General features: G+C 33.5%; 2 protein-coding genes across 2 annotated transcripts; both read right to left on the reverse strand.

Moving 5' to 3' along the window:
* Positions 1-25815: 25815 nt before the first annotated feature.
* On the reverse strand, positions 25816-26532 carry LOC105787889 (uncharacterized). The gene has a single exon (XM_012614486.2). It carries the CDS (start codon positions 26381-26383, stop codon positions 26018-26020), a length of 366 nt encoding a protein of 121 aa, XP_012469940.1. The 5' UTR covers positions 26384-26532; the 3' UTR covers positions 25816-26017.
* Positions 26533-45752: 19220 nt separating this feature from the next.
* Positions 45753-52404, reverse strand: LOC105787891 (cellulose synthase A catalytic subunit 2 [UDP-forming]). The gene is made up of 14 exons (XM_012614488.2): positions 51916-52404; positions 50818-51013; positions 50507-50733; positions 50292-50394; positions 50022-50208; positions 49648-49914; positions 49191-49536; positions 48879-49016; positions 48425-48550; positions 48119-48331; positions 47758-48034; positions 47454-47647; positions 47005-47355; positions 45753-46793 (listed from the first exon to the last, which is right to left on the reverse strand). Exons 1-14 carry the CDS (start codon positions 51994-51996, stop codon positions 46209-46211), a joined length of 3291 nt encoding a protein of 1096 aa, XP_012469942.1. The 5' UTR covers positions 51997-52404; the 3' UTR covers positions 45753-46208.
* Between the last annotated feature and the right edge of the window lie 18094 nt (positions 52405-70498).

Below are 70498 nucleotides of genomic sequence, written 5' to 3' on the forward strand. Positions count from 1 at the left end.
TTCCTCCTTATCAATTTCAAGGTTTAGATGGATTTTCGCATCAATTAATTCTGCTAAATTTTCATCAATTCTTTCTCTACCCATTAGAATATCCAATTTTGCTGATAATTCCTTCTTACGACCCGCTCTTTTGTGCCTAATCGAGGTTGCCCATCTTACCAAATCCTGTTGTAACTCATTCAAATTTTATAGAATGTCGCCTCTAGTAGACCTCCATAAGCTTCTGACCTCTTCCTCGAAAGAATCCTCTTTAACGCACCATAACTCAAAACGGGCTTTCCTTCTAGGAAAGTTGTTCATTCTTGTGTTTGTTTGAATAAAAAGAGGACAATAATCAGAAAAAGAATACGGTAGATGTCGAATCTCTGTAGAAAAAAACAAATTAGGCCACTCCATATTCGCTACTCTTCTATCCAACCTTTCGCGAATATTAGTCTCTGGCAGGTTTCCTCTTTCCCAAGTGAACCACGATCCTATATACCCTACATCCAATAGCTAACAATCCACTAAAGCATTCCTAAAAGCTGCCATTCTCCTTTCTTCTCTTGGAACCCCTCCCACCTTCTCAAAAAAATATAAAATGTCATTAAAATTGCCACATACCATCCACGGTAAACCCTGTACGTGACTCAAATTCCTTCGTAAATTCCATGAAACCTCTCTATTATGCGCATATAGTGAACCATAAAATCCAGTAAACCTTTAAAATTTTTCATTATCATTCTCTTGAATTTCAACATCAATATGAGAGTCAGAACAGCTTTTAAGACTAACTGCAATATCTTCCTTCTATGCAAGACACAATCCAGCCCTTGAACCTACTAATGCAACATCAATCCCATTAAAAAAATCCACATCTCTTTCTTATACCTTCTATTTGTGTTCCATCAATCTTAGTCTCCATAAAGAAGACCATTTAGGGATTATACAACTTCAACAAATGCCGAAGTCTTCTAACAGCCCGTGGACTCCCCAATCCATGAACATATTCCAACTTATTATTTTTATTGTGACCGGTTGGCTTGCCCCTTGGTAGCCACCCATAACAAAAGATTTTTTCAATCCTCTACTGTTTCTAAGAACAAGAGCGCTTATCTCCTCTCCCACCAAAGATCTATCATCCTCCCTTCTAGGCCTCTTTTTACCATCTCCCCCTTCAATCGCACCATCCTCGCCATCATGCTCCATATCTATTTGTTCGTGTATTTTAGAAGATCCTACCTCTACATCCGAAACCCAATTCAAATTCCCCTCCAAATTAACCCCCAAAATAGGGTTAAAAAATTCTTAGAACATCTTCTATCTTTAACCTCCCAATTGCATCTCCCGAATTCACGTCCTTTGATTGAACTCCTTTGAATTTCATCACCATCATCACGTAGTCACACACTATTCATTGCGAGAGCTTTTTTGGATTGAGCTCGAAGTGACAAATTCCATCCCATCTCAGCAGCTTCAAATCCTAACTCCATATTAGAATGGAAAAAAGAATCACTATGCCCTAGCTGTCCACAAAAGAAACAAAACAGGGTCAATCGTTCATATTTAAAATTGACATAAGAGCAAATTCCTGACGAAAATAGAACCTTCTTCTTTCTCCTCAGAGGTCGTCTCACATCTAACTAAACCCTTATTCTTAGATAATGTCGTACTCCTTTCCCCAGATTAGAACCATCATACTCTAAAATTTTTCCAGTAAAATCCCCAATTTGCCTTGTCAACGCTTCAAAGAAAAACCCCGGGGGGACTTAATGAATTTGTACCCAAAAATTCGCAAAGATTAGTGGCACCTTTAATGGGTCCTCTCCATCCTTCAAATGATGTAATATTAACAGATGATTATTAAAAGTCCATGGGGATACCTTAAGTACCCTCCCCAGATCTATTCTGTGGAAAAATCTAAACAAATTTTTTTCTACCCTAGATCCAAGATCTGAACTCTTTTTACTGGATGCCAAAGATTTGCCATTGTACTCCTCATCGCTGGAAAGTAAATAACGCTTGCTATTAAAAAAATACCCTGCTAAACACAAATATTCTTCCACCATACCCGAATCAGATTCCTTCTGAATATGTAAAATTTCCTCTTCCTCGTCATCCAAAGACAACGCAGCTAAATCTCATTCCATTGAACCAGATCAATCGCTAAGCTGACCAATTGGTGAAGATAGAACAGAACCTCTGATATAAACAACGCCGTCAGAATCCTTCAACAAAACCATAAAAACTAAAAATTAAAGTGAAAGAACAAGAACTTGCCAGCGGCGGCATACATAAACGTGCTAAGAAAGCAGACCAAGTGTAAAAAGAATTAGAGGCTCTTAAATTACTATACAAGTTTAGAGGACCCTTGTTTAATTAAGTGGACGGTCATATCATATTTATATGTATGTAATATATATTATGTTAACTATAATATATATGTTATATTAAAATATTATAAATAAAATAAAATAAAGATGAGAAATAGATAGTGGAGAAGTTAATAAAAGAATGAAGAATAAAACAAAGCAATTTTCATTTTTATGGTCTTGCATGTCGAAATGGTGAGGGAAGAAAAGAGACATTCGGCCATTGTTGTTTAAGTTTTGAAGCTCAATTTGATTGGTATGTTTTGGTCCTTTTTAATTAAATTTTATATTTTTGGAACTTTAAAATCATGTAGTAGCTTACCCATATTGAAAATATGAGAATTAATGATATTTGTGGAAATTGCCATTGTTGAGAAATTCGATTGTTGGTGTTATTTTTGTTGGGTTTTAAATTTGGGAGTTTAATAGACATATTTATTGAATGATTCTTGATTATTTTAAAGTTTAAGGACTTATTTATGAAAATGGTAACTTAAGGAGTATTTTGTGAATTAATGAAAAATATGAATTGTGTTGAACTTTTGGGAAAAATGGTTAGCATGATATTTTGTTGATAGTGGTTGAATTTCATGATTTTTAATTGAGGATGAATTTGTATTAAAAGTTTATGTTGAGAGCAAATAAGGAAAATGTAATTAAAAGTTTAATGGCTTGTGTATTAATATTTTGAATGGTTGAATTAAGTAAATTAATTAAGTTATTGATTTTTGATCGAGAAGCAAGATGATTAGTTGATAACCGTGGAAAGAAAAAGGTAGTCGAGTAACCATCTTCGATCTTAGTAGCTATCATAATCAGGTAAGTTGTTAGTCCTTGACTCGAACTCTTTATTTAATTTAATTAATTTAGTCGTATTTGATATCAAATTATATCCATTAATATAATTGGTTAAATCTTTCGGATGGAATACTATGAATAAGATTCGAATGTATATGAATTAGATCAAAAATATTTTCATTATTATTGTTGTGGTTGATTAAATTATGGAATATGGTTTTGAAAATTTAATTCTTGGTGGGCACAACTATCGTTGATTATCCGACTAGTGCTGGGCAGAATAATTTGTCGATTGTTCGACTAGTACTAGGCACACAAATGATCTTGTCGAGTTAAACGATGAGCGCTGAGTGCAAAACCTTATGTACGGTCTACCGTTAGGCACCAAATGCCATTTAGTGGATTATACATTTCGGTAAGGTATAATGATTCATGAGAGGATATTTGTATATAAATGATGTTATAGATATGTTTCAATGAATTATGGTAACTTAATAGAGATGACTTATATGTTATGAAATGTAAACTTTTGTTTAATAGTTATAAAGGGGATCCTTTGAGAACATAGGTTACTGTTTGAATTTTTACTTGACTGCAGGTTAGGTATTTACCGTTGTTTTACGACTCAGTATCCACGACAAATCCCGCACTCAATGTTGGTGATGTATTTTCTTTTAGAGTTTTGGCATGTACCTAGGATGTCAATTTTGAAATAATGAATTTTGTTTTTAGTGAATTCTAGTGAATGTAGTCCTAAGTTATGAATGATGTGTAACTTAGAACATAGTTGTATATAAATGCTTGAAGTTGTTCATGTAAATGCTTTCACTTGGTGATTGTTCTAGGGAATTGCTCACTTTGGTATTATATTAATGATGTGTTTGAGTTAGTATTAGAAGAAAGTATATATATTTTGTCATTTGGTTGATGTTGAATATGAGTAATTAGTTTGAGTGATGGATCTACGTATCCTACTTATTTGAATGATTGAATTTTGTTTGAGGTACCTGTGAATGACATATTAGTAAGATGATGGATGAATGAATTGTTGGTTTGTGTTGGATGTTTGAAATGTGATGTCAATGAGGGCACATTGGTTAGGCATTTAAGATGGTTGTTTTGGCACGTTTTGAGCATGTTTAAATGTGTTTCGAATAGGTCAAATGGTTGATGAATTGGTTGCTTAGTGCCAAAGAAATCACAAATTGGTAAACTTGAGTTTTAAGGTACATTTAGGTTCACATAGACTGGGACACAGGTTGTCACGCGGTCGTGTGTCTTAAAATAGTTAGTTACACGGACGGATACACGGCTTGGGACATGGCCGTGTGTCTGGACTTTGAATATCCACACGGCCGTGTGTCCCTTGTTTCCAAAATTTAAAATTTTTTCCCAACGTCTTTCATTTTGTTTCGAATTGACCCCGGAGTGTTTCCAATTTATTTTTAGGGCGTTGTAAACTCTTTTTAAGACTTGTTTGAGTATGTTTAGTTACGGTTGGTATGCGGTTTGATTTATTATCATTATGTTTGGATTTTTTTTGTTAAAAAGTAAATATTAAATTTTTGAAATATTATTGTAATACTCTAAGACTCCAATCCCGCGAAGAAAGGGTTTAGGGGTGTTACAGGTTCTCTTAACCATATTTCAAAGTTTTGAATGTCTCAAATTAAAGAGTTCGCGAGCCATCTCTAATGCTTGTGTCTAGCTCCATTCTTTCAAATGGTATCATACCCCACGAAATGATGTAAAAAAAATCTTTTGTATTTGCATAATTAACATCCATCATATAATATTTGGGTTCACAGTGCAAATAGTTTGTAGTTTTAATCATAAAAACTTATATAAACTTAATTTGGATAAAGAATTATGCTAAGTTATAAGCCTATTTATAATATGTAAATTAAGTGAAAAATAATATGAAATTTATAATATATAGCCTTTATAATTTTTTTATAAAGTGTATAATAACTTTCTTTAACACTTCTTATAAATAATATAATTTTAACCATAATTTTAGAAAGTTTTTTTACAAATAAGTTATGATAAAAACTATAATATATATTTTTCTTTACTTAATAAGCATTATTTTATAATATATAGTATGAACACATAAATAAATTATGTCCATACTTCTTGACTATATCTTTTATAAATAAATATTTTATAACACTTTTATGACATGTAAATTATTTTTATAATAAGCTTTTTGACCATAACTTTAAAAATTTAGAATTCAAATAATATGTTTTTTGTTATAAATTTAAAAAGTACGCATATATTATTTTTATAATATAATTTTTAGGATAATATAATAAAGTTTTGGCCATAATCATCCCAGTCATACGAGTTCATGCTTATAATATAGATAATTATAATTTAAAATTGTATAAAAATAAATTTTAAAATTGAATTTCGTGTAATTACTTACGTAATTATTCCAATTCTCATCCTCTCCTAAGAATTGAAAAGTGTAATTAGGGTGCTCCAATTAAACCCAATTTAGTGAGACTCACCAATTACAATGGTTACTCAAACAAGTCATCTTGTATAATTACAAGTAATTAAATCTAAATTCAAAGATAAGTTTAATAGTTGAAAATTTAAGCATTGAAAAATTAAGTAGAGGATTTAAGTTAGAAAATTTATTTGATCTACTTTTTAAAATTAAATACAAAATATAATTAGTCTAAGTTAATATTGAAATAAATAAAATAAAAATATCTACATTAAGTGATAAATAGATTGCTTACTGTTGACACCATTTTTTGAATAAAAACGGGGTCGACTTGGGTTTTTAAAAAAATGAAAATGGGAGTCGCCACCAATCCTTTTTTGATGAGGTGTGATCGGGTCACCTCGCAAAAGTGGTTGTTTTTAATAAACAATTTAATTTTATTAAAACAACGAGTTGGTCTACGAAATTCAAAAAAACGGGTTCGGGAGTCGGTTACGTACGAGGAAGGATTAGCACCCTCGTAACGCCCAAAAATTGGTACCAAGTTGATTAGTTAACGTATTAATGTCGAAAATTGAAAACTTTAAAGAAATTTAAAATTCAAGAGGTTATTTGGCTATTTGGTTAAACGAGAAATCGAAACCCAGCACATTAGGGCATGTTCCTCGAATTTCCAAACGCAAAACATTGCCTTATTTTGAAATTTTTGAAAGGATATTTGGCTCTTTGGTTGAACGAGAAAAATCGAAACCCAGCACATTAGGGCACGTTTTCTCGAATTTCCAAACGCAAACATTGCCTTATTTTGAAATTTTTGAAATGATATTTGGCTATTTGGTTGAACGAAAAAAATCGAAACCCAGCACATTAGGGCACATTTTCTTAAATTTCCAAACGCTAAATATTGCCTCATTTAGAAAAATTTTCCTTTGGAAGTATGGTGTTAATATGCATAATGGAATAATAAATATGATAATGTGAACGAAAATGATATGAGCAAAAACGAATAAATAAATAAAAATTATGTATATACCATAACAAATAAATAAATAAATAAACTAAAACATAAAAAGGACATATAAATAGATACATAAATGAACATAAAAAACAATAAAGGAAAATAGATAAAATTATAAAATATGAACATGGGTATGTACATTTAAGGAAATATATATGTGGATTATATAAAAAAGTAAGATAAAATATAATATATATATAAATATACATATTTTAATATATAAAATATATATATATATATATATATATGAATAAGTATACACATATTCGTGGAAGAAAAGTATATAGACATACATACGTATAGATATGTTTATAAAAAATATATTTATGTATGTATTAAAAAGTTAGAAAAAATGTATATGCATGTATATATATATATAAGCTATTATATAATAATAATATGATAAGTAACAATAATATAAACAATAATAAATAATAGTAATAATAAAAATAATAATAAAATTACTAAAAAAAGGGACTAAATTGAAATAAAAACAAAAAAAACTGGGCGAATTTTAAATAAAAAGTCGAAAAGGACTGAACTGCGACACGCGCAGAAAGAGGGGGGACCAAAATGGTAAATAGACAAAGTCCCAAAACGCAGCGCTTCAGTGGACCAAATTGAAACAAAAATAAAAAATTGTGGCTAAATTAAAATAAAAGAAAATAACGTAAAAGGGCCAAATTGCAACGCGTTACAAAGTCGGAAGGACTGCGCGCACAAATATCCCATTTGTAGAAAACACGCGTATCGAATTTTAAACGGCGTCGTTTTGACACCTGACCCTAATAGCTAAACGGCGCTGTTTTATTCTCTTTATAAAAACCATTTTTTTTTAATTTTCATTTTTCTCTTTTTCTCCAAAAAAACTAGAACTCTCAAGTCTCTCTCGCTCTGTAACACCTCTAACCTGTATACGTCAATAAATTAGGATTACGAGGCGTTACTGGACAAAACACAACCTAACACAGACATTCAGTAGAATTCAAGAATTTTACATCTATGTTAAATTAGTCAAATATTAGGTAAGTATAATTATAAATTCTACTTTAACTTTTTATAACAAAACATAACATTTCAGTTTAGTTAAACCATAAGAAAAATAAGCTAATTTCGTATGGCTATTAATTATATATATACAGTACATTAAAGTACGACTCCCAAAATATTATCTAGCCTATACATGCCATAAGTTAAAATTTAAACATTTCAATACCGAGACAGTAGATAGAGTGATGATCTTCGCTAATGATCCCCGAGTCTGCAGCTTGATTTTTATCTATAAAACAATTGGACAAAAATAATCAAAGTAAGCTTTTATAGCTTAGTAAGTTTATAACATATCTAAAATACATATAAACGAACATATGTATTAACATTATATGCTTATAATCAAGTTACAAACATAATCCTTAATTGTATATACTGATTGCTAGTATACTTATCATTTGCATTTCATCGAATGCATATCTATGATCTCTCAATTACATATGTCAGAAAACATATATTGCAACTACGTGAGCCAAATGCACATCTATACCTATAATCCACATATGCCGAATACATACATATATTCAATAATTTGCATAACAACAATTATATGTGCCTACTAACTAAATACAAAGATCCAAACGTTTATATGCTCATCAAATACATATAAACAAAATCATATATATATATGTATCAAATGCATATAATCACTTAATTTAACAGATTCACCGGCACTTGGCCTGCTAGGCTTATAACTTGATTCAGATCACCGGCACTTAGCCTGCTAGGTTTATAACCTGATTCAGATCACCGGCACTTAGCCTGATAGACGTATAGTCTGAATAATTTCACTGGCAATAAATCCGATTGATACTGAGCTTTAACAAAAGAATCTCAATTCACAGAAGTTGTATCTCATATTTGTATATAAAATCCACATAAAATTCAGCTCAATATTCATAGCTTATATCTTTAAAACACATGGATAGATATAAATCCCAATCATCAAATCTAACTTAAATAATTCAATAATTCAACCAAAACACATTTATATATATATAACCTTATACTTTAGATTCCACTACTAATATCATAAAATTTAACTTATAATATTCTATGTACCTTTAACATTTGAATTCCATATATATACATATATAATTTCATATACCATTTCAATACAAGATCTTATACATGTACATATATACTTATTCGAATCTAACAAACATATATTACTCTATACTTATATTCAAACAAGAACATATACCTATATACTCATACATATTCGAATTTAACATATATATATAAATATAATTTCATACTTATACTCAATATAAATATTTATTCATAAGTACACATACTTATTCGCCCAACTTATACAACTATTTTATACTAAATTCACACCTTATTCACACATACATGCATATGTTCGGATATATCTCATACCTTTGAAATTTCATACCTAAATTCAATACAACAAATTTTACATGTATATACATGTATATTCGAATATAATTTATACATATATGTTCATACCTAAATTTATTACAAGGACATTTATATGCATATTTGCATATTCGTAGTCATTCGAATCTAACATATATATGTATACATAATTTCATACTTTCAAATCAAATTTTATACTTTTAAATTTTACTCAACAAAAATAAAATTGATATACATACTCATATACTGATTTAATAAAATAAAATAGCTAATAGACTTACCTCGGATATCAGCGGACACGATCGACTATTCAACTACTTTCGTTTTCCCCCCGATCCAAATCTGTTTTCTTCGTTTCTTGACGTAAACATATTCAAATTTAATTTTTTTTTATTCATCAAAACATTCAATTAAATCCAAAAATACATAAATGGGCAAATTACCATTTTGCCCCTAACATTTTACACTTTTTGCAATTTAGTCCTTTTGCACAAAACACAAACTACACAAAATTTGCCCACACTAAGCTAGGGCCGAATGTTCCTTATCTTTATACAAGTCCACACATTTCATTTATTTCACATTTTAATCCCTCAAAAATTTATTTTCACAATTTAGCTCTAATTTCTCAAATTCATTAAAAATTCAAAGACAAAACATGTTAATCTATCACATATCTTTCATTTTTCATCATCAACTATCACAAAGTTCAAGCATTCATCAATGGCACATTTCAAAATCATCAACAATTCACAAAATTAAAACATGGGTTTTGAAGAACACAAAGAAACGATCTCAAAAACGTAAAAATTATTAAAAACCGAACAAAGAACTAACCTCAATCAAGCTTTTATATGACCGAATGTAGTTAGGTTTTCTTTCTTTTTCTTTTGTTTAATTTTGGCTAGTGAAGAATATGATAACCCTTGAATTTTTCTTTGTTTTTTAATTAACATATATTATTATTTTTATTTATTTACCTTATTAACCTTTAATAAATAATTTATATTTCATATAACATAAGGATATAATTGTCCATAGCCACCCATTATCATTTCAAATGGTCTAATTGACATTTAAGACCACCATTTTTAAAAGACAACAACAATTAGATATTTTTAGATTTAACCCCTAAATTTTCATTTTACGCAATTAAACCCCTTTTATCGAATTGAACATTCAAACGATTAAATTTCCACACGAATTTTTCACACCTATAACTTAACATATAATAGACACTAAAAATAATATTAAAATATTTTTCTGATTCGAATTTATGGTCCTGAAACTACTATTCTGATTAGGGTCAAAACCGAGTTGTTACACTCTCCTCTCCTCATTTCAAAATCCGCGAGGAGAGCATTGTCGACGCCAAGACTGGCCACCATACACGGTGGCCAAAAAATTCAAAGGTAAATTTTTTTTTTGCTTCTATATGTTATATATATATGAATAAATAATAAAAATAAAAATAAAAAAGGTTAAAACATCTAAGAAAATGAAAATAAAAAAAAAACCAAAAATCACCTTGAAACTTAATTTTTTTTCTTGATATTGATATCTATTTTTTGTTACAAAAAACGGAAGAGAACCCTCAAAATCTCGTAGAGAAAAAAAATAGAGCCCCCCAAATTACATTTTCATTGGTTTTTATAGCCGATTTTGCTTCTGTTTGTTGTTGTTGCTACTTTTTCTTGCTTGTTTCTCTCTTTGCAGGTAACTGGCGGCGCAAGTGGGACAATGGGACAGTGGCGGTGGGCTGTGCGAGGTGATGGCGGCGGTGGCAGAAGGCTAAGAGTCAGCATGTGCGGCGCTAGGGTTTCAGAAAGTCTGAAACCCTAGTTTGGCTGTTAGCTTGCTGGGCTAGCACATTGGGCCTCGGGTTTGGGCCTGTTTTGTTATTAGGTCAGATGGGTAAGGTTTAGTTTGGGTTAGGGGTTAATTGGGTTGTTTGTAGTTGGGCACCGGGTCAAAAATTGGGCCCTACAGCTGCCCCTCTTTGCTCATTGTCGTGTAACAAGAATAGAGCAAAGACATCAAAAGGGACCAATTTTTGCCTGGTCTCATCGTGTCTTGACTTCTCTTGACGCTTCTCTTCAAGTAGCTTTATTTCAATCCACTGTGGCTTGTTGCTTCGATCTACTCTTTTGCAACTTCTGAGAGATCTGACTTGTAGCTTCAATCCACTCTGCTGTAACTTCAGGGGGAACGAGATTCGTGGTTTTAATCCGCTTTGCTGTAACTTCGAGGAGATAGGATTAGATATGATAGATTTAATCCGACCTACTGCAACTTCAGAGGTATAGGCATTGGCGCTTCGGCCCACTCCGCAACGTTGGGGAGATAGAATTACTGGCTTCAATGTACTCCACTGTAACCTTAGGGAGGTAAAATTCGCCATCTTCGATCTACTCCACTACTGCTTAGGGAGATAAGATCTGTAATCTTCAATCTATTCCACTGTTGCCCAGGGAGATAGAATTACTGGCTTCAATGTACTCCACTATAACCACAGGGAGGTAAAATCCCCCATCTTCAATCTGCTCCACTACTGCTTAGGGAGATAAGATCTGTAATCTTCAATCTATTCCACTGCTGCCCAAGGAGATAAAATTTTTGGCTTTAATATACTCCACTGTAACCACAGTGAGGTAAAATCCGCCATCTTCGATCTGCTCCACTACTGCTTAGGGAGATAAGATCTGAAATCTTCAATCTATTCCACTGCCAACCAGGGAGATAGAATTACTGGCTTCAATGTACTCCACTGTAATCACAGGGAGGTAAAATCTGCTATCTTCGATCTACTCCACTTAGGGAGATAAGATCTGAAATCTTCAATCTATTTCACTGCCAACCAGGGAGATAGATTACTGGCTTCAATGTACTCCACTGTAACCACAGGGAGGTAAAATCTGCCATCTTCGATCTGCTCCACTGTCAATGCAGGAGGGCAAGATCTGCTATCTTCAACCTGCTCCACTACAACCGATGGAGGCAAGGCTTGGGTCTTCGATCTGCTTCGTTGTCGATGCAGGAAGGCAATATCTGCTATCTTCAACCTGCTCCACTACTGCTCAGGGAGCTAGGACTTAAAGTATTCCACCTATTCCACTGCTGGTCAGGGAGCTAGGATTTACAATCTTCCCCGGTTTGTTCTCTGGGGAGCATGACCTGTATAATTCATTTTATGAACCTAATTATGCCTAGTGATTAGGATGTCATGATCAGAATGAGTCAAATGCTCCTAACTAGGTATGTATGAATGATGTTTACATGACTGCATCATGTCTTTTTTTTACAACGAAGTTATCATTGTTCGAAGTTTATTAAGGTTTTATCACTGACGTGCTACAACGCCTTCTTGCCCGGCAAGCGTCTCCAAAGAAACACTTAATCATATTGCCCCCACCATGAACTTCAAAGTTCAATCCATTGGGGCGTAAAATTTACACCATCATTCTCTCTCTATAACCGAAGGGTAGAAAGATATGGCTTTTTCTCAATCTTCTCCTAAGGATATAGAATGTGAAGCTCTTTGGTCCTTTACGCCATTCTAATGGTGTCATACCAAATGCTCATGCACAAAATGAAGAATTTCTTCTCCGAGGAAACCTCTTCCTATTGCCTAGTGGTTATTGCTTGATTGTTTATTGAAGCCTTATTACCGATGCGACATCTTATCATTTTGCTCAATCAATGTTTTTGACAACAAAATTCGAAGAGAAAGTCTTAATTTAGACTCTTCCTTCTCAGTTTTCCTTCCTTTAAACTTGGTGCGTTCTAAACAATAGTCCTGTTTCAGGTTCCTGTATTATTTAGAAAATTTTAGAGTAATATGCAAAAATTCCATTGTGAAAGTTTTATTAGTCCATTAATCATTATTCCAATGCAACATGCTTGCAAAAAGGGTCATAACAATGGATAAGAATAAAGTTGGTTTTGAGCATAGCTCGAAAGGAATAAATTATCAAAATAGAAAGATAATAAAGCAATTGATTGGGAATGTGTATCTTGGAAAAGAATGAAGTATTCCGAGAATAAAAAATTTAATATAAATAATATAAAAATTGGGTGCCCCAGATATCGCAGCTCGAACTTCTCTGTACAAACTTTCTGAATACCATTTTGAGTTTGACACGTGTTTAGGAGATCTACAGTGACTTTGTCGATGCCCCAAGATGTCGCCTACCCTTTCCTATTGATTCAAGTATAGCAAGATTACCATATGCCTCGATCTGATCAAAATTTGAGCTGCTCTGATCACCTTATGCCCCAATTTGATCCAAAATTTGAGTCGCCCTTTTCGGGTTTTAACTGAATTCCCCTTTGGTCTCAAGGCGCCCTTTGCGGGTTTTCACCTTGGCCACTCATTCATTTTTTCTTTTCTTTTTTCTTCTTTTTTTATTTTTTGTTTTTTGAATCTGGACTTATAGAATTAGGCATGTCTTTGTTATCCCTTCTAATCAAGATCAAAGCTTTTCCAGATAAGGCCTTCCTAGTTTGACATGAAGTTCTTTTTGTGTGGGAAGGATCTTCTCGATACCAAGTCCCTCTCATGGAATTCTCTAGGGCGAACTTTTTGTGAGCTCGCATCATTTACTTTTGGCGCATTTGACCATGATGGATTACTTTGAACATTCCTCCTCGATCGAGATTGGGTCCAAAAACTCAGAGAAAAAGAATTTCGTCTTCAATAGGCAAAACCGTGGTAGGCCCAAGAGAATGGTAATGCCCCAGCACAGTTTTTTCTTTTTTTTGCCTCTAATATACTATTCACTTTGGGACGACATGATGTTAATCTTAAACAGACTATCAACTTCTGATATCGTGTTCTTATTCAAATTTAGTGCACTGTCAAATATGATCATTTTTGACATTCCATACTGACATATGATTTTCAAGGATTTGCTGACTATCGACTTCGTGACACTGGCATATGAAGCAGCTTCCACCCATTTAGTGAAGTAATCGACGGCTGCAAAGATGAATTGTTGACCGCCATAAATTTTTAGCAAGATCGGCTCAATGACATTCATGCCCCACATAGGGAGAAGTTGTGGATTCCAATGATTATTTATAGGGTAGGATCTGTTTTTCATCTTGTTCTACCATCCTCAATAAGTCCGGAGATAGGCTACAATCTATGTCATCTTCAAAGTCGTGAGATCCCTTTAAACACATGTCTCGCTCAAAAGGAGATTCTGAGTCTGTAGCGGTGTCATTCATGTCGTTGATATTCAGGGACCTATTGTAAGTACAAAAGAATATACAAAGAATATATGAAGTTATGTACAATATGATTATGAATGCCATAATGATTTAGAAGAAAAAATAAAAGAATAAAAATAATCATTCATAAGAAATAAAAGAATATTGGTTCAAAAAAGATCACAAAGATGCATTCCATAATGACGTTCAGACATTAGCCTATTTCACAAAAGAGTTTTTATTGCCTCTAGGCTAAAAGCAACAAGTGTGTGCTGAATATTACTCTAAGTAAGTTCTAAATACTATAGGGGTCTCTTCTGCAGTCTAATTATTCAAAACACTCTCAAGTTTATAAGGGTGAATATCTAATAAGATCTCTTCTTCAGTTGTGTCTTCATACATGTCATTGATGTGAACATTTCCCAACATCTCTTCATACATCGCATTCACCTTATTGTCAATCATGATTGGGTAGTGGATTTTCTGCAGTAGATGAGTCACCCAACTTGACAATACCCATGTTGATGAGTTTTTCAACTAGCTTTTTGAAGGTGATGCAATTCTCTATTGAGTGCCCCGTAATTCCTGCATGGTAGTCACATTTTGTGTTCGCATCATACCACTTTGGATACGAAGGTCGTGGGGTTTTGAGTAGGAAGGGGAAACAACGTGCGCATCGAATAAATTTTGATACAACTCTTTACATGACATCAGAATTGGTGTGAACTCGAGCTTCTCAGTACCTGGTTTCACTCCAGGTTCTTGTCTCAATGAGCCTTGTTGACTAGCAACTCCTTTACCTGGATGATTTACAGTAACTGATCTTGAGTAACCTATGTTATTCACCTCATCTTCTTTTCTTCTTGAGACTGACTTTTTGTTACTCTCTCCACCATTTATTCTCCCACTTCTGATGGCATTTTCAATCATTTCGCCATTCATGATTATGTCCAAAAAACTCTTTGAAGCACTTCCCAACATATGCGTGATGAAAGGGGGTTTCAGTGTGTCGATAAAGAGCATCGTTATTTCTTTCTCCAGAAGTGGTGGTTGAACTTGAACCGCGATTTCTCTTCACCTCTGTGCATACTGTCTGAAGCTTTCATTCGATTTCTTTTCCATGTTTTGCAAGGTGATTCTATCAGGAACCATATCTGTCACATGATTGTATTGCCTCATGAATGCTTGTGCTAGGTCCCTTCATGAACCAATCTTGGTATGGCTCAATTGATTGTACCATTTGGACGCTGCCCCTACCAAATTGTCTTGGAAACAGTGTATTAGCAGCTGATCATTGTTAATGTAGCCAGTAATCCTTCTACAGAATATGGTGATATGGGCTTCGGGACAACTTGTCCCGTTATACTTCTCAAACTCTGACATTTTAAATTTGGGGTGGAGGACCAAATCGGGTACCAAGCTCAAATCTTTAGTGTCCATTCCTTGATGGCAATCAACATTTTCCATAGCTTTAAAGTTCTCCTCTAGCCATTTACACCGGTCTTCTAATTGTTTTGGCAAATCTACTTTTACTTTCTCTATTTCTGCTACGTCATCGAGATCAAGAACTACGGGATTGGTAGGATTCTCTCCGGGGTTAGGACCTTTCCGATTTGAAATTTCATTGGCATCTGAAACTGCTGGGGTCTGATTGTAACGGAAGATTTGTGTGGGTACATTTCAGCTTGAGTATGCACATGCGGATGGGTAAAGCCTGGAGGGTAAAGGTGTTCATCATTATTTCCCTCTTTAGTATTAACTATGGGGTCCTTTCCCTTGTCGTTTCCTCCTCTCAACAGCTGCGTTAACTGTGCTATCATGTCATTCAGGGACTCTCGCATATTTTCTGTCATATCTTGCTGAATTCTTTCCAGCCGCTCTTGTATCTGATCTTGCATATCTTTTTGGAGCTGTTCAAGTTTTTCTAATCTTTGATCCATGTTCTTTGATTTCGCTCGAGTTCCGTAGGGGTGTTGGTTTTCCAGGTTAACTGAAATAATTTTATTCAATTAGAGTCTTTTGATGGTCCTTAATGCATATGATGTTATGTAATGCAAATGCATGAATGCAAAAAGAGACGTTGATTCTTGGTTCAATTCTTATTAGAACAACTTTACTAGAAAACAAATTTCTTTACATAAAGCGGATATATATGGCCTTGCCCTCATAGGCGGAGACATTCGATCCTCTTCATTCGCGTGTTAAGATAAATCTCACGAACTCTTCAAAAGGACGTCTCTTCTATCTCCCTTTTGCTTGATCCGGGCCACGACTCGTTAATCACTCATCCTCGTGACGCTCCTTGGCTTCTCTTTAAAAAATTTCAGCGGCTCTCAAATAATCTTTGTCATCTTGAATTCTCGGGCAACGGAGCAATGGTCGTGTAGTCCTCCATTAAACTATCATCCTTTTCTTATTACGTTTTCTTGGACCATATTCGGACAACCGTATTATTATCCACTTTATCAAGAAACCCATTTCCTTATGACAAGCTCTCTATTTAACAACCGAACGTGAACCAACACCTCTTTTTATAATGCAATGCAATCATAACAAAAAAAAAAAGAAAACAAGTTAGTACAAAGCAAAAGCAAGCAAGAATAAATAGAACACTTATTCGGGTGAATACTAGAGGTTCGAAGTGGTTCTACCTAGGGTGGGCTCTTAAGGTTCACTACATGAGGTTTGGCTCTAAAGTAAGTGTACCCGAACCAGCAGATTCCTCGATCCTCACCCATTATAGGCTCATATAGATCGAGTTCGGTTCAGGGGAATACATTTCCCTATGGCTGCACGGAGATGAAAATCTCACGAAGACATAGGTACGGATGTATCCCGAAAGCGATCCACTATCCTGCACGAAGGTGAAAACCTCACGAATGAGTAGCTTCTCACTCCCACTTAAAAGGGTGTGACCAAAGGTCATGCAATGCAATATGCAGAAAGATACCGAAGTTTAAACCAACACAACAATTACAACGATGAAAAATGTGATAAAAACGAATGAAATGCAACGAAAGGATCGTATATTTAAACCAAGTTTTCAATTTTCAACAAAAAGACAAAAGGTAATCAACTTGTGGCTCGACTCACTTATTTTGGGTCCCCAGCGGAGTCGCCAAGCTGTTGACACCATTTTTTGAATAAAAACGGGTCGACTTGGGTTTTGAAAAAAAATGAAAATAGGAGTCTCCACCAATCCTTTTTTGATGAGGTGTGATCGGGTCACCTCGCAAAAGTGGTTGTTTTTAATAAACAATTTAATTTTATTAAAACAACGAGTTGGTCCACGAAATTTAGAAAAACGGGTTCGGGAGTCGATTACATACGAGGAAGGATTAGCACCCTCGTAACGCCCAAAAATTGGTACCAAGTTGATTAGTTAACGTATTAATGTCGAAAATTGAAAACTTTAAAGAAATTTAAAATACGATCCTTAAAAAACTCGAATGACATGGATTAAAATTCAAGAGGATATTTGGCTATTTGGTTAAACGAGAAAGCAAAACCTAGCACATTAGGGCACGTTCCTCGAATTTCTAAACGCAAAACATTGCCTTATTTTGAAATTTTTGAAAGGATATTTGGCTATTTGGTTTAACGAGAAAAATCGAAACCCAGCACATTAGGGCACGTTTTCTCGAATTTCCAAACGCAAAACATTGCCTTATTTTGAAATTTTTGAAAGGATATTTGGCTATTTAGTTGAACGAAAAAAATCGAAACCCAGCACATTAGGGCACGTTTTCTCGAATTTCCAAATGCTAAATATTGCCTCATTTAGAAAAATTTTCCTTTTGAAGTATGGTGTTAATATGCATAATGGAATAATAAATATGATAATGTGAACGAAAATGATATGAGCAAAAACGAATAAATAAATAAAATTATGTATATACCATAACAAATAAATAAATAAACTAAAACATAAAAAGACATATAAATAGATACATAAATGAACATAAAAAACAATAAAGGAAAATAGATGAAAATTATAAAATATGAACATGGGTATGTACATTTAAGGAAATATATATGTGGATTATATAAAAAAGTAAGATAAAATATAATATATATATAAATATACATATTTTAATATATAAATATATATATATATATATATATATATATATATATATATATATATATGAATAAGTATACACATATTCGTGGAAGAAAAGTATATAGATATACATACGTATAGATATGTTTATAAAAAAATATTTATGTATGTATTAAAAAAGTTAGAAAAAATGTATATACATGTATATATATATATAAGCTATTATATAATAATAATATGATAAGTAACAATAATATAAACAATAATAAATAATAGTAAAAATAAAAATAAAAATAATAAAATTACTAAAACAAGGGACTAAATTGAAATAAAAACAAAAAAACCTGGGCGAATTTCAAATAAAAAGTCAAAAAGGACTGAACTGCGACACGCGCAGAAAGAGGGGGGACCAAAATGGTAAATAGACAAAGTCCTAAAACGCAGCGCTTCGGTGGACCAAATTGAAACAAAAATAAAAAATTGTGGCTAAATTAAAATCAAAGAAAATAACGTAAAAGGGCCAAATTGCAACGCGTTACAAAGTCGGAAGGATCAAGGCAAAATATCGCATTTGTAGAAAACACGCGATCCTCCCCGGGTCGGGTCACCGACGGTCGTACCAAAACGGCGCTGCTTTGGCACCGACCTAATAGCTAAACGGCTGCTTTTATTCTCTTTATAAAAACCAATTTTTTTTTAAAATTTTCATTTTTCTCTTCTTCTCCAAAAAAAACCAGAAAATTTTCCTCTTAAGTCTCTCTCTCTCCCTCTCCCTCAGCCCAGAATCCGGCGAGGAGAGCCGCCGTCGACGCCGTACGGTGGCCAGAAAATTCAAAGGTAATTTTTTTGTTTTTGTTTTTGCTACTATATGTTATATATATATGAATAAATAAAAAATAAAAAATAAAAAAGGTTAAAACATCTAAGAAAACGAAAATAAAAAAACCAAAAATCACCTTGAAACTTAATTTTTTTCTTTATATTGATATCTGTTTTTTGTTACAAAAAACGAAAGAAGAGAGCCCTCAAAATCTCGTAGAGAAAAAAATAGAGCCCCCCCAAATTACATTTTCATTGGCTTTTATAGCCGATTTTGCTTCTGTTTGTTGTTGTTGCTACTTCTTGCTTGTTTCTCTCTTTGCAGGTAACTGGTGGCGCAAGTGGGACGATGGGACAGTGGCGATGGGCTGTGCGAGGTGATGGCGGCGGTGGCAGAAGGCCAAGAGTCAGCATGTGCGGCGTTAGGGTTTCAGAAAGTCTGAAACCCTAGTTTGGCTGTTAGCTTGCTGGGCTAGGACATTGGGCCTCGAGTTTGGGCCTATTTTGTTATTGAGTCAGGTGGGTAAGATTTAGTTTGGGTTAGGGGTTAATTGGGTTGTTTGTAATTAGGCCCCGGGTCAAAAATTGGGCCCTACACTTACCTTTTCTACACTTTTTCATTTAAAATTCTTTCATTTATTTCTATCATAGCCTATCAAATGTGATTAAAGAAAATCATTGAAAACATTAATTTTTAATTAAAAAAATGTTGAATGATTTATTTTTTTAAATGGATTATCAAACAAAGTCTCGGGAATGAATTATGAAATAAGGCCCAATTAAACATATAAGTACACGGTAAATCTTGAGCTTGATACTTAAGATCTAGAGCTTCCATTTTTATCAATTATGTCAAAACCTCATAATTCTATATCAATAAATTAAAATATTTAAATTATTATTATTTTGTACTTGGACTAGCACAATTGTGACGTGGAGAAAAAACAAAGGTTAGGTAGAGAATGTGAACAAAAAGACAAAAACTGAGGTATGATGACGCAAAATTTATATCATTCCTGCAAGTTTTTGGAAATTTAGGGGTAAATTCATACGAGTGGAAGGGGAAAAAATACTGTAGCCCCGTAAATTCTAAGATTATCGCAATTCATATCTAAATAAATTTTTTTTTATGAACGAAGCACTTTTTGGGTTATTTTAAAAAAGTTAACCATTTATTAAAATATGTTTTTATTAAAGATATTTTTTAGAATAATTTTTAGGGTTAATTCAATACTTATGAGTGTCAAATTTAATGAACTCTCAAATCAACACAAAATTTATATACCTTTTCAGAGGAGGAAAGTACGGCAAAATTTAGGTTTCAAGATTTCGACACTCATGGGTCTCAGACTTCATTATATTAAATGAGCTGGTTGGGCCAATAAGGGTCTATTTGATTGCCAGTAAAATGTTTTCCGTAAAATGATTTCTGGAAAATGTTTTACTTTTCTGTAAAATGATTTACTAGAAAATATTTTCTGTTGTTTGGCAGATTTCCTGAAAATATTTTTCGGAAAAGTTGTTTTTACATATATTAATATTTATTAATAAATTTTATATTTTAAATTGTTTTTACATATATTGCAATGATTTATTTATAATAATACTCAATTATTAAGCTACAATATTAATCGTTATAAATTGAAAAAACTAATATCAAATAAATTATTTGTAATTGTGTTAAAAAACAAGTATTGAATAATTAAAAAACAAGTTATTGGAAAATCGATAAATGTAAGTAGTTTTCACCGGAAATGAAGGAAGGAATGAAGGAGGCGATAGAGAGGAGAGCACGGAAAATGTCTTACGGAAATTGAAAGGGTAAGACATTTTCCTAAAATGTAACCCATTTTCCTTGTTTTGGAGTTCATTTTCCAAATGAAAATGTTTTCCGCCAATCAAATGGAAAAGTTGGAAATGATTTTCCAAAAAATCAATTCCGTCAATCAAACAGACCCTAAGAAAGTAAATCCCCTAGCCGAAGTAAAAACCTTACTTGTGTGGGATGAGAAAAATTTTAACGAGTTGATGAAGAGGTATGTTAATAAGTATTAATGTATCTAATGTATATATTTGTAGTTTTTGTGGATACCGTACCTAAACCATACGGTGTTTCCTGTTATGCCCAAGACAATGTATGAGCAATATGTGTTATTTAGGGTGCAAGTACCGATTATTTGTTTCCACATTGTGGAGTGACATCACCTTAATTGAGTGAAACAACAATTTGAGTTTAGGTGGCTAGATAAGTGTTGGATGATAGAGAATGCATTGTGGATTGCGCTTGGGACCAACGAGCTTAGCGAATATATGGGGCAATAGTTTAGGATGGTAATTCCCTACCCTTTGAGGCATAAATGGGTTAAGCGAGTTTCTATGTGGAAGAGGAGTATTCGTTAGTTAAGGAATGATGCATTCCATCCAACTATTAATGAGCACATCGAGGATGTGCTCGAGTAGCCCAACCTGTCGAGCCGGACCTAGAGCCACCTATGTAGTAGTTCAACCCTCTTGCCTTTTCGATGTACTAGCTTAGGTGGGCCTTTATATCATGCTAGTGAGGTATCCGATCATGGCAACACCTCTCTTTCTTCATTTATGACACAGGCGATGTAAATAACAGTCACAAATCTAGAGTTTACGTAGCTCTTTGGTCAAATGAGCCCGATCATATCTTATTTACTTCATCCATCACATCAATTTCTCCGATGGGCCAGTTAAGTTTATAATTTGGTATTTTCAGCTTGAAACCATCAACTTGTGGAACTCATTCACCAGACTTTGTGATGTGTTAATTAGTAAACGCAAACACAAATAAAAAAAAAAACTATCTAGTTACTAATTGAGTTGTAAAATTGTTGAGTTATGATTTTTGTAAATTATTTACAAAGCTTCTGTATATATTCGACATAACAGATTCCACTGTTTCATTTACATATTCCACTTTCATTCACTTTACATTTATATATCTTATTTAAGAAAATTCCAAAGCATAATGCTTCAATGGTCGATTCATCGTCCTTTTCTATCCTATAGACGAAGGTAAACCATATTATTAATGGGAAATCTAACTCGAAATATGAAGGGTCATATTTATAGAATTCTAAAACCAAAATTCGACATCCTTGGGCCAAGGTCACTCTACAATTGTCAGAAATACAAAAGAAAAGTTCTTGAAACCCTAACCTTAGTTTATAACACTAAATATAATACCAGAAAACCACCCACTCCTTTCGACAGGACCAAAGATTGACCAACTCCTTAGTCCTTGTTGCTAATCTCCCTCTCTTTCTTTCTTTTCAATTTCACGTTGTCTTTCAGAATTTTTTTAATATGTAGAAAGCTCTTGAATTGTTTGGTGCTTGCATTCCATAACCTCTATCTCAATGATGATCTCACGCTCACCAATTGTGGTTGGATTTGTGAAAAGTTTACTAAGGGTCTGTTTGATTGACGGAATTGATTTTCCGGAAAATCATTTCTAACTTTTCCAGCGTTTGATTGGCGGAAAACATTTTCCATTTGGAAAATGAACTCCAAAACAAGGGAAAATGGGTTACATTTTAGGGAAAATGTCTTACCCTTTCAATTTCCGTAAGACATTTTCCGTGCTCTCCTCTCTATCGCCTCCTTCATTCCTTCCTTCATTTCCGGTAGAAAACTGCTTTTGTTTATCGATTTTCCAGTAACTTGTTTTTTTAATTATTCAATACTTGTTTTTTAACACAATTACAAATAATTTATTTGATATTAGTTTTTTTCAATTTATAACGATTAATATTGTAGCTTAATAATTGAGTATTATTATAAATAAATCATTGCAATATATGTAAAAATAATTTAAAATATAAAAATTTATTAATATATATTAATATATGTAAAACAACTTTTCCGAAAAATATTTTCAAAAATCGCCAAGCAAGCAGAAAATATTTTACATGATTCAATCAAACACCGTAAAATATTTTCCAAGAAATCATTTTACAGAAAAGTAAAATATTTTCCAGAAATCATTTTATGGAAAATATTTTACTGGCAATCAAACAGACCCTAATAAAACTTTCATCCTGTGGGCATAGCTTTGTGGGTAGGCTTCAAACTCCTGGATGAATTTCTCCAATATTTTGTTTTAGATTACATAAGGCCTTGGCATTGACAAAGTCTTTCTAGTGACTATTGAGAGATCATTTGAAATTTAACCCAAAGTCACTTCCTTAAATTACCCCTAGATCCAATCCTCACCTCATCATAACAGCCTTATGATGTTTCGATATCTATGCCACTAACCTCTCCCTTCATTTTCATTTTTCTTTTTGGCTTGAGCCATAACTCTTTGATAGGGGGTTATACACCCTTTTCATAGCTTTTCAGGCTCATGAGATTGAACCAACAAAACTGCTTATCACTGTCAGTGGCTTTGAAGCCACCAAAATGATTTCAACGAAGGTTTCACCAACACGCAATAGATTCTTTTTGGTTTTTTGATTAATCGGAACGTTGTGAATTTGGAGCCAAAATTTGGTAGTGTTAAAGTCAATATCTTCAATACCTCCTTTTCTCGGTCGTTTTCAACATCAAGTGGCAGTTAAGAACTAACAAAGGAATAGCACTGAGCACTTCAGCTTTATCTCTGTCATTCTTGAAGACAATCCAACACATGTTCCTTCCCAGAACATGAGACTCAAAGTAGAATTCTTTTGGCCAAGCATTCCTACGAATATGAATCATTAAACCAACTTTAATCTCTTTATTAGAGATTACCTTGTCCAATAGAGAGATGGCTCTCATTCATTCTCCCACCTGATGATCCGAGTCTAACTCCATGGTCTAAAGTTCATTATACATGTCATTCATGGCAATAGCTTGACCCTCTTCTTGTTAGAAACTTGCGGTGCAAGAAAGAAAAACTGTGGGAAATAAGATAAACTTGAGACATGATTTACTATCCTTAGGCTTTAATTTTGCCTTTAGAATATAACAAGTCTTGAAACAACAAAAACAAAATAGTAGAAATAACATATTGAGTTTTATACAGGTACATTGTGTTTTTTTCATAAAAGAAAAGTGTTATTTAGTACATAACTTATTGCACAAGTTACATTTTTCTGTAACATATATATCAACTTTTTAAAAAAAAAACAATGTCTTTTCAATATGAGTAATTTTGGAAAGTTGTTTATTTGAGTAAAATTGTTCAGATGCAAATAAAAATAAAAATAAAAATAAAAATAATTATTTCAAAAAAAATTATGTGCCTATTTTTTGACCTTATGTATATACATAAATCCTAATAGGTAAGTCCACTTATCTAGTAGACTAAACACCTAACTCAATTACCCAAGTTCTATAGAATTGTTTATTTATACTATATATTTATTAGCAATGTAGGATTATTAACATCGGGCGAAGCCAAGGGGGCTGGTAATGGCTTTTCCTCCAAAAAAATGAAAAATTTCACTTTGGCCCTTTAAGTTTTACAAGATTTTAATTTAGTAAAATGTAAAATTACACTTTAACTCCTTTCAAAATGATAAAATTTTAATTTAATCTTTTAAAAATTAAAAAGTGAATAGTAAACTACTAAGAACTCTTCATTTTTATAGAAAATTCCATGCAAATCTCATCTCAAAAGGAAACTGAATGATTCTAAAACTGGACAAAACAACAGAATAAATAAACCTCACTCTTCATATGACAGCCCAAGTGGCGGGTCATTAAGAGGGATCATTAAGGACCAAATAAATCGAGCCCATATTCGTCTGCTATGACAATGAAGTTTTTCTTTAAAGCGAAGAGAAGCTTGCTTGCTATCGTCTACATTTTCATGACGGTGCAGTTTAACTAATATATATTTCAATAGCATAGCTTGCGAGTTTTTAAAATTGTAAAGTGCTGATGAACGTTTTGTGTACAAACGCCATACTTTATTCATCATCTTTTTATTACTAAATTACACAGTGCTTATTCTTCTCTACCCCGTAAAGGTTATTAAGGTGAATGATAACCTTTCTGTGGCTAAAATCAAACATTTATATCCTATGTTATCTGAATCAAAAGATATATTTGAAAGTTCATATCCCTCCGCCTATACTTATACTCAAATATGTGTTTAAGAAAAACAAAGTGTCCAAATAACATAGAATGATAGAGAGATAATCATGTCTTTATCTGTTGTTTGCTTATACATTTTATAGCGGACAGACTTTTGTCTACGATGTCTTGTTGGAGCTTGAATTTTAAATTCATATATCAGGGGTGTTTTATTACAATAACTAAGACCAGAGAGAGAAATTAATCAGTGGCAATAAGCTATATAGCTGAACCTGCAAACACATTAAGCAAAAGGCACAAATTTAAGCTTATGATCAAACATATACCAGATCAAGGAAAAACTTGTGTTTCATCACTTATGATCTCAACCTTTACTGGTAATAAGATAATTTAATTTGACGTTGGATTAGAGAAATAAGTTCCACATAAAATGATAATTAAACCAAAGACAAGAATGACAGGCGAACTTGCTTTGAAGATGAAAGGGATGGCAGCAGCCATGGCCAAATTGTGCTCAACTTTCTATCTAAAAGAAACCTTTTTACCCAGAAACAAGTTACAACTATAGAGCTTTTCCCAATCCCAGTCTTAATAATTCTTAACGTCCATCAAATTAAATCTATCCAAAATTTTATTAAAAAGTAAGAAGTCAGTTGATCAAAGCTTCATGATCATGATTAATGACCCAAACCCAGAAGAAAACAATGATCAACAAGCTTAGTTCTATCACCAAACGAGCAACCCAAAATAAACCAAGTCTTCATTAGACAAATAGTAATCCATCTTTACACAAAATTTTCCCATTAGGGTTTATTTCAATAGCACAAACTATTCCCATTCCCTTTCCCATAGCTAACCTTCATAGGTTTTGTCTCCTTGTAAATACTCTCAAGGAACCGATACCTCCGCTTCTTAGTTGGTCTTGAAATCTCTTCTTTCCCAAAAATTTCTTCAATCTTTGCTGAAGTTATCTCATTTTGAATTTGTTCCAAGTATCTCTCGTCTTTCATCATCTTCGCTATGATTTTCTTGTTATTGTTGTTGCCATTGCTGCTGCTGCTGCTGCTGCTGTTATCTTCATCGCTGAGTTGCATCAGTTGTTGCGCGGCTGCTGCCATGTCGGAGTCCGACATCAACAACGTCCATTGCAACTCAGCTGAAGAGTACTCAGATTCCAACATTAGGCCTCAAACGAAATCAATAGTTTAATGATTTCCTCTCTTCCTTGGAGCTTCTTCTTCTTGTTGTGGTTGATCAGTTTGGGTTTGTTAAATGTTGAGAAGGGTAGTTTTGCTTTTATGGGGGATAGCGAAGAGCGCGTTTTAAGGGTATACGTATTGTATAAGATTAAAAGATGTATGAAGATGAAGAAAATGGAAAAGTGCAGTGCTGCTTCTAAGAAGTTGGCTGGAAGTATCATGGCTGGCGCAAATAAAATAATCATTATTTACTTCTTCTAATCCACTGCTTTGAATTCCATTTTAACACACACCACCTAAAAACACTGTTCGTCTGATTCATTTACTTTTTCTTCTAACATTGACTCTCTTTTCAACTCCATTTCTCATTCCATCCATCTTTTTAAGAATAAAACTTTTATATATTCTTACCAATTTAAATAAGGAATATTATTTGTATATTATATTATAAAAATTAAATTTTCCAACCTAAGTTATTTTTAAAAAAAGTGAACTATTAATTGTTTTACAAGTACATTATAAAATTGTTTTAAATGATGCTATTAATTGAAGTTGATCTCGGTCTTTTATTATAAAAAAATTACATATAATATTAATTATTATAAAATATATTTTGATTGTCCAAAGAGAATACTACTATATATTTTGTAACAAATATATTTATGTTGTGTTTGTTTCATTAATAAGAACATTTAAAAATAATTTCAGAAAAAATTATCAAATAACAAAAAAAAAAATTTACACATCCAAACATTAAAATTTAAAAAAAAATAATTTTCGATTTTCAATTTTGAAATTAAGTTAGATTATTGATGTGAGGCATCAAATATTGTTGATTGTTGAAGATTGATCAAAGGTTTTGGATGGGGGGATTTTGAACCATTGATGTTGAACATGTCAAAAGTTATGGTATGGATGATTCAAATGGGTGTAAATTAAGGTGCTGCTTATGTTGCTATTATTGCTTTGGTTTACAGGATGGTAGATGGTGAGTTTGAAAGTGACAAATATGGTTTATAAATGCCCATTCAAGGAAATATTCACTCCCTATTCTTTTTTTCTAAAGGTTGCTTAGGATACCCTCTTCCTTATCAAGTCTTTCCTATTTTCTTCTTCTTTTCCTTTTTTTTTCTTAAAGAAAATATAAAAAATTGCATTTTGCTACAAACAAAGTATTAACTGCAACTTGTTTAACTTCTATAATAATAATAAATTTAGTTTAGTGTTTATTTTCTTAGTTAAATTTAATTTTAATTTTTAAAAAGAGTCGAATTTGTCCATTAATATTTTAAAAATAGTTTAATTGCTATTTTTTAATGAAAATACGGTCTAAAATATTAAATATTTAAATATGACAACCCACATAGAAATCATGATACTTCATGCTATTTTTTAAAAATTTTATCAACTTTTAATAATATTTTTAATTTGGAATATTTTATAAATTTTAAATTATTTGTAAATGTAGTATAAGAGACAAATAATATTATGTTAGTATGAAGTACACAGGATTAGCACGTCAACCCAACATCGTTAAAAATTTAATGTTTTAAGTTAAAATTTTATTAAATTTTTTAAAAGTTAAACAATCAAATTTTAACTAAAAAAAAGAAATAAATGGTAAGACCATCACAATTCACGTGTAAATAATTTTTCTTATCAATCAAGTGATTTTAGATCAAACATCCATTTAAGGGAAATAGAAACCTTGGTAGTTAGAATTAAACTTTTAATATTTTATCAACATTCAATATTCCTTATAAAGGGGATTGCTAAGCCAATTTCGAAATCGGATAATGCCACAATTGTTCCTGTATTTTATTGTTTGGTGAGTAGAGATTTGTAAGAGTTTGTTAAGTTAAAACCTCTAAAATAAAAAACGTTAAGATAGACAACTTTGTTCAACAGCTAATTGGGAATGAGATATGTGAAATGACATATCTGACCATACTAGCTAAAAAATTACTCCCTTTGACACATACTCTCAAACCTACTAGGAGTGCTAAGATATCAATAGCCTCCATTATCACATTTTCACTTTCACCTCCAAAGTCCAAAGTAAATCTAAAAAAAAAACTCCATCATGAATCTACAAAAATCAACATTGTCGTGAGAAATTTTCAATCGAGCCCATTCATCTTTGAATATTTATGTACTCTTAATTTATTTTCAATTTACTTGTGTAAAATGATTTCTTATGCAACTTTATATTAATGGAAATATGCTACTTGACAAATTTATTCAGAGTGTGACATAATTATCACTAATTTACATACTATGAACAAGACATAATTATCACTAAGAATATAATTTACAGTTATATTGATACACAATTAATATTTATCAATTTCCACAAGGTTAATATTTGCAAATAAGGAACTTAAGAAATTTGTTTATTTAAATTTTCAAAAATATTCACTAATTAATTTCTATAATGAATGTTTTAATTCCTCGGTAATAGTGTTTTATTTTAATAATTTCACCCAATAAAGACTACAATATTATAAACAAATAAATACGTAATAGTAAAATGTGTCATGCCCTTATTTGTCATTTTACACTTATAAGTTTTTAGCTATCAGCTAAGTTTTACCAAATACTTTTAAATAAACAGTTAATAGAACCAGTTGCTATAATTAGCAATAAACTATCAGCCAATTGTTAAATAGGGAATAGCTAATCCGCAAGGAAAGGACAGGAAAGATAGATTAGATTACACCCCTATCAGTGCAACGGCCGCTTTCTTGGAACTCATTCATAGGCGCTTTAGTTCTACTTCTAACACTAGATTTTGTATTATTATCTAAATATAACAAGCGTGCGATACAAAGCATCAACCTACGGAAAAACGAATTGATTGACTATTGAGTGCAATCCCGTAACTAGATAGACTATGGGTAGTTCAGGTGCGCTGAAAGTCTTATATAACGCATGCCGATGTTGCCACCGACAAACGTTTGACTTTGACTGTGAAAAGCTCCAAATAGGCACAACGCCATTTACGATCGTTTAAAGGGCCTTATATTATAAAGAAAGTATAAAGAAAGTATCAATGCACAATGGATAAAAAACTAACAAACTCAGACTAATCCAGACAAAAATCAAACAAAACCTATATAAGTCATATGCAAATTGTAGGAGAGAGACTCAAACATTAAAATTATAAAAGGTAAAATTCGAACCCAAACTTTTAAAGCCCGTTACCTTAACTATAGACAACTGTGTCAAAGCCGCATTGATAACTTCAAACTTTTATTAATCATAAAAAAAAAAAGAAATTATGAATATAAATTTGAGCGTATGTACATAATAAAATTGTCGAGATTAATTAATAAAACCAACATATATAAATTATTTAAAAATTAAAATAGCTATTTCATTTAGGGGTGCATGAGAATGTTAAATTTAAAACTTAGGGATTCAACAAATCCATATATTTGAGTATAATGGTCATGGTCTAAATTTTGGCAGCTTCAAAGAAGAAGTCGTTTTCGCAAGTTTAGCTGGGGAATATATATATATATATATATATATATATATATATATTGCTTTCACTATTTAAAAATTTTAACATTCTTTTAATTAACCACCCCTTAAATTTATATAAACAAACCTACAAAAGAAATATTAAATGGAGATGCAGTGAAGATGAGTGAATAGAAAAGCATTAGCAGCCCTTAGGATCAAACTTTTGAATCACATATGAAATTGATTTAATAGATTCTGTATGAATTATGATTTAATTAAAGAAATGGGCTTTTTCAAAGGAAGAATGTAGTTGTAGAAATCAAAACAGGTCTATTTTGTTTTACAATTTTGAATAAATCCAAAACAAATTTATTATTATGCCATTATTTGTATCATTTCCACATTTCAAACAATTAGGTGTAGTGTTGGAACTTGACCGGTCAACAACTATTACCAGACCGCTTCTGTTTTTTTTTCTCTCTTCTTTTTTAATTTATAAACCAATACTCAAAATCGAAGGAATTGACCTAAAAGAAGTCAAGGTAGCTTAGTCAAGTTGTTTGATTGACAAATGATAGTGCTAAGAAATTATCCTCACAATTAGTTCACTGACATGGAAATTTGTTCCAGGATTGAATTATTCCACTTGATAAAAAATATTTTTAAAAGCTTGAGATTAAATTTTTGGATCTTTATCCAAAAGATTGGTCGTAGTGTAACATCAAAAGATGGTTTTTAAAAAGATTGGTGTTTCAGGGAAGATGAGGATCATGTGCAAGTCACATTGGTTTCCTCTTTGTTTTGGATATAGGTAGATGATTTTTCTTCGGGATATTTTTATGAAAATACTGCTAAACAGTTCAACAATTTTATTAGCAAAATTTTAGAGTATGATACAAAATAATTGAATCGGGATCAAGAATTTTCTGTGCATCTGTGTCCAGTTAGATATTCAAAAATCATTAAAGAGAAGGAAAAAGATTATGGTTTCTCGATCGAATTTTGTTTATGCAAACTTTTGATATGAAAGATTAATCTCTTTTGTTTTTTGTGTGGCTGCCTCGGCCATGGGGATAATTTGTGTCCTATCAGATTTAATTATGGCATGAAGGAGATGGAGTTTGGGTGAGATTTGTCATTGAGGGTGCAATTGAGAAGAACCACCACCATGATGATCGTTTGGCTCCGAGATGAGGGCGGTGTAGATTTTTTGGGTGCCAATTCAAGAAAGCAAGACTTGAGGCGAAATTTTAGGGAGGGACAAAGGCAAGAATTGTGGCAGAATGTTAATCCCATTTTGGGGTTTAATTTGGAAGGCTTTTCTAATTAGAATGAGTTAAAAGAGGCTGGATCCTCTAGTGGGACGAGTCGGGTTGATATGGAACATGACTTGGAAGATAATCCGATAGAAAATGTAGATGAAAAAAATAAGCCTCTTTTTGAAAAAATGAACTCTAATGTTTCTATTTCTGTGGATTTTTTGGGGACCACTGATGAAAGTGTACAAGCTTAGGTTCAACAGATATTGGTAGCTGCCAATAGGCAAGCCAACCAATTGCAATGAAACTATTATGTTGGAACGCCCACGGGTGTCCGTGGCTTGGAGAGCCCACGGGCTGTTTGAAGACTTCAGCCTATGCTAAAAATCTATCATCCCCAAATTGTCTTCTTTATGGAGACTAAACTAAATGCAAAGAAAATGACACCAACTCCCTTATTGAACATACTCATTGAAAACAAACTAAATGGAAACAACTATAAGGAAAAGAAAAGGAACCTGATAATTGTTCTGAGTTGTGAGAAACTTAAAATAGTTCTTGATACTAAGTGCCCTTCGACCACTCAAGCTGAGGCTAGAAAATGTTGGGAAGAGTCTAATGAGATAGCTCGTTGCTATATGCTAACAAGCATGACCAGCACTCTATATAAGCAACTGGAGAGCTGTAAGACTGCTAAAGCGATTCTAGATAAGCTAGAATACATGTTTGGAGGCCAAACTGCCTTGGCTCGATAATCTGCTATAACTAGCTTAATAAATCTCCAACAAAAGCTTAACACTCTAGTCAAAGAACATATGATCACTCTTATGGGCTACTTTGCTGGGGCTATGGACAATAAGGCCAAATTAGAGCCGAAAATTGTTTTGTTAGGGGTAAAATCATCATAATTTTACTAGAGGTAAAATAGGGATAAGAAAATTATTTTATATATAAATATTAAAGTTTATTTTGGGAAAATTATAGAGTACTGATTTAAAAACGTCCCAAAAAGTACTCGTAATTGGACCCGATACGAGAGAGGCCCTAAAATTCCTGATGAACATGAAGGGGATGGCAACCCTAGTAGGAATACTAGGGTGTGCTATCCACCTTAGTCCTATTCTAAGTAGGATGTTGTTTTTCTATTTGAAGTAAATCACTAAAACTTAACAAGGGTTCTACATTCTCTCCCTATAAATAAATGACACTGGTAGAGCTATTAACACAACTTTAAGAGATTGTTATTCTGCCAAAAAATAGAGAGAATTTATTCTCAACTATTATATATATTTTCGGAATAACAATTCTACTGGTTTCTATTAAGAAGAGAGAATTTTTGTTTTCACCACAAAATGAGAGAAAACTTTTTTTAGTTCTGTGTTTCAATTCAATTGATTCAAGCCCACACTCGAAAAAGTTTGTGGTACGAGAATAGCGGAGAAGAGCATTTGAATTAAATTTGGGACAACGAACTTCTGCTAAGCCAAAAACACAAGTACGAATTCAGTTAAGGTTTATTGCTATAAATATAAAAAATCGAGTCGATTTTCAAAATTTTAATTTTTCGCTGTGCAAGAAATCCATTTTCAAACCGAATTTTTTCTAGCGCAAAGCTCTTCGGATCCAGAAAATTATCATGGGTTACCTAATATGGTTGGACAAGGTAAGAGATTGGTGTTTCAACTGCTAAAAGATCGAATGAAGAGTAAGATAAACACCTGGTGTATTAAACACCTTTTCACAAGGGGGTAAGGAAGTTTTTATAAAAGTTGTTTTGTAGGTCAAACCAACACACTCAATGTCATGTTTTTTGCTCCCAAATTCGCTTTGTTTGGACAGAGAAAGTATTATTGGGAATTTTTATGGTAAAAGTGTCAAGGGAAAAGTGGGATTCATTGGTGTGAATGGCGTCGATTATGTGAGCTTAAAGAAAATGCTAACATAGGCTTTAGGTGTTTATCCAAGTTCAATTTGGCTTTACTTGCAAAGCAAGGGTGGCATTTAATTTGTTATTCAAATTCTTTGCTATCTCGCACACTAAAAACTAAGTATTTATTGAATTCAGATTTTTTAAATTCAAGTTTAGGAAATCTACCTTCGTATACTTAGAAAAGCATGTGGGCTGCTAAGGGACTTCTTCAAGCTAGGGTGTGTTGGTTTGTTGGTACAGGGACAAAGATTTCGGTTTTAGAGGATGTTTGGGTGCTTGGGATTTTAGATTTCAAAATTCAAAATTATGTTAATAAACTTGACATTAGTATGGTAGCTGATGTAATTGATTCCACTACAAAGCTTCGGAGAGAAGATTTTATTAATAATACCTTTAATGCGACTGATGTAGAAAGAATCCTTTTTATTCCCCTTCCACATATCCCACATGATGAAAACCTTGTATGACGAGGCCAGGCTAGGCTTTTGGTGAATATTCGGTGCGTAGTGGGTGCAAGTTACTTTTACAAGGTATTCATGCTCATATTCCTAACTACATTCAAGATGTTTACATATATTTTTACAAAAAGTTTTAGCTTCTGGATTTACCTCCCAAATTGAAGAATTTCTCAAAACTTTATTCCTACTTTTAATTATCTAAACTATAAAAGAATGATTGGATTCGCAAGATGCCCCAAACGCTCTGGTGAAACAGAAACTATAGGACATGTTTTGGGACTACCCCACTACAAAGGAAACTTGGAAAAAACTAAACTTTGCTTGGCCTCAAACAATATCAAACTCAAGATATAAGGACTGGATGTCATTTATTTTTGAAAATAACTCATTTTATTAGTGAAGAATGGTTGTTTGTGCTATATGGGTGATATGGGCTACTAGAAACAAAAAAAATACATGAAGAAGATCAACCTATAGCTTTAGCTACAACAGGTTTTATTCTAAATTATCTATAGGAGTTGCATCGGTTGAACAAGAAATTACCTGTCTGGAGGGTGAAGTTTGAATGGTAGAGGGCGCCAGAGAATCCGTATGTGAAAATCAATTTTGACGTTGCCTTTCATCTACAAAGGAAAATATCATGTTCGAGGATTGTCATTAGAGACTGAAATGGGATGGTTTTGGGATCCAGAATTATCTTGACTGACCACATACCTACAGCGTTTGTTGCGGAAGCACTTGCATGTTTTCAAGCAATTCAAATGGGTCTAAATACGGGTTTCTAGGAAGTGGAAATAAAGGGAGATGCACTCTTGGTAGTGAAAAAGCTACAAAAAGACAAAGATAGATCTGAAATTAATGCTCACATAAAAAATTCGAAAATACTTTTCATAGGTTATAAATCTTGTTTTCAACTTGGTTGTTAAATGGTTTTTCTCCTTTTGTGGCTGGGGTGGTGGAAAACGATCGACGGAGGGTGGATTTGCTAGATTAAGTTGTGACGCTTGCCAGATTTGGAAGACAGCTTCTGAAATCGTTTCATCTTTAAGAGACAAAGAACATTTTGTTGGAGCTAGCTTTTTGTTTTTTTTAAAGATGCTTTGAGAAAGTTATTTGGCCTGATTTTAGCTAGATTTGTTTTTTTAATTAGTTAATTGTTTATTTTTCCTATTTAATTTACGACCTCCATTTATTGTGTGCTTTGAGAGTTGTTTCACTTAATAAAATCCAGGTTTTTCCACTAAAAAAGAAAAAGAAAATAGTTTTATTTTTATTTTTAAAGTCATTTTTATTTTTCTAAAAATTAGAAAACATGGTAATTATTTTCTTTAGTAGATATATAAGAAATAGAGTTAATTGCAGCAAATATCCTTAAGCTATGATCCTTATTCTAAATTGGTCCCCATACTTCAAAATGTTCTAATTACATCTTAAACCATATATGTTATATAAATTAAGTTGTTTCGTTATTAAAACTGCTAATTTATTCGTTAAATGACACATCATAGCTAAATTTAAATTGAAAAATTTAAAGAAATAGAATGTTGTCGCATAATTTTTAAAATTAAAATTAAAAAAGAGAGTGAACGATAAAGCTTTTGTAAAACCTTCGAAAACCTTAAAACTAAGGCTTTTATAACTTCCATTTTTACAATATCCATATTTTCTTAAAATTTTCATTTTAAATTATGTCGCATTAGATTTGACATGTCATTTTATAGTGAAATTAACAATTTTAGTAACGAAAGAACCTAATTGATATAATCTCAATGGTTTGGGGATGTAATTAAACTGATTTAAAGTTTAGGGACCAATTTAGAATGAGGGTCATAGTTTGCAGGTGTTCAGTGCAATTAACTGTAGAAAAATAATAATTTTTTTTTACATTTTTATGGATTCAAACCAAGATACTAGATTTAATATTTGAAAAAATGTTGACAAAAAGAGAATCTTTTTGTTTATATGGGTTTGAACTAGGGACAGTTCATTTAAAGTTAAAAAACTTTCATTTTCATCATTTTCACTTTTATCGGGCATTTTTACTGAGAACAATGAAAATAGCTTTTTATTGTTTTCTGGTTTTTACATATTTTCATTTTCTACAAATTTTTAAAATTTTTAACCGTAAACATTTTCTTCAATGTTTTCCATTTTCCAAGAAAATGAAAATATTTATTTCCCGAAACCAAATGGAGGCTTAGACTCGCATAACCCCCTCTAAAAAACCAGCTTAAGATTCATTGGTGCCCAAAAAGGTATTGTGGTGGCTAATGGCCCAACAAACATACAAAGGAAAAATAAACAGTGGGTAAAAGAATGGCCTAATCTAAGTTAATGTAGACAACCTGAAGACAATCCTAACCGCCTACCACTACGAAAAGGATGAGGGATGGCCTCGAAACCATCAAGTGGCTAGAGAAACCATAACACCAATAGTTAAAATGTCACAATAGTAAGAGACAAAACCGAGGCAAGATCCAAAGAGAAGCACCAACATCATTATGAGCTCGAATAGAGATCGAAGTTGGGTTAGAGTAGCATTCATCCTTCATCCTGGAGAGCAAGGAGATATACATTGAGGCAAGGAGTGTTTAACGGAGATATAACGATGGAGTCCACCAGAAGACATAAGACGATACAGGATTGTGCCAAAAGAAAACTTAGAATCGAGACTAAAAAAGAGGCGCTCCAAAAACAACTTTGGGAAACCTATAAGATTCATCAACAAAAGGAGCAATGGTCAAACCACCCAAAGGATGCTTGGGAAGACATCCCTAGGAGTATGGGTGAATACAAAGGGGCAAGTAAGGGCTCTAATGGAACAAAATGTCATTTAGTCTTTTCATAAATAATAAATTTATATAATATATGGTAAACTTGCACTTTGTCTTTCAAAAATATAAAAAAAATCTATTCAATCCCTCAAAAATGATAAAATTATAAATTAATATACGATTAAATTATTTGACTTCTCAAAAATTTATATTTGAATTTTGGCCCTTTAAAACAATATTGGATTCGCCCCTACCAAAGAAGAACGACCATTCAGGCCAACAACAACAAACCCTTCCCAAGGTCAAGACAATCTATTAAATAAAAAGAAAAAAAGAAAAATGTGAGGAGGCAAATGAGAAGGCAATGGTTGTCGCTTAGGAAGAACAACTGATAAGAAAGTTTGAGGGCTAGGTTTTAGAGAAAAGAAGTAAGAAAGGGTTGATTTCATTTTTTTTACACCGAAACAAATATTTTTCTTATCAAATGCTTACTAGGTATACACTAATCATGAGCTTTCAAGTCACTTTTGCATACGAGGACGAACATGAAACTAAAGATAATTTATTTTGGAATTATGAGGGCATGTTAATGCAAGATAGATTGTAATGTGCATCAATGATATGTAATTAGGGAGAGCTCAATTACAATACTATAGTGGAATGTCTTCGTGACTAAATGAGTTTATAATAAATAGGCGAAAAGCTAGAACTTAATTATAAATCATTTGAGCCCTAATTATATATGTACAATCGATCCCTCCGCTAGCTCGTCGAAATCAGAAATGAATTGCATGTAGAACTAAATGAATGAAAATGAATGGAAATGATGAAGCTGGAGAAATGAGTCACATTCACAAATAAATGTGTTTTCTCACTAACTATAGAGATGACTTGAGAATTAATTTAACGTTTTTGAATTATTATTTAATTAATTATAATTAAATAATTGAAGTTTGAAAATGAAATCAAATTAATTTGTTATTATGAATTTGTTGAATATGAAAATTAAATATATTTAATCATAGATTTTTTTAAGATAAAATTGTCACGACTTTAACGTAACTAGAATTAGGTTGAGAAAATTTATTTAATTAGAAAATAAGTATTGAATTGGATTAAATTATAAAGTGTTAGGTCAAAAGTCTAGAAAACACATATTATTGGATCCAATATAGGAGAGGCTCGAATCCCTTCAGATTACATGTGAGGGGCAACAATCTTAGTGTTAGTATCTAGGGTGTGTTGCCCCCTCTCTCCTAGTTGGATTAGGAGAATGTTTTATATTAAATAAATATTATTTGTGTTATTATTTTTCAACTAAAATTCTCTTATCTCTCTTTATAAATAGATAGCATTGGTAGAGTTATTTACATAAGTTTTACACATAAGTTTCATATATTGTTATTCTGCCAGAAAGTAGTGTGAATTTATTTTCTTAAATTATATTAAATTTTTTGGGAATAACAATTTCTAACGGTTTCTATTGAGAGAACTACTTTCCCACAAAAAGTAATTAAATCATTTGTTGTTTCGTGTTTGGTTTATGTTGCTCAAGCTCACACTCAACACTATTTGAGGTATAATGATAGTAAAAAGGTTGTTTGGTTGAAAACCATGAATGATACAAATCTGTCTCTCATAAAACATAAGTACTTTTCTGGAACAAGTTTTTTGCTATAAATATCACAAATCAGTTTGATTTTCAACATTTCTAAACTTCCGTTGTAACTGAAAGCCGTTTTATTTTTCCAACACTAGTAAGGAAGTCCCACCAACTCCTTTTGAGTTATGAATCGTAGGAAACCTAGTATGAGACATTGGGGTTGTCTAGTAGAAAAAGCTAGATTCAAGGACAATATCTGAGTTTTCCATTGGTTATCCAGATAATCCGAAAGGGTACAAATTTTATTGTCCTAACCTTAGTATGAGAATAGCAGAAACCGGTAATGCTAGATTCTTAGAAAATTGAGAAGTTAGTAGGAGTAATGTGTTGCAAAATTGGGTTTGAAAAACACAACGAAAACTATGTTTTAGGGAAAACTAGAGTTTTAATTTTTTTTTCCAAAACTAGAACTTGGTTGTGATATCTAAAGTAATAAACATGTAATCAAAATTGTACATTTTCGATTCATCTAGGATGAACGCTTTGACTGAGTAATTTTCTCCACTATCCTCAAGCTCATGCCTGTCAAGTGTGGGTTCGCTTTGAGTCAGAAAATTTTCGACAAAATTATCACTAGAGTAATTTTACAATTTCTCTAAACTTCTAGGCCAAGTTGTAAATAAGAAAAATATCTCTAAAAATTTTCTGAAATAATTTTTTCAGATAATTTTCTCTCTACAACTTTCTCTTAAATCCAAGTGTGTGAAAAATAATGACTCAATGCTCTCTTTATATATGGAGAGTTTAGAGAGTTCAACTATGATTAAACTTAATCACCTTAATATAAAATTAATAAAATACTATTAAAATAAGTATTAAATTAAATTTAATATTAAAACTACTAAAATATTATTATTTTTGGAATAGTTAATTTGAAAACAAATTATCTGGTAAAGTCCCAGTAGGAGTGTGATTCATCCACTACTTAATCGCTGAAGGACCACCCGCCAGCCACCAGAATGTCACCCTCGCCGGCACTGACGTGTTCGGTGGTGCCATTGTAGGTGCAATATCCTCATGGCACCCTAGTCGATTCGGTCTGAGCCAATGAGGACCCAACTGGTCTGGTCTAGCCATCGATTGGACTGTTCACCCGGTTTTACATACCAAGCTCAATTCAACTAGTTTTTGGGTCTCGGTCTTAGTTTTGGATTCTCGGGCCCAATTTTCGATCTCAAGTCCAATTTTCAATTTCAATTGCCTATTGGGCAATTTTCTGACATGAAAAGTAATTTTCAAAAATACCATATTAATTTTAATTAATTTGATTAATTTAATTTTACTTGATCGAAATTAATTTTCCCAAAAATCACTAAGATTTTCCAAAGTAATTTTTCAAGAAAGTTCTTTAATCAAATTTTCTAGTTGAACAATTCTTACGACTGCCTAATTTAATTCCACATCGAATCAATCGACTCAATTAAATTATTTTCGAAGTCATAAAATTTTCTTCTGATTCAAATGCAATCAAATCGAGCTTTTTGTTGAGCTAGCAGAGGGACTAATCAGACACATACATTTAGGCTCTAGTAATTGCAGTTATTTCCAGAAGCATCGTTATGATAATTCGTAATTACTTAACCATAGAGTCAGTCCACAAGAAGTACTGTAACACCCCTAACTCATATCCGTCGCTGGAATAGGGTTACGGAGCATTACAGGAGTTTACTAAACAAATACAATTAATTCATACTATTCACTATTCATATCCAAAACCAATCATATTTAATCATATTGTCCCTTAAATGAACCTTCGAGGTCTAATTTATGCATTTGAAACAAGTCGGGACAAAATCAGGAACTCAGAAAATTTTTTGCAAAATTTCAAAATTGTTCCAAGGTACAGGGGAGACACGCCCGTGTCCCAGGCCGTGTGGGCATTTGATGTGAGGCACACGGTTGTGTCCAAGCCCATGTAACTCTCTAACTTGGGTTACACGGCCAACCACACGTCCATGTGCTAGGCCGTGTGGATAATCTAATTTTTGAAAATTAGCTGCAGGGGTTACACGGCCAAATCACACGCCCATATGCTAGGCCGTGCGACACAAATAATTGGGACACACGCCCGTGTCTCTGCCTATGTGAGCAATTTGAAGCATTCTGTTTATCTAATTTTAATATGCAAAGGACACACGACCAAACCACATGCCTGTGTGCATGGTCGTGTGTCACACACGATTGAGACACACGCCCGTGTCTCAGCCCATGTGGACAAAATAAGGCCATTTACAAACCTTATTTCTCACATAAATTGCTTTCCACCTACAAAAACACTTAAACATGTTCACCAACCAATTCAAACCATTCAAATCAAGTCAAATTCATGTATTAAGTATGACATAATATCACCTATATGCATATTAGACTTAATGCACTAACTCAATTTAACCATCAATATAACGATATGTTTTGCGTCACTTAACCATTTCAAATACATACCAAGCATGATAAAGCTACACACAAATATATATATACTTTTACTTCAAAATATAACTATTACAAGCCATTCCAATGGCTAGTTCCAACCAAAATATTTCTTCTTTATGCTTAACTTAGCTTATACATGCCAATATATTAAAGTTAGTTTGCTTTATATACCGAGAAGTCCAAGGGATAGTGTGATGTGTCTTCGACCAAGTTCTAACCTTCACGAGCTTCCAAGTACTATAAAATCAGAGGAAGTAAAACAGAGTAAGCATATTATGCTTAGTAAGTTCATATAACAGAAAATTAACTTACCACTCATTTACATTTAAGATAAGCTTACAAAATTCATCCAAAGAAATTTGACAATTTTCCTAAACACATATAATCTCAAGAAACTTATTAGTCATGTATTACATGTAAATATCAAGAATCAAGGATGAGCTCATCATGTAATAACTTTCATATACATATACTTTTCATATCATATTTCTATTTAACATGTGCATTTCTATGACAAGTCATCTTAAGCTCAGTTTAACCATAGCAGAACTTTGCCCGTTGAAATTATTTGAAATATCGATGGATACACATGTAGTACACTCGAAGTGTACAAAACTGTAATCCGTCAACTCATATTCAGGGGTACTCATTAGGGCACATAATCAGGAAACACTCTCTCGAGCCATGTAACAGGATGCTCATGTGAGCCATGTAACAAGAAGCTTATCCGGGCTATAACAAGAAACTAATAAGAGTTTAAAATAGGAAGCTCATTGAGCTTAACAGGTAACTTCGAAGAGTTATTATCAGGGAGTTCCGGGTAGCCATATAACAAGAAGTTCAAGCGAGCCATATCAGGAAGCTCATAAAGAGCATATATCGAGACGTTCATAAAGAGCTGCGATATGTCTGCATTATATGCAGGATCCATACAGATCATATAACAGGACGCTCACAAAGAGCTACAGTATGACCGCAACACATGCAAGGTCAATACTGATTGGGATGCTCGCAAGAACCATGTAACGAGAAGCTCGAGAGGGCTTATAACAGGATGCTCTTAAGAACTATGGTGTGTCCGCAGCATATGCAGGACCACAACTAATACAGGAAATCCTGTATCCATCGAATTTCATTTATTCAAACAGGACTTAGCATTTGTCAGACATTATCGGATATGTTATTAATGTTTATACATGACAATCATACATTTCACAATCATAACATTCAATTTAAACATATAAACATACATTTAGTTACACGAACTCACCTCGTCACTTGCTCGTATACGGAGATCTACTAATCTGATACTTTTTCTTATCCTCGATCTAACTCTTTATTTGATCTTTCCGGATCTATATAAATGAATTTAACATCAATTTAACACATTTCATATTCAATTCAATCCAACTTATATCTTAGGCAAAAGTATCATTTTGCCCCTATACTTTTAATTCATTCTGATTTCGTCCCTAGGCTCAGAAAATGAAATTCATGCAATTTAATCCTTATTCCAAGTCTAACTGGATGTTTCATATAACATTTACAGCCCATGTAATTCATAAAGTTCAGAAATTTTCTATGAATTTTACATCTTTACAATTTAGTCCCTAAATCACAATTTCATCAAAATTCATTTTACAAAAGTTGTATATCTATCAACAACCTTTCCTTTTCTACCATAAATTTCAAAATTTCAGCATACTCATCCATGGAAAAAATTTTATACTTTGATAACTTTGCAAATTGATCCCAAAAATAGATAGATTAGGTTATTACGATCTCGGAAATATAAAAATTACTAAAAACGGGACAAGAATTCATACCTATTTGAGCCAAAACAACTTGCTTGAACTCACTTTCTCTTAGCTAGGGTTTACATGTATTTTAATTTGGGGAAGATGATGAAATAAGATGATATTAGCTTATTTTCATATTTAATTAATTCAATTTCCAATTTAGTCCTTTTCTTTTTCTAATTTTCCATGGATGAATCATCATAAATATCTACAAACTTCATTCAATGGTCTAATTGCCATATAAGGACCTCAAATTTTGAATTCTAGTAGCTAGAAGGATCAAATAGCTATAGAATTCAACTTTTGCATTTCATGCAATTTGGTGCTTTCTATAATTAAACATGTAATCGGTAAAATTTTCGCACCAAAATTTTCATACATTATTTCTATCATAATGCAGACCATGTAATAATATTAAAATAATTTTTCTTTCTAACTCAGATTTGTGGTCCCAAAATCACTGTTCCAATTTCACTGAAAACGGGCTGTTACAAGTACCATGATTGAAAACTCCTTCTTGTATACTCTTTACGACAGTAATTCATCCAACTGCTTTTTCCAATGACCTCGTCATGTGTGTGTTACTCTCATATAATATCCTTGATTCCTTTGAGTTAAATCCGTTCACTCAATACAATCCTATTTTATCTCATTATCACCATTGTGTCTTCTTAATGAGAGCATATCGTTAACTCTTTAATCGAGTTATGAATTTCATTGTTGCTAGTAAAGTCATGTATATCGGCTATGGGCTCGATCATCTTTAAAGCATAAGCCTTCACTTATATCAAAGCACATGAATTACATACGTATGGTCAGTGACTAACTCAGGATTTAGGTAAATCACACCATTAACATTACAAGTGAATTAATTCACAAACGGATTCAGAATTAATTCATCTTGGGTCTAATCCAATGTATCATTCTTTCAATGAATACATCTATGTCTCTACCCTTGGAGTCAACTGCTTCAATAGCCAAGACTAGCCATCTCCCCAATTGGAATTGTATATGACATAATAATCCTTCTAAGTATTTGAATCAAATGTTCATTTTTATTCTTTTACGGGATTACAGACTCGTTTAGATTATCTACTGAAGTAAGTTGTCTTTTTCGCAATGTAAGCATTCTAACAGTGCCACTTATCATCAATTTGAACTTAGTCAATCAATGAGCTAATATTTGTTTGTCACAATTTTGCTATGCATACAAAACATGAAAGACAGAAACACAAAAGACATAATAGTGAAATGTGAAATTAACTTTATTTATTTATTCATCACTCAAATACATATAAAACAAAACATATTTACTACAATATAAGTACATTTCCTAACATAATGAACTTCAAAAGGTAGAACTAGAGGAAATAAGAGTGGATTTCACACCACTCTTTTTACCTCAAGATATTGTTGTCCCTCAACCTTCATAGCAAGTTAAGATAAATGATCAACAAAATGAAAATGGTTTACAACTCCAAGAAGACGTTGTCATTGAAAATGTTGCAGAACCATCAAAACCTTAACTTTGAGAAGGTCTTAAAAAGAACAAAGTCTTGCAATTTCTAATGATTGTGTGGTGTATCCACAAGAATCTAATTTTGATATTGGGATGAAGACCGATCCAGATTCATTTTCACATCCATGAAAAGTGATGGTTATGATAAATGGGTTAAGGTTATGAATAAAAAGTCGAAATCAATGGACCATAATGGTGTTTGGGAGCTTGTTGAGTTATCTGCTAATTTTAAAATTATCAGGTGTAAATAAGTCTATAAAATCAAGCTGATGCTAGAGGTAACATTGAACAATTTAAAGCTAGACTAATGGCCAAAGGTTTTACTAAAAAGTAAGGCGTTGATTATAAAGAAACCTTCTCTTCGATTTCAAAGAAGGATTCTCTTATAATATCACGACACTTGTAGCTCATTTTGACTTGGAGTTACATAAAATGAATGTGTAAATTATTTTTCTAAATGAGAATTTGGATGAAGATATCTACGTAGAGCAACCTGGAGTGTTCGTAAGGAAAGGAAAAGAACATTTAACTTGCAAATTCAAAAAATCCATTTATGGTCTTAAACAGGCTTCCAAACAATGATATATAAAATTTAATGACTTTTACATCGTTTGGTTTTAAGGAAAACACTGTTAACTAGTGCATTTATCTAAAAGTCAGTGGGAGCAAGTTTATATTTTCAATATTGCATGTCGATGGCATTTTGCTAGCTAGTAGTGATCTTGGTTTTTAGGGATCGATCTTGAGGATTGTTTTCGTCAAAAAAGGGTATATTAATCGAGTTCTAAGGAGATTTAATATGCAGTTATGTTCAGCTAATGTTGCACCCATTGAAAAAGGTGACAAATTAAGCAATAAATAGTGCCCAAGGAATGAATTAGAAAAGGAACATATGAAGAAAATTCCTCATCCATCATTTGCTGGAAGCTTAATGAATACTCAAACATGCATTAGGTCGAATATAGCTATGTTGTTGGAATGTTGGGAAGGTGTCAAAGTAATCCAGGCTATGAAATTGGAAAGCAACAAAAAAAGTAATGAGAGACCTTCAAGGGACAAAGAATTACATACTCACTTATAGAAGATCAGAACAATTAAAGGTTGTTGGATACTCAGATTCAGGGTTGCCTCGACACCTTAAAGTCAACTTCTAGCTTTGTACTTATGCTAGCAGATGGGGCAATCTCGTGGAGAAGTATAAAGTAATCTTCATCCATAATGGAGGCTAAACGTATAGCTTGTTTTGAAGCCTCAGAGTCTTGCTTTGTGGTTGTGAAATTTTATCTCAGGACTTGGTGTAATTGACTCAATTGCCAAGCCATTGAGAATATACTGTGGTAATACATGAATATAAAATACTTAGTTATTAAAGAAAAAGTCCAAAAACAAAAAGGTGTCCACTAAAAATATTAGTACTAAACTTATGTTTGCTGATACATTAACTAAAGGATTGCCCCCGAAGACATATATAGAACATATTATAAGGATGAGACTTTCAAGTCATCCATAAGATGTACGCTGATAAATGTTTAAAATGTTCACGTATTTGACACTTTTTTGGGATATTGAAAAAATTTAAGTGAATTTACAATTAATAAAACTGCCATTGGGACTGCAAAAAAATTGAAAATTATGCCGACGTTATAATGTCTGAAACGGAGACACCTTTTTATCCCATTTTCTAATTACTCTCTGAAAATAAATAGAATAAAAGTGTCAAGTAATAAAGATTTTGATTGAAGGATTTAAAATTTCAATCAAGGTTGCATCTTGTCCAACAGTTTGTATATAAAAAAAACTTATTTCTTTAAGATATTTTGAGTTTATGATTTACTGTTTTTTCCATTAAATATTTCCTACACAACTACCATCTGAAATGGCTTTTCTCGATTTAATCATCACCACACCTAGCTTAAGTTCTTGCTTTGACTTAAACTCAACCACCAAAAACCTAGGGATCGAAATGGATGAAGAAAACAAATGGTGACCAACAAAAAAAAAAACCTTCCATACAAGTTTACCAAAAGAAAAAATAAATAAATGCAGGGAAATGAGGGAACAAATATAGTTCTATTATTATTCATTACTATCAATTTATAAGAGTACACATTGAGTGAACATACTCCAAAAGTCCAGATTATGCCAATAGAATTGAGGATATTTTAATGGGAGCAAATTCTGAGATACCCTATCCCATGTACACTTTAGGAATACAGACCCTCCAAAAGAATACATTAAAAAAAAAGACCTAAAACCCATGCAAATTTTAATAAAAGAATTAATACTAAATAATAATAAAAAACACTGTAAAACAAAGAACAATGTGTCATCCACCCCTCCCTATATCTACAATCAGCCCAACCTATAATTTGTCTCCCACAAAATTTTTGCTTTGCTCATGTAAACATTACCTCAACCATTCAGCACAAATGAACACAAATAAATGCCTTGTGCAACAAACTTCACAACTCAAGAGCCAAAGCTACTGCTTCATTCAAGTAATGCTCCTAGTCATCACAATTCAGCCCGCAAATTTCTAATACAGGGCCATCTTTCGAGACGAATGGGTTTATTCGGACCCACATAAGTGTCAAGATCGATGCCAGCAGGATTGACCAAACCAAAATAATGGTTGGCATTCGGTCTTGTTTCCCAAGCAGACCCTTGAGGAAGGGGTAGAGGTGGATAATAACCCAAAAGGCGAAAAATAGTCGCCCAAACAATGGGCCCCATGAATCATAACCATTATTAATGGCATCCGAGATTCCAACCACGACGCCGACTATGTTTATGATCAATAAGGTGGTGGGAGGGATGAGTAACGATGTCCACTTGAAGAGGTAAAGCTCAGAAAATTCACCGTCGTCGGCTGCTTTAGAGGTCACGGTGAAGCTTGTGCTGACACCAGCCAGAACCTTCAGTAAACCCTGAAAGAGGGCAAAGAGGTGTGATGATACACCTCCAATCACCCAGAATTGTTCGTTTCTCCACCAGTCATCAATTCCTACACCACCCCACTGCATCTCGAGAATACCTGTTGCAGCAATTGATATGAAGAGACCCATGAATACTAGACTGGCGTAGTTGCTAATCTGCAAAAGAGAGTCAGTATTCCATGTTAGACAAGGCCATATAATAGGTACAAGATAAAAAACCAACAAACTATAACTTAGGGAACAAGGCAATCCAACAAAATAGGTTGGTTGACCAATCAATTACAGATATAAAGCTTCAATTATGATGCCAGCATAGGTAGATGGAACAGTTATCAGTTATCACTGCTTTAATATCAGGATAGCTTACCTCAGGAACAATAAACTTCCCGGTAAGGAGACATATAGCTGGAAGGGTACAGTAAACAAGCAAGGGAATGGAGGTCCATGGATATACGACTGAGTTTATGTAGGAAAATCGTTCCAACCATTTCAATCCGCCCCCGTAACCGTACCAAATGGGACAATGCCTGCTCAAGAAAATTTCAACAGATCCAAGAGCCCAACGTAAAACTTGGTGCAGACGATCTGAGAGGTTAATAGGAGCTGAACCCTTAAAAGCAGGTCGTTTAGGTATGCAGTACACAGATCGCCAGCCATGACAGTGCATCTTGAATCCTGTTAATATATCCTCAGTCACAGAGCCATATATCCAGCCAACCTGGTTCAAAAGTTGAAAGTTTTAATGATTAAGACATACCAATAAGTTACAAGCAGTCTATATGAAGTATTCAGATTCATTTTCCAGTTTATACTTACTTCCTTTCCCCATTCTGTTTTATCTTCGTAACCACAACTTATGACTTGGATTGCTTCTCTCAGTAATGAAGCAGGGCTAGCATTTTGAGGAACTCCTCCATCCTCTGGAAGAGTCGAAGCCACAAAAACAGGAGACTGACCAAATTTCTTCTCCAATTTCATTTGAGATGTCACTGATGACTGAGAGTTTGACTCTGACGGTGCACACAGATTCTAGTTTAGAGTGTTGTAATAAAAATACAACATAGAAAAATAATAAGATTACTTAAATTGTCAGTTTCCGTCCTTGCAAGTGAACCATTACCTGAAATTGCTCCTTCAATGTTTTCAAGAGCATGTATCTGCTTTGAGGCTTCCCTTTGCTTAGACTTCTTTGTCTTCTCCTTCTTTTGCTTCTGTTTCTTGTTCTTTCTAGAACAACAGCATAGAAAGCAACACCATTTTGGCAAACAATTGCAGGTTTTACCAGGAGGCTTCTTTGTAACTGGCGCATCAAAACCATAAAGTGCTTGTCTTCTGAAAACACACCCTGTTCCCACATATATCGGTCCTTGTAAGCCATCTAATCCTTTCATGTTGATCTGGTTTCAATTTACAATATTAGGGATTTGAAAGATAAAAGAAAAAGACAGATAATCAACCAAGAAGAAATGAAATAAACTTACATCGAAGAACACAACATTGCGATTTGAGTATCTATCATGTCTATCAATTCCATCAAATCTTTGAGGAAACTGGACATAACAAACTTTTTTCCCGGACGTTGGGTCCATCATGAAACACATGGCTTCTCTAAGTGCTTTACTATTGTTAATATAGTGATCACAATCAACATTCAGCAGATAAGGAGCATTTGAAAGGACAGCCGAGACTCGTATCTTCATTACACACAAAGAAAATTCATAAGTTTAACATCATGTGCCAAACACCAAAAGGGAACAAAACAGAAAAACATAGAACGTGTGCCTTACCAAAGCATTCATAGCCCCAGCCTTTTTATGATGTTCAAAACCTGGCCTCTTCTCACGAGAAACATAAACTAGGCTAGGTAGTTCATTTCCTTCCACATCTCGAACACCATTATCACCCAGGAAAACCTGTGAGAAAAAAAAAAGTTATGGGGTGTAAATAAGAAATTCAATGAGACGAACAACAGGCCATGCACATAAGAGGAATCAAAGATGAACCAAGTCCTAATTGCAAGCTACTTTCAAAAGTCGCATAAAATAAATAACCTTATTTTCCCAACAACACATAATGCTGCAAGTCTCCAGTGTAACACAGAGTTAAGAGGAGGCAACAAAGAATGAACTACATCAATCCTCCTCAGTAAAAGCTCTCCCTTCATCCATCAATTCTTACGCACTTAAAGTACTTCAAAATATAATGACAAAAACAAAGCAAGGAAATGCAATGCCATCTGACCTGAATCATGCCAGGATGGTCACGAACATTGTTTCCAGGCCATGGAGTTCCATCCTGCATTGTCCAACCATCCTCAGGAACCTTCTGTGCTGTGGCGACCAAACCATTTATCTGAACTTTGAATTCTTCATACTCTCTCTGCACAGTCAAATAATATACTATAAAAATAAAGCATTTGATGCTATCAAGAGCAAAAAAAAAATAATTGCTAAATTCAACATCTGCTTGATTAGAAACGGCAGATGATTTGTAGAAATCAAAACATAAAATAGCTCAAACATATGCTACAATGAATGACAAGAAGTCACACACCTTCATTGCTCGCCTTTCCCTGACAAAAGCTGGATGGACTTTGTTTCTTAGGTAGTCTATCTTCTGAGAAAAATACCACTCTGGAGCACGGGGCTCAATATTGAACTTTTTACAGAAAGGGACCCATTTCCTAGCAAATTCAGCCGTCTCAGAGAGAGCTTCAAATGTAAGCATGGCAGCACCATCATCTGATACATAGCATGCAACTTTATCGACAGGATAATCAACAGCGAGGATGGACAGAACAGTGTTTGCAGTGATCAGTGGAGGTTCTTTCATTGGATCCACTGTACTCACAAAAATGTCTACACTAGCCAACTCTGACGGTTTCCCTTCTTTCTCATACCTGTCCAAAAAGGTAAAATTAGCAAGGAAAGTGACACCAAAAATCACATGAACGAAAGTTAAAATGTATTTGGAAATCTTAATTTAATAAGCTGCATGCACCACCACAAACCTCAGAGATAGGCGATCAAGATATGTTTCACGTTCTATAGGGCACCATTTAGGGAATTGATCCAGAATCCATGAAACAGCAAACCATATTTCACATATTACAGATGTCAACCACAAGCCATACGCATCCCTGACCGGATGCAGCAGTCTATAGTGGAAAAATAAGCCAAGAATTGCAAGACGGAGTATGATAATCATTCTGTATGGATTTATCTTGCTTGAAGGAATTGGTAGCTTCCTTGAAAGTGGTTGCCTGCCTTCATCCATCCTGAAAAGGAAGTCCATTTGTTAAATGACAAAGAAAACAGCCTAAAAACTGTCGTTTGTAGACACAAATATCAACAGTCAAATTACAAACTTCAAGCAGTCACTTACATTGGCAAATCAGCATCATCCAGCTCCTTTCCATCAAAGTTTCCTCCATCATTCCCTCCTTCATGCTTAACTACCTGAAGTTTGTCATTCTGCCTTTTCTTCCACTCCTCCATCCGATCCTTCCATGCGACACTTCCATAGCCATATACTGCTATATCTTTCTTAGGAACCATAGGTCTGGGTTGCACTGCAGAAATGGAAACACTAAGGTCCAAGACTAGAGAGACAATTAACTCAAAATTGGTAACAAAGAGAGCTATAGTGACTTACAAGGTACAGATGGATCACTACAAGGCATTGGATGAGCTCTATTTCCATTGCCCATAAATTGGGGTACAATGAGAGCATGATGATCAGCAGAAATCTCCGAATCCTAAAACAATAAAAGAGTTGTTATACATAATACTATTTTAGCAGTTGAGTGTAAAAACATAATGCAGTATAGTTTGAAACTCTTTTAAATATGTATAGGAAGAGACACTTACCTCTTCACCATAGGTCAAGAGAGGAATTTGAGAGCTAGGAAGAGAAGAATCAAGTTCTGAAGATGCAGGCATTCCAGAGGCATTTTGGTGGGTACCACGGCCAGTGTTAAGGCGTGCATTGAGCATGGCCTCAGCAACTTGTTGAGGGTCCGAAGCATCATAGTCAAACTCATTGTCCAGATCATCTATGCCATCTTCTTCCTCATCACCTTCAACCCTAGGACTGCCTGAATTTTACATCTCTAATTAGTGACACTCTTAAGCCGTTGTTGGCTGCCAATGTTGACCTTACATTACAGTAACAATCTCACCTTTGATTCGTTTGTATCTGGTTTTGCACTGAGGGCAAGCTTGGTTACCCTCTCTTCTCTCATACTCGTAGCAGGGTCTGCAAACCGGGAAAGCACATTCATTGCAGGCAACAAAGGGCTCTCCATCCACTGTAATCTCAATCTCATCCCCGCAGATCTGACATGTTTGCCCGCTCAATTCTTGCACAGACTTTATCTGATACAAACCCCAACCATAACAAGATCAAAATCAGCTCCTGATCATGAAATGTGTTGACACAAAAAATCCAGAAGAAACCAAAACGACTGAAGAAAATTCTATAATTTTCATTTCAACCTACTATGCAACATTTTGATGCAATGCAAGATTTTGAAAAACAAAACAGAATTGCAGATATAAGGAATTTATTCACTCCCCATATGAAACCATTGCAAGTTCATATGAAACTAAGAACAGGAAGAGAGATGGAGGAGTATGAAAGGACAAGATTTAATTAACATGTTTTATAATAGCTTCATTCCCCATATCCCGATGAAGAAATACAATAAGTTATAAGCTACTTCATCAAGGATTTACATCAATATCTCCAACAAATGCAGAGCTCACTCAGCATTTTGAATTCACAACATCCACTTGTCAAAATTCCAAAAGATTTGGAATTTTCAGAAGAAATTAAACAGTTTGGCGTGACCGACATGTCCACCACAATCACAGAATCTTATGCTTTCTTCCAAATCGTGCCAAATTCCCAGAATCCAAACAAATATCTCGACTGCAAAGAATATTAGCCAGGCTAAAATCACAACTCATACAATTAACAACCAAAAAACCCATTTTTAAGGAAATGCCTATTAACGGAGCAACACTCGAACAGCTCAACATACAAGATTTAAAAGATTTACGACTCAAAACAGCAAGAAAAAGGCACCAAACTGTGTAAATCAAACAAAGCCATAAAACCCTACCTAGTGAAACTCAGATCATTTAAAAAAAGAACCCATTTCGTAAAAGAGAAAATTAAGGAAATGGGTAGTCCTAAAACTACCAAATCAAGCCAAAAACAAAAGCTTTTTTTTCTTTTTTTTTTCCCTTCTTTTTGGAGATTTGGAGCGTCTTACTCTTGCGTTTTCATCTGCATTGATCAACACGAACTCGTTTCTGTTATGAGAACCAGCAATGAGTCGACCACCAGTGTCCATAAATCACTAACAGCAAAAACAATAACACAAACTGAGGGAAAACTGGGTCTCTTCTTCACCAAATGAAGTCAAGTCTCAGTAACATCGAATTCCTTGAAGAGATCCAATATTGGTCCCTTCACCTCTCATCACACGAAACCCAATCACAACTCCACCGAAAAAAAAGAAGAAAAACAACCCACTTTGGATGATATAATAATAATATAATAAAATTTAATGGAAAAGAGCAAAAAGGTGTAGGCTTTTGTATTGAGAAGCAAGCCAAGTTTGCTACTTTGGTATCAATCTAAAATGCCAATGAAAGAGAGAGAGAGAAAAAAAAAAAAAAGTGTGTTGAAATGTAGACGCGTAACAAAGGAGGAGATGACACACACAGAGAAAAACAGAACAACATTAAACTAGAGATGGACAAGGAAGATGAAAAACCATACTTATCTCAAATATAATATATATGAAAAAAGAAACCACACAAAAAAAAATCCCAAAAAAGAAAAAAAGACAGCAAGATAAAAGCTAGCTAGCAATGGTGGTGGGGCCCATAAAAGGATGGTGGCGCTGGTATGTTGCCCCCACCATAGTTGGTGGACAGACAATAATTATTCAAAGCAAAGTGTTCCATGGGGGAAAATATTTTACATTAAAAATGGGATTATTTTTTATATTGAGAATGTTTTTATTGATAATATATATTCTTAAATATAAAATGATTTGGTACTTTTATGTTAATTACTTATTAATATTTTAGTAATCTTTTTTTTTTGTAAAAATATGTATTTAAGTATATCTTCAGATATCTGATCAAAATTTCTCTCTTTTTTCGAACGAATATCATTTTAATAAATTTATCATGAATTTGATAATATAAATATAAATAAAATCGTATCAGATATCATTAATCCATCATTGGATTGGATTACATAAGATAATACTGATGATAATAAAAAAAGAATAATATTTATTTTTAAAAAAAGCATACTCGTAGACCTGTAGATTGCAAAAATAATAATGCGTAAATAGATCCTACTGCCTGCTTCTTGTTGTTTTTAAACTATTTCGCACATAGCTTTAGTATTATTGTTTTTTTATAGATTAATTAGAATGCATTTAACGTAATAATCTCGTTTATCAAAAAAATAATTTTTATTTTAATATTTTCATGTTTATATTATTGTCGAAATTTATGATTGTGGTTCTCAAATTATCATTTTAATATTTTAAATAAAAGATAATTAAATTCATGAGTTGTAATACTTACCTAATTTTAAAAGAATTAACATTTAAATCAATGAGTTACTGATTCAGTAAAATAATTTGTACGAATCAAGTTGAATTCCTGTGTATAACTTTTTTAAATAATATAATATAATTTATTATACTAAAGAATATCATTTAAAATATTTTTCAACAAAACGTGCATAAATGAATAATATATAATACAATAAAAAAGTTTCAGCTTAAAAGTAAAGTCAAGATACTCTAGATATTAAAATGTATTTTATTATATTTTAAAAACAAAATATAAAAATATATTTAATCAATTGATATGCACTCTTAATACAAACTGCTATACGTTACTACGTATATACATTATTATAGTAAAACAGTAGGGTTTATTTTTTTATAAAACCCTAAAACTCCAACAAAATTAAAAATCACAAAATTCTATATTTTGAAAAATTAAATTGTTGTAAATGTAGTGGGTGCCACATCGAGTCATTTTCATGTGAGATTGGTCAGATACTGTGCATCTCATGCCACATGTGTTATTACACTGTCGGTGGAGCTATTTTCTTTTTTTATGAACAACACACCTACTTGGAAAATGTTTCAGTAAAAGCAATATAATATTAAGATTTACAGACATTTCTTTGTTTCTAACTTGATGGAAACCGAGGGATTTTGACCTTTTTCATGTTAGATAAAGTAACGTCCAGTCAAGGCTCGATATGAAAAAGTTATTCCTTGCTTAACTAAAACTTACATATTTTTAGTTTAAGTCCCTCGTAGTTTGGATTCACAATCAAATTGCATTGAAATTCTAAAGAAAACAAAATTTGATGTCTTTTAGCAACATTTTGGACTCGTCTTTTATTTATTGAGATATTTTTTTCTAACTTAATGTTCACAACACAGGGAAAAAAATTTTATATCTTGAACTGCCCATTTTGATCAACAACCAGATTGTAACTGAAAGAAGATAAAAAGAGATAAAAATTAAAGATACATGATTAGTTTTTTTATGTCACTTTTTTCTTGTACATGCCTAACAAAAACACGCAAAGAGCAGACTACCCAATACAGCTAGCTGTTATCTACTAATATATATATATATATATACCAGTTTCTATGTCTATATACTTTATAATATTTTTTATAATATTATTTTTTTAAATCATTAATAAATATTTTTTTAAATGGAACTGTCTACCGCACCAACGAGTGGTTACGATAAACAAGTAAATAAAGTAAACAATGAATACACAAAATTGTTTCCGCAATTTGTTTTTTTTATATATGCGAAGCCTGTTCAATGAGCAGTTTCACTATTTTTAATTCACAATACAATAAGTTATCAAATTTCATGGCTTTCCAAGTGCATAGACCTCATTTTTATACTTAGAATTAGAACACTCACATCTAAGTTCTCCATTTAAGAATTTAAGGGTTTTTTTACATAAATAATATAAAAAATACCAAAATGGGTTGTTGTAAGAATTATGTACCAAAATGGGTTGTTCAAATGGGGTGGAGAGTGGTGCATAGGCGGCACCACCCTCATTCTGACACAATATAGTTAAAAATAATATTAATATTTTAGTAGTAGTGCCAGAGGGATAGGCGGCACCACTTTTCCATTCTGGTATATACGGGTACAAAAATATGAAGGGGGTGTGGTGCTTATCTGATAGGCGGCACCAGTGACCCCTATCTCATAGGCAGCACTGGTGGTGCCTATCTGATAAGCGGCACACCTAGTATATTTCCCCTCCCCCCACTCCCCCATCCGGCTCGTATCAGTTTAAAAAAAATTAGCAGAACAAGATAGGGAGAAGAGAAGAAAGAAAGAAAATGTATTATTATTTTTATTGTTATTTTCAAATATAATAGATTATGATAAGAAAAATTATTTTGTTAGTATTATATAGTTTGTTTAGTGTTATTTTTATGTTTTCTTTTAAAATTATTTTGTTTATTGTGATTTATTAGTAAATTTTGTGTTTAGATTATTGAGAATGTTATGTTTTAAATTTTTTTAATATATTTGAAAGTTTTATATTAGTAACTATTATAAAGTAATTGTTAGTTAGTGATAACAACAGGAAAAAAATAGATAAATCTGAAAATATTTTTGTCATAGATATTGTTAGAAATGGCAATAAATTTGATATTATTAGAAATGGTCTATTTTCATTCATTAAATTTTTATGTAAGTATTTTTATCTTTGTTCAAAATTGTTTTGAGAATTTTGTTTATTTTTAATGATTGAGTATTGAAGATGGATAATAAGTTTTTCGTATAAGTTTATTTCGATAGAATCATCTTGACAACAACCGTTGGATGTATATTTGAATGTCGGCAACAAATAGCAATGAGATTTAATAGAAATGTCTCATTCGATGATTTGAAGGAAAGTATTAGCGTAAAAATTGTTAGACGTTGTAGGAGAAGGATCTCGAAACTTTTCTACAAGTTTCCAGTTTCGACAGATCCCATCAAATGCACCAAAATGGAACTTGTAGACGATGAAGACGTGAAGACAATGATTGTTCTTTATTGTGGGAATCGGAATGACCAAAATGCACCGATTCACTTATTTGCTGAGTTAGCCAGTGTGGAGCCAAATGAAGATCTCACTACATATGGTGAAGAACATGGAGCTCAAGAACCATGCACGGTGGCTCCAATATCGTAGTTGCTAGTGAATCAACTATACGCAGGATCGATATCGATCTTAATGTTACACCTGATATTGATGTGATTGGTGATGATGGATACGATAGCAGTGATCCTTATGATCAAGAGGTTGATAGTAATAGTGATCCCGATGTGGACGAGGTTTCCGATGATATTGACGACGAAGACGTGAATGACGATGGAAACATTAATGCGTCTTCAGTCGGGAACCAAATTCGACGTATTATGATACACAATAATTCTGGGCCACACATGTCGTTCATAAACCCCGACGCAGCGCACGTAGCTGAGTTCTCGGAATACCCTGAAATATTACCTACTCACTGACTGGATGTAAATTCCAATCCTAAAGAGTTGTTCATAGGCCAGAGATTTGAAAGTAAGGAAGAGTGTGTATTTGCTATTAAGCAGTATAGCTTGAATATATCAGTGGACTATAAAGTCGCAGTGTCTAAACCAACATTATATATTGGGGAATGTTGGAAGTCGGCAGAAGGCTGTAATTGGCGGGTACGAGCTGCATTTATTCAAATTTCGAAAATGTGGGATATATAAAAATTTGTTAGGCCTCACACATACACATCAACACGTATGACAGAAGATCATTGAAAACTTGATTCTAAAATCATCTGTATGTGTATCATGCCAATAGTGAAGGACATGCCGACCATTAAAGTTTCAGTACTGATTGCCGAAATATAGGCACAATTCCAGTATCGAGTATCATACCGAAGACGTGGATAGCTAAACAGATAGTAATAGAGAAATTGTACGGGAATTTTAATGTGTCGTATAATGAGCTACAGGGATGGATAGTCGCTATGCGAGAGTACATACCAGGGATTGTCATTGAGTTACAGACATAACCTTATTACGGCCCGGATGACCAACTACAATCAGGAAAAAGAATTTTCCATCGGATGTTCTAAACATTTGATCCATGTGTACACGTATTTCCCCTGTAACAACCCGGTTTTGACTCTAATCGGACATAGTGGTTTCGGGACCACAAGTCCGAGTCAAAAAAATATTTTAATATTATTTTCTGTGTTTATTATGTGTGAATTTACTAGTGTAAAAATTTCGTGCTTTAATTTCGCCGTTTGAGTGTCCGATTAAATAAAAAGGATTAAATCGCGTAAAATAAAAACTTAATGGTTATTTTTAAAAAGTGGCTGAATAGTGGTTGTTCTTTTAATATGGAGGTTTAGTTTTGCAATTTAACCATTAATAAGAATAGTGGGCGGCATTATGTGTATAATATATATATATAGTTTTTATATTAATTATAAATGTTATAATATATAGTATATTATAATATTATAATTAAACAAATAAAGACCACCATCATCTTTTATTTCCTTATCATCTATTCGAAACTAAGAAAAGAAAATAAAAGAAGAACAACCAAGCTATTCGGCCATCTTTGATGCTTGATTTAAGGTATGTTTGGTTTCGGTTTTTGATGATTTTTACGTTTTTGTGATCGTTGCTTTGTATTATATCTAGCCCATGCTTTAATTTTAGAATTTGATAGTGATTTTGAGACATGCCATTTATGAATACTTGAGCTTGGTAATAGTTGATGATGAAATATGAAAGATATGTGATAGATTATAATGTGTGTTCTTGAATTTTTGATGAATTTAATTATTTTGGATTAATTTGTAAAAAAATATTTAATTGAGGGACTAAAAGGTGAAATAAATGACATGCAAGGATCTATATGGGTCTATAAAATATTCGGCCCTAACATAATGTGGGCAAAATTTATGTATTTTGTGTTTTGTGCAAAAATGGACTAAATTGTAAAAAGTGTAAAATGTTAGGGGCAAAATAGTAATTTGTCCATTTATGTATTTTTGGAGTTAATTGAATATTTTGATGAATAAAAAGGTTAAATTTAAATGTGTTTAGATCAAGAAACGAGGAAAACGGAATTGGATCGAGGGAAAACGAAAGTAGTCGAGTAGTCGATCGTGTCCGCTGATATCCGAGGTAAGTCTAATAGCTATTTAATGTTGTTAAATCGATATATAGGTATGTAAATGTATTGTATTTTGTTGAACTTAAATTTAAAGGCATATTGATTGAAATAAAATAAAGTATGAATGATATACATGTATTATTAATGTTTGAATATATATATAGGTTTATACTTATATAAACCTTTAAATTTAGTCAAGTATAAACGACGTATAAGTATATACATGTATAAATTATTAGATTAATCAAAGATATGTATAAGGCATATGTATATATATATGTATAAGGTTTGAATGATTATATAAGTACATTTATATATAAACTCTTGGATTTGATTTATGGTATATGTATGTTATAATTGTATATATATAGATTGAATGAGTATGCAGATATATGTGTTGTGTATTGAATTTAGATATGTCATATATATATGTATAAGTTTATGTTTTGAAATTGAGTGTGAATTTATATATTTATATGGTAGATTCGAATATGTATAAATGTACATGTATAATTTCTTGAATAGAAATTAGGTTTGGAATTATATATGTATACATGAAGTCAAATGTGAACGTATATGCAAATGTACAAGTTTTGTATTGAATAAATGGTATGAAATTATTAGCTTAGATTATTTTAATATGTTTGAATGTTAAAGACACATAGTATATTATAAGTTAAATCTTATGATATTAGTAGTAGAATCAAAAGTATGAGGTTATATATACAAATATGTTTTGGTTGAATTATTGAATTATCAAGTTAGATTTGGTGATGGAGATTTATATATCCATGTGTTTTAAAAATATAAGTAATGAATTTTGAGCTGAATCTCTATACATGGATTTTATATACTATATATATAGTTTGAAAATAAGATGTTTCAGACTTTACGTCTAGCAGGCTTGATGCCGGTGAATTATTTCAGACTTTACGTCTAGCAGGCTTGATGCCGGTGAATTACTTCAGACTTTATGTCTAGCAGACTTAGTGCCGGTGAAATGTATCAGACCTTATGTCTAGCAGGCTTTGTGCCGGTGGAATGTATCGGGCTTTGTGCCTAGCAGGCTTTATGCCGATGTTTTATACAAGTCTCTATGTTATAAAAATCTTATGTGAGTAATAGTAAAAAGCTAAATTATTCAGGTATGTGTTAGCCATTTGCTTAATTAGTGTTAAGGTAAGTTGATTGTTATAATTTGATAATAGTTTCAAATGAAATATATAGTATGAGTTTACCATTTGAATATAAGCATGTTTTGACATAATGATTTATTGAATATTTGGCTTTGCTAAATATTTATGTGTATTTGGCCATATGGTTTGTTTATATGAAAATACAATGTGATTTTTTTTATTTATTATTATTTAAAGTGTTAGATGGTATGAAATATTAGGATATTTGGTTTATTTTATCTTAATGATGGAATAAGTATTATTATGCATTTATATATAAATGAATTTTTTTTGTATAACTTACTAAGCTTTAATAGCTTAATGTGTGTTTGTATTTGTTTACTCTGTTTTATAGATTTTGGAGTCGCGTTACGAGCTCGGGGATCATCAGCATAGTCTATCACACTATCGACTGTCTTTGGTATTTTATAAATTTTGAATTCGAACCTATGGCATGTATAGTCTAGTTTATATGTTTAATTTTGGGATGTGTGAATTTGAGCCATGCGAAAATGGCTTATTCATTTTGGTTAAGTTTGGTTTTATGGTTGTGATCTATTTGATATATATATATATGATGTTTAAGCTTATGCAAAAATTTCGGTTATTTATATGTTAGTGTGATGTGTTTAGCATATTTGTAAATAGTTTTATAAATTAGTATAGTTAAGCCTAATTTGAAAATAATATTTGTATTATATGTAGTATAGTTAGTAAATTGAAATGACATAAATGTTTGGATAATTGCTTGATTTATGATATTAAATTTTGATCGGTAATGCCTCGTAACTCTAATCCGTCGATGGACACGGGTCGGGGTGTTACATTTTATTGGTATCAGAGCTACGGTTTAGTCGATTCTTGGACTAACGTAGTGTGTATGAGTCTAGCTATACATGCCATAATTTTTATACCGAGATAGTGTGATGATTGTTGACATCTAAAAATATGTTTTCGTATAGTAATTGATCCCGATCGAGCCGTAGCCGATGATGTTGAGAGTATAGCGCCTGCTCCCGCACAAGGGACAGAGCCGGTAGATTCTTGACCGACCTCGAGTAACAAAGAGGGAGAGGCTAAACAAGCCTTCTACCAAATGATGAATGACTGGTTTACTCAATATGTCCGAACTAATCCGGTTGCACAACAACCTCCACCCCCGACTAATCCACCTTCGATTCCTGTTATACTTCAAGTAAGTGATCTGATGAGATTACTTAAGCCTCCGGTTGACAAAATTCGAAAACACGAGGCCGAAGAGTTCAGAGCTACTAATGATGATGATGCTGAGCGAGCTGAATTATGGCTTGATAATACTATTCGAGTGTTTGATGAGTTATCTTGCACCTCTGATGAGTGCTTGAAATGTGCCATATCTTTGCTACGGGACACTGCATATCACTGGTGGAATACACTAGTATCGGTGGTTCCGAAAGAGCGAGTGACCTGGGAATTCTTTCAGATTGAGTTCCGTAAGAAATATATCAGCCAGAGATTCATTGATCAGAAGCGTAAGGAATTTCTTGAATTGAAACAGGGTCGTATAACAGTGACAGAATATGAGCGGAAATTTGTGAGACTCAGTAGATATGCTCGAGAATGTATTTCGACTGAAGCTATCATGTGTAAAAGATTTGAAGATGGGCTGAATGAAGATATTAAACTGTTAGTTGGTATACTTGAGATAAAAGAGATCGTAGTACTTGTTGAACGAGCTTGTAAAGCTGAGGAGCTAGGGAAAGAGAAGAGGAAAGCTGACTATGAAGCTCGAGATTCTCGTAAAAGATCATTCAGTAAATCATTTCAGTCGACCTCAAGGAAATCCAAAGAGGATCATAGCCGATCTAAAGCTACTGCAGGGTTTCCTAAGTATGATCGAGGTCGACCCCCTGTGAGTTCACGAGCTACTTCAGTTGCTAGCGTTGGTAGTGTTCGACAAAATAGATCAGAGTGCAAGAATTGTGGGAAATGCCATCCTGGAGATTGCAGATTTCATGATCGGTCTTGCTTTAAGTGCGATTCAAAGGATCATTTCATTCGAGAGTGTCCGATGGTAGCTGAGCAAAACACTGTGCAGAATACCAGACCGAGTAATGTGCTAGTACGAGGTAGACCGCCGAGGCAATTGAGTAATGTAAGTGGTAGTCAGAGAGGAACAAAGGACACGGCAGTTCGATCTGAGGCTCGTGAACCTGCCAGAGCATATGCCATCCGTGCTCGGGAGGAGGCTTCTTCTCTAGATGTTATTACTGGTACTTTCACTCTTTATGATACTAATGTTATTGCATTGATTGATCCTGGTTCGACTCATTCTTATGTGTGTGAGACTTTAGTATTCAGTAAGACTTTGCCTGTTGGGTCTACTGAGTTTGTAATTAAAGTATCGAACCCCCTGGGCCAGTGTGTTTTGGTTGACAAAGTGTGCAAGAATTGACCGTTGATGATTCGAGATTTATGTTTCTCGGCTGATTTGATGTTGCTACCATTCGACGAGTTTGATATAATTCTGGGTATGGATTGGTTAACTCTGCATGATGCTATAGTAAACTGCAAACAGAAAACTATTGATCTACGGTGTCAGAATGATGAGATTATTCGGATTGAATCTAATGATCTGAATGGTTTACCAGCAATAATATCCTCGATGTCGGCTCAGAAGTATGTGAGAAAAGGTTGTGAAGCTTACCTTGCATTTATTCTTGATAGTAAAGTGACCGAAAAGAAGATTGAATCTGTGCCAGTAGTGTGTGAGGATTCAGACGTGTTTCCCGAAGAATTACTGGGTTTGCCACCTATTCGAGAGGTAGAGTTTGGTATTGAATTAGTATTAGGGACGACTCCAATCTCGATAGCTCCGTACCGTATGGCACCTACCGAATTAAAAGAATTGAAAGTACAGTTGCAAGAGTTGACTGATAAAGGTTTTGCACGACTGAGTTTCTCTCCTTGGGGTGCACCAGTTCTATTTGTGAGAAAGAAAGACGGAACGATGAGAATGTGCATTGATTACCGGCAACTCAATAAGGTGACTATAAAGAATAAGTATCCGTTACCACGGATTGATGATTTGTTCGATCAGTTGAAAGGGGCTACTGTGTTTTCGAAGATAGATCTGAGATCAGGCTACTATCAGTTGCGAGTTAAAGACTCTGATGTGCCAAAGACTACTTTTCGAACGAGGTACGGACATTATGAGTTTCTTGTTATGCCTTTCGGACTTACTAATGCACCTGCTATTTTCATAGATTTGATGAATCGGATCTTTAGGAAGTATCTGGATCGGTTTGTGGTAGTATTTATTGATGACATTTTGATCTACTCTCGTGACGAAAATGAGCATGCCGAACATCTGAGATTTGTGTTACAAACTTTGCGAGATAAGCAGTTGTATGCAAAGTTTAGTAAATGTGAGTTCTGGTTACGTAAAGTCAGTTTTCTGGGCCATGTTGTATCAGCATCGGGTATTCGGGTTGACCCGAGTAAAATTTTAGCTATACTTGATTGGAAACCTCCGAGGAATGTTTCGGAAGTTCGAAGCTTTCTGGGGCTCGCTGGCTATTATAAACGCTTTGTGAAAGGGTTCTCTATGATTGCGACCCCGATGACAAAGCTACTACAAAAAGACGTTAAGTTTGAGTGGTTAGAAAAGTGTCAGAAAAGCTTTGATCAGTTGAAAGTTCTTTTGACCGAAGCTCCAGTCCTAGTTCAACCCGAATCGGGTAAAGAGTTTGTTATCTATAGTGATGCATCTTTAAATGGTTTGGGCTGTGTTTTGATGCAGGAAGGCAAAGTTGTAGCCTATGCCTCGAGACAGTTAAAGCCGCATGAAAAGAACTATCCGACGCATGATTTGGAATTGGCCGCTATTGTATTTGCGTTAAAAATATGGCGTCACTATCTGTTTGGCGAAAGATGTCATGTTTATTCCGATCACAAAAGTTTGAAATATTTGATGACTCAGAAAGATCTGAATTTGAGACAGCGTCGATGGTTAGAATTGCTGAAAGATTACGAGCTGGTGATTGACTATCATCCGGGAAAGGCTAATGTTTTTGCTGATGCCCTAAGTCGAAAATCACTGTTTGCTTTGCATGCAATGAACGCACATATGGTTATGTCTGAAGATGGTGCGATAGTAGCTGAGTTGAAAGCAAAACCGTTATTTGTTCAACAGATTTGTGAAGCTCAGAAAGTCGATAATGATTTAAGTGCAAAACGAGCTCAGTGTGACTTAAATGTTGATTCGAGTTTTAGTTGATCTTTGAGGATTGTTTGAGATTTAGAAACCGATTATGTGTTTCGAAAAATTCAGAGTTAATTCAGATGATTTTGAAGGAAGCTCATAGTAGTCGATTTTCTGTTCATCCGGGTAGCACGAAAATGTATAACGATCTGGAACAGCACTATTGGTGGCAAGGTATGAAACGAGACATTTCTGACTTTGTTTCGAAATGTTTAATTTGTCAGCAAGTTAAAGCCGAGCATCAGGTACCATCTGGGTTGCTTCAGCCGATCATGATACCTGAATGGAAATGGGGTCGAGTCACGATGGATTTTGTATCCGGTTTACCGTTGACACCGAGCAAGAAAGATGCAATCTGGGTTATTGTTGATAGGTTGACAAAGTCGACACACTTTATTCCGATTCGTACAAATTTTTCGCTCGATAAACTTGCGGAATTGTATATTTCACAAATTGTGAGGTTGCATGGTGTACCTATTTCTATTGTTTTAGACAGAGATCCGAGATTCACATCGCGATTTTGGAAGAAACTACAAGATGCTTTAGGTACGAAACTACATTTTAGCACAGCTTTCCATCCGCAGACAGATGGTCAATCTGAACGAATCATTCAGATACTTGAGGATATGTTGAGATGTTGCATTCTCGAGTTTGAAGGTACGTGGGAACGATACTTACCTTTGATTGAATTTGCTTATAATAATAGCTTTCAATCTAGTATCAAAATGGCACCTTATGAGGCTTTGTATGGTCGTAAATGTCGTACACCACTGTATTAGACCGAGCTCAGTGAAAATAAGATACACGGGGTTGATTTGATTAAAGAGACCGAATAGAAAGTGAAAGTGATTCGATACGATCAAAATCAAGATCGGATCGTCAAAAATCTTATCGGATTTGAAAAGAAAGGATATAGAATTTCAGATCGGGGATAAAGTGTTTTTAAAAGTCTCACAGTGGAAGAAAATACTCAGATTCGGTCGTATAGGCAAATTGAGTCCGAGATTCATTGGACCGTATGAGATTACAGAGCGAGTTGGATCGGTTGCTTATATATTAATGTTACCGCCTGAATTAGAAAAGATTCATAACGTATTCCATGTTTCGATGCTCCGTAGATACCGATTTGATCCTTCACATGTGATTAGTCCGACGGAGATTGAAATTAACTCTGACATGACATATGAGGAAGAACCGATTAGCATTCTGGCTCGTGAGATCAAAGAATTACGAAATAAGAAAATTCCGTTAGTTAAAGTATTGTGGCATAAACATGGGGTTGAAGAAGCAACTTGGGAGTCAGAAGATACAATAAAAGAGCGTTATCCAAACCTATTCACCGGTAAGATTTTCGAGGACGAAAATCCCTAAGGGGGGAGAGTTGTAACAACCCGGTTTTGACTCTAATCGGACATAGTGGTTTCGGGACCACAAGTCCGAGTCAAAAAAATATTTTAATATTATTTTCTGTGTTTATTATGTGTGAATTTACTAGTGTAAAAATTTCGTGCTTTAATTTCGCCGTTTGAGTGTCCGATTAAATAAAAAGGATTAAATCGCGTAAAATAAAAATTTAATGGTTATTTTTAAAAAGGGGCTGAATAGTGGTTGTTCTTTTAATATGGAGGTTTAGTTTTGCAATTTAACCATTAATAAGAATAGTGGGCAGCATTATGTGTATAATATATATATATATATAGTTTTTATATTAATTATAAATGTTATAATATATAGTATATTATAATATTATAATTAAACAAATAAAGACCACCATAATCTTTTATTTCCTTATCATCTATTCGAAACTAAGAAAAGAAAATAAAGAAGAACAACCAAGCTATTCGGCCATCTTTGATGCTTGATTTAAGGTATGTTTGGTTTCGGTTTTGATGATTTTTACGTTTTGTGATCGTTGCTTTGTGTTATATCTAGCCCATGCTTTAATTTTAGAATTTGATAGTGATTTTGAGACATGCCATTTATAAATACTTGAGCTTGGTAATAGTTGATGATGAAATATGAAAGATATGTGATAGATTATAATGTGTGTACTTGAATTTTTGATGAATTTAATTATTTTAGATTAATTTGTAAAAAAAATATTTAATTGAGGGACTAAAAGGTGAAATAAATGACATGCAAGGATCTATATGGGTCTATGAAATATTCGGCCCTAACATAATGTGGGCAAAATTTATGTATTTTGTGTTTTGTGCAAAAATGGACTAAATTGTAAAAAGTGTAAAATGTCAGGGGCAAAATAGTAATTTGTCCATTTATGTATTTTTGGAGTTAATTGAATATTTTGATGAATAAAAAGGTTAAATTTAAATGTGTTTAGATCAAGAAACGAGGAAAACGAAATTGGATCGGGGGAAAACGAAAGTAGTCGAGTAGTCGATCGTGTTCGCTGATATCCGAGATAAGTCTAATAGCTATTTAATGTTGTTAAATCGATATATAGGTATGTAAATGTATTGTATTTGAAATAAAATAAAAAGATTTCTGGGAAAATTTACTCTTATTTTTCTGTACAACTCTTCTACAATATATATGCATACATAATTCAAAAAATAGAAGAAGATAACAACTACTTACAGCTGGAAAAAAATATTCTATAGCTAAATAAATTTAAAACAGTTCAGAGGTATTCTAAATCTACAATTACATAGAAATGTGAATTACATTGTGAATGAATTCTTATCTCAGTCTAACACTCCCCCTCAAGTGGAATTGTGGGATCACACACATTCAACTTGTTCAATACATGTTCAAATGCTTTTCCAGTAACTGCTTTTGTAAGAATATCAGCATGTTGATCTTCAGACTTGACAAAAGGAAATACTACTGCACCAGTATCCAATTTTTCCTTGATAAAATGTCGATCTATTTCCACATGTTTTGTTCGATCATGCTGCACCGGATTCTCTGAAATACTTATTGCAGCCTTGTTATCACAATTTATTCTGCATGTTCCTTTATCGAAAACCTATTTACGCTAATGACTTTGAAGCCACGAACTTCGATCACCTCTTGCGATCCTCTAACTCGCTACGCACTTGAAAGAGCCACTACTTTCTGTTTCTTACTCTTCTATGTTACCAAATTGCCTCCAACAAAAGTAAAATAACCAGACGTGGATCTCCTATCAACTGGATTTCCTGCCCAGTCAGCATCAGTATATGCTTCTATGTCCAAATGACCATTCTTCTGAAATAGAACTCCTCTCCCTGGTGTTCCTTTCAGATATCGAACCACTCTCAATGCAGCCTCCATATGATCATTCTGAGGCTTGTGCATAAATTGACTTAGTACCCCCACAGCATATGCTATATCAGGCCTTGTGTGTGACAGATATATCAACTTCCCAATGAGATGCTGATATCGGTTTTGATCCACCAATTCTGCACCCTCAACTATATGTAGTCGATGATTCACTGCTATTGGAGTATCCACAGGTCGACAGTCCAACATTCCAGTCTCTGCCAGTAAATCCAATATATACTTCCGCTGTGAAATAAAGATCCCACGCTGTGATCTGAGAACTTCAATCCCAAGAAAATATTTCAAGTTTCCCAAATCCTTCATCTCAAACTCCTGGAAGAGATTTCTCCTAAGTTGAACTATTTCATCAGTATCATCACCAGTGATTATCATATCATCAACATAGATAATCAAGCATATAACTAGGCCTTGTCTCCTTTTAACAAATAATGTATGATCAGAGTTACTTTGATAGTATCCATAATTTTTCATTGCCACTGTAAATATCCCAAACCATGCTCGTGGTGACTGCTTCAATCCATATAAAGCCTTTTTTAATCGACACACATCTTGAGAATGAAAACCCTTTGAAAAACTAGGTGGTGGTTCCATGTATACTTCTTCCACTAGATCTCCATGAAGAAACGCATTCTTCACATCAAATTGATGAAGTGCCCAATCTCGATTAGCAGCGACTGAGAACAATACTCTCAATGTATCAATCTTAGCCACCGGTGAGAAAGTCTCAGAATAGTCCACGCCATACGTCTGAGTATATCCTTTAGCTACTAATCTCGCTTTGTACCGCTCAACGGACCCATCAGCTTTGTGTTTCACTGTGAAAACCCATCTACATCCCACTGGTTTCTTCCCTGATGGAAGCACACACTTATCCCATGTTCCATTTTTCATTAATGCATCCATCTCCACTACCATAGCATTCCTCCACTCATCCTTCTTCAATGCTTCCTCTACAGTTCTTGGTGAACTTCAGAATAGACTGCTGTAGCATATGCATTAGCTACTGAGGACAATCTCCCCCTAACTACATTTGCCACTGGATACATTAACTTTCTGGGCTCATACTCTGGTTCATATCGTTTTGGGGGAATACCTCGAGTACTCCTGGGAGGCAACACATATCTATTTTCTTCCAAATTAGACTCAGGCGCATTATCCTGAGGTTCTACATGAATAACTTCATCAGTGGGAGTATCAACAGAGTCGGGGGTACTTACCTCTTAGATATCCAGTGGGGTCACTTCATCAGTGGGAGTATCAACAGAGTCGGGAGTACTTACCTCTTAGATATCCAGTGGGGTCACCTCAGCAGGCTCTAGAGATGGGTTTTGTCCTTTGTGAACTTGGGGCTCAATAGTGCTTGACCAAACTGGATTTTGTAGCGAAATACAACTCAGCAGTTCTGTCTGATTCTCCCCCTGACTGCTGGTGTGGTTGGTATAGAAGAACTCTGTTTTAAGAAAATCACAATCCATCGTTGTATAGAGACGACGAGTAGATGGATGATAACACCTATACCCCTTTTTTTTGAACTCCATACCCAACAAATACACATTTTAATGAACATGGATCAAACTTATTTCGATCAGTTTTGGGAATATGAACAAATACAGAACAACCAAAAATACGAGGTGGAAGGACAAGAGTGGAGGGAATACTCACATGTTTTGCTAACTCTTGGAGGGGTGTTTGGAGACTTAAGATTTTTGTAGGAAGTCTGTTGATAAGGTAGACAGACGTTGCAACTGTCTCTGGCCAAAAAAAATTAGGAACATGTGATTCAAGCATAAGTGCTCGCATCATTTCTAGAATAAAACGGTTTTTTCACTCAGCTACCCCATTTTGTTGTGGAGTATGTGCACATGAAGTTTAATGGATGATTCCCTTCTCAGAAAAAAAAATTTTTAGCGTAGAATTAACATATTCACCCCCATTATCAGATCGAAGAATTTGTACTGAGGTTTTATATTGAGTAAGTACCATGTTATAAAATTCAATAAACTTAGAAGCTACTTCAGATTTGTGTCTTAAAAAATATACCCAAGTGACACGAGAACAATCATCGATAAACAAAACAAAATATTGAAAACCAGAGTTTGACATAGAAGACCCAGAATATGGTGCTGGACCCCATACATCAGAATGAACAAGAGAGAAAACTGACTCTACTCTAGTATTAGATGGACTATATGACTGTTTATGACTCTTTGAAAATTTGCAAGTTTCACAAGACAAAGAACTACCACTAGAAAATAACTGAGGAAAAAGATTTTGAAGATAGCCTATTGACGGATGACCTAGACGTCGATGCCATAACCACCGTTGTCTTTCAACACTTCCTTGAGCTAGTACTGCAGCTGCTGACCCTGTTGGCTGTCTTTCCTTCTGACGTGCTTTCCAACCATCGGGGAACCCGATTATATGGTAGCATTCTTCCTTCGAGTGTCTATGTTTTCCACAGTGAAAGCACCATAATTTAGAGCGGTCTACACCTCCACTACGTCGTGAGAAAGCTTTACCAACGTCCCATCGTGGCTTGGTGGAATAGCTTTGTCCAGTGGATACCTTTTCTGTCACTGATTTTCCTCCTTCCGAAGCGGCCACCAATGATGAAAGTAGGCCAGCTCCAACTCCTGAGGTGACTGCCGATGATAGATTTCCAGTCATAACTTTTCGACGATCTCGTTCCCTTCGAATTGTTGCATAGGCTGCCTCTGAGGTAGGTAAAGGTTCTGTTTTCAGCAAATCTCTTTTATCTGAATCAAATTCTTCTCCAATTCCAGCGAGAAATTGATACAATTTCTGGTCCGATCTGAGTTTATTAAACATTGTGATGTCATCTGCATAAATCATAGGATTAGGTTGTCTGACTTCTATCTCCCGCCATAGTCTCTGCAATTTACTGTAATAAACCTCCAATGTATCTGTGCCTTGTTTCATTGTGTTTGCTCGAACCGTAAGATCAAACAATTGAACTCCTTCTCGTCCCTGACTGTAGGTTGTAGCCAGACCATCCCATAAATCCTTGGCTGTTGGATACTCTGCATAGTCTGTAATTAACTCAGCTTCCATATTATCTAGCATCCAAGAACATACTAACATGTCTGTTTGCTCTCATTTAGTATAGTCCAATGTGATTTTCTCCGGTGGTGCTGGAACTCAAGTGATGTGCCTTAACTGTCCTCTACTTCCGATTGCCATTCTCATCAAGCGTGCCCAAAGAGAGTAATTACATTGATTCAATTTTGTGCTTAGCGTAACTGAATGATGACTTTGTAATGATTGTTGTGGCTGCAGATTTTCTAAGACTCTTGTCAATTGATCTGCCAAACTCGTTTGATGCAGTGCTGCTTATGTGAGCCGCCGATCACTGCTACTCCTTTCATCTTCCATCACTAAGATATAATATATGATGGTTGCCGATAATCAAATCCCAGGAAATCGAACCTGGCTCTGAAACCATGAAATAAAATAAAAAGATTTCTGGGAAATTTTACTCTTATTTTTCTGTACAACTCTTCTACAATATATATGCGTACATAATTCAAAAAATACAAGAAGATAACAACTACTTACAGCTGGAGAAAAAATATTCTACAGCTAAATAAATTTAAAACAGTTCGTAGATATTCTAAATCTACAATTACATTAGTAATGTGAATTACATTGTGAATGTAATTCTTATCTCGATCTAACAAGATTTTGTTGAACTTAAATTTAAAGGCATATTGATTGAAATAAAATAAAGTATGAATGATATACATGTATTATTAATGTTTGAATATATATATAGGTTTATACTTATATAACCCTTTAAACTTAGTCAAGTATAAACGATGTATAAGTATATACATGTATAAATTATTAGATTAATCAAAGATATGTATAAGGCATAT

This window comes from Gossypium raimondii, chromosome 2, assembly GCF_025698545.1.
Source record: "Gossypium raimondii isolate GPD5lz chromosome 2, ASM2569854v1, whole genome shotgun sequence".
In the NCBI taxonomy this organism is placed as follows: Eukaryota; Viridiplantae; Streptophyta; class Magnoliopsida; order Malvales; family Malvaceae; genus Gossypium; species Gossypium raimondii.

Coding starts and splice junctions, on each gene's coding strand:
- LOC105787889 (XM_012614486.2), bottom strand. CDS start 26,383: ATGTTGGAATCTGAGTACTCTTCAGCTGAGTTGCAATGGACGTTGTTG.
- LOC105787891 (XM_012614488.2), bottom strand. CDS start 51,996: ATGGACACTGGTGGTCGACTCATTGCTGGTTCTCATAACAGAAACGAG. Junction 48,035..48,118: donor GCAATGTTGTGTTCTTCGAT/GTAAGTTTATTT, acceptor AATTGAAACCAG/ATCAACATGAAAGGATTAGA. Junction 46,794..47,004: donor GGAAGTTTATTGTTCCTGAG/GTAAGCTATCCT, acceptor TCTCTTTTGCAG/ATTAGCAACTACGCCAGTCT.